General features: G+C 46.5%; 1 protein-coding gene and 1 pseudogene across 1 annotated transcript; one reads left to right on the top strand and one right to left on the bottom strand.

Annotated features, from left to right (window-relative positions):
- Positions 1–5,717: 5,717 nt before the first annotated feature.
- Positions 5,718–37,138, top strand: LOC147081877 (pepsin A-like; annotated as a pseudogene).
- An 11,933-nt stretch (positions 37,139–49,071) lies between these two features.
- LOC147081876 (gastricsin-like) lies at positions 49,072–66,082 on the bottom strand. The gene is made up of 9 exons (XM_085980636.1): positions 65,975–66,082; positions 63,958–64,123; positions 62,191–62,308; positions 61,959–62,077; positions 59,231–59,430; positions 56,927–57,049; positions 54,075–54,219; positions 51,024–51,122; positions 49,072–49,529 (listed from the first exon to the last, which is right to left on the bottom strand). The coding sequence occupies exons 1-9, from the start codon at positions 66,028–66,030 to the stop codon at positions 49,374–49,376; spliced, it is 1,182 nt and encodes a 393-aa protein (XP_085836762.1). The 5' UTR covers positions 66,031–66,082; the 3' UTR covers positions 49,072–49,373.
- Between the last annotated feature and the right edge of the window lie 257 nt (positions 66,083–66,339).

The following is a 66,339-nucleotide window of genomic DNA, read 5'->3' as shown; positions in this document are numbered from 1 at the left end:
GTAATTCCACCCAAGTTGAAAGATAGAGTACTCAATGAACTTCACAAGGGTCATCTGGGAGGGGTAAAAATGAAGAGCCTAGCCAGGGCGTTTGTGTGGTGGCCGGGAATCAATAAAGAAATCGAGGATATGACCAAGAGATGCACAGGATACCAGAAGGTCCAAAACGCTCCACCACAGGCCCCGCTACATCCATGGGAGTGGCCCTCATCTCCATGGCAACGGGTACACATTGATTTCGCTGGTCCATTTATGGACTCAATGTTTCTAATTGCTGTGGACGCCCATTCGAAATGGCCAGAGGTCATTAAAATGTCCTCCACCACCACGGAGAAAACTATTGCAGTCCTAAGAACCATCTTCGCCAGGAATGGGTTGCCAGAACAGATCTATTCCGACAATGGCCCACAGTTTGTGTCTGAGGATTTCCGGAGGTTCCTGAAGAATAATGGGGTGAATCATTACACATCTGCCCCATATCATCCAGCCACAAATGGTTTGGCTGAGAGGTTTGTTCAGACCTTTAAAAAGGCCATAAAGGCAATGTATAATGACGACATACCACTGCAACACAAGGTGGATAACTTCCTGTTTGCTTACCGGAATGCAACACATGCAGTCACCAACCAAACTCCAGCCGTACTGTTTTTCAACCGGAGACTAAGATGTCGCTTGGATTTGCTCAAACCAAACATAAGACGAGATGTTGAGGATAAGCAGTTCCAGCACGTAAATGAGAAGCCAACCAGGAGCTTCAAGATAGGGCAACCAGTCTTGGCCCGCGACTACCGAACAGAAAAATGGCAGCCAGGCACGGTATGCACACAGCAGGGACCACTAATGTACACAGTGGACGTTGGAGAGAGCATCGTGAGACGCCATGCTGACCAGATTCTAGAGTCACAGGAAGAAGCCAAACCTGTACCACAAGCATGTGCACCTGGTAATGAGCCTGAAGTACAGATTGCGTCTACCTCAGAAGCAGGGGTATTGGAAGCTGACGAACCAACCAATGACAATGAGCCAGAATTGACTCCACCGCCAGAACAGGATACGCGAGAAAGGCGCTATCCAGTCCGGATCAGGAAGCCTCCTCAAAGACTGAACTTATAAATGATGTATATATTACTGAGAAAATTGTAATTGTAATTAGTTATTATTTAATTGTTAAATGAATGTTATGTACTGTTTATCTAAAAGGGGAGGAATTGTTGTGTATGTCCCTTTAAGGGAATAACTGGTCTTAGACTGCAGTACCGGCAGTGACCACCCCTGTATAAAAGGCCCCAGCAAGCTTCTGTAGTTTCAGTTTCAAGCTGCCTCTTTTTCAAGTAAAGTACCTGTTAACCGTTCTCCCGAAGTCCGTGTATTATTGAGGCGCGGACTTTACAGTTTCCACTTAGTTAGTCAAGACATTTTGTGCCAAGACTTCCGGCACTGCCATTGCTTTGGTGCATCCCCCAATATTGGGACAGTGGGTTTCCCAATGGGAATTCTCCTTTATTAATGATTTTGGAGGAAGAAGAGGTGGAGCAATGGGGAGATGCCGGGCAGAATGTGCCCGCCTGCTGATATCCTCCGACCAACATTTGGACACCGAGGAGTGCTGACCTTAACTTGCTGAATCAGCTCCACAGACTCTGTGTCAACAGAGAGCCCGGTGCAGAACTAAAATGCAGCAGTGTTCATGGCAGTAATGGTCAGCTGGACCCTTCTTCCATGGATGCTGCAATGCTGTCCTATCGGGGTGGTGACCTAGACAGAAAATCAGGCACCAACCTCACTAACACTTCATTTTGCACCATCCCACTTCGCCAGCCATCAAATGAGGGGTTGGAGTGTTGTGCTGTTCCATCACTTGAACATAGACTTGGATTCTTGCCTTCAAATGTATTTTGCTGCCACTGGGATTTTCCAGGCACTTTTGTTACCCAAAGACTGAAATATGCATTGAAAATTTTACCAGGCCCTGTAAAGTTTACCAACATTTTTACCACAATGTGTGGGCAGGTACCTTTAAGTAGCCACATCCCTTTAAATTTACCCCTCCTACACAGCTTTTTTGCGAGCTCCCAATGCCAGGCCCAATATGGGCTGTAATCCTGCCCCACATTAAGCAAATGTGACTGACTCCACAAACTCAAATGGGGTCAGTGCATGTGTTAATAATGCATTACTCAAGCAGCATGCAATCAGAGACCTGATCGGAAAATCCACCAGATTACGTTAACCACGAATGGAAGTAAACCCAAACTGAAACTGAATCCCCTTCCCCAACATACAGAAGACACAGGACAGCTAGCTGTATGCCGTTTATGATGTATGTTGTTTGAGCAATTTAGGAACTATTGTAAAGGATCGAGAGCCTAAAGGATAGAAAACCCTGCTGTGTTAATCGCAATTACATTAACGTGGCTCAGGTCAGGAAATCCTGGTGCTTCTGGGACTGGACAGGAACAGCAAACTTCAAGAGATCCAAGTCCAACTGCTTATCTAAATGGGCATTCCTGGAAGAAGACAATGATGAAAGGTCATTGACCTGAAACGTTAACTCTGTTTCTCTTGTGAAGGAATAGCCATGATTCAGAGAATTACACGATACTATGAACAGAATTCTGATATTATTAATAAAAGACATACTGGGTTTAAAAGACACAAATCTCAGCAGAAAAGGCTGTGAACAGAAATACAGGCTTCTGAGATAAGATCAGTTGATAACAAAGTTGTAAACAGGCTTTGAAATGGGAAAGGGATATTGACCAAGAAACTAAGACCCTATTGAAAAGCAAAGACTTGCTACCGAAGAGTCTAGAGTTTGAAACAAACACAATGAGAATGCCCAGTTAAAGTGTGAAGAACTAACACGTTGGAACAGAAATACAAACATTAAAAGGGGCATGTGCCTTTGAAAACATGACATCAAGTAAAAGAAACATCTGCTGGTCAAATAGTTTTATGTTAAACTTGGAAAACAGGAACCATAAGATTAAATATGCAACCAATTGAGATAGCTAGAAATGCATGAAACATTCAGTTGAAGTGTCTTTAATTTATAGACATAGTAAATATGATACCAACAAGGACACTTTGAAGATATAACTTCAATAGATACACCAAGCAATTGCATTGTGTTTGTATTGAACTTGGAGAGTAAGGAAAGACACAATATCTGGTAAAAACCAGTTAAGCCAATAAAAAGAATTGAATGAAGAATCTTCAATAAGAATGACATCAAACAGAAACCATTGCTGTCATTGTTTTTATGATGGTTTTTGGAACACCTAAAAGTAGAGAAATAATTATGCATGCAATAGTTGAATTGATAGTAAAATAGAAAGCATTCGAAAGAGAGAATGAAAAAGACAATTAGCTGACATCAGCAGAGAACATCAAAGAAGAAACCACTGCTAAAAGAGTATAAAATAAGAGCTTTTCAAACAGAAAGACAGAAGACGCTGAACAGGCAAAGCGTTTCTCAACTTTCCAGAGGCATCTCTGTAAGTTTTTAACTTTGAGTCTCGGGCAAATCAAGGCATTGATTTTGGTGGATGTTCTGGATTTAGAAATAAGTAAGAAATAAGAAATGTAATGAAGTAAAGATTTGAGAATAAGGATCTCTGAGAAATAAGAAATGTAAGCTTGTGGCAGAGCCACTAAGGGACTCTGAACAACTGTACATAATTCCCTTTAACAATCTGTCAGCTACAGCCTGAACCTGTATCTTTGTATATACTGTTTGCATGCACAGAGCGCGGTCCCTTTAAGAGCGCGGGTAAACGCGATGACGTCATGCCGTTAATCACGTGATCCTCCAACGGCGGGAAAAACATGTTGACGTCATGACGCCGTCCACGGGACCGCCCTGGCAGTCCTCGTGGAGCCTCCGAACTGACTAGACCTGTATTCATAGTTCCCGTGCATTTGTTTGTTAAACTCAGTTAGTTTTACAGTAAACATCTTTTGATTGCTCGCCTGAGTCGACCTCAGTCTTTTGATAGGAATTAGACATTCCTACAAGCTAATTGTATTTTGAATTGTTAATGTTGCAACTGATTCAATAGATGTTAACTGAATGTCGGCTCTTAAATAAAACTATATATTTTTAGAATTGTCTTAAAGAGTTATTCTGTATAGACTCGCGAACCCACAAATTCTGTACACCCTTTTGTAAGGAGTTGCAGAATTCTGGGGGGTATTCCGGACCCTCATAATATCCGGAAGGTTACAGTCTAGTTCAACTTATTAAAAATACTATCCGGAGGTTGGTAACATATTTAGTCATTCCTTTCCTTTAGGGAGAGATAGCCTGAACCTTTAGACCCATTTAAGCATCTTATGGAATTCGGCAAACTCTAACTTAAGTTGAAGGCGTACGTCTGGGGAATACGCCTGATCTGGGATAGCCCAAAAGGGCTAGGACTGTAATTAACCCTTCACTCTCTCCAAAGGTGCTGCTGAGTATTACCAGCATTTTCTGTGTTTAGTGCTTTTCCAGGTCCTCATGTAAAGGGTTCTGGCCAAAAGGCATGCTCTCCATGAGGTGGCTTCCCTCTCCAAGGTGCTTAATAACAGATTGGTGTAGGGAACAGTCCCTTCCTTCTTTTATACCAGAAGTTCATCTCACAACTTGGTCTTGGATCTCAAATATGGGCCAAATTAAGCAGTCTAAACAGTAAAGGAGAACTGTTTGGATATACATCTTATATGTCGTAAACTTAATTGCATTAGAACTTCTCTATCACTGAGGAACAGCAAGAGCGCCCTTCACCTCTATTCACTATGGTCCCAATGTGCTGTGTCCAAGCCAATCTCGCCAGCCACCAGAATCCCCAGCTAGTAATATGAATCGATAAGTGGGACAGATTCTCCTTATATCTTTCAATTAGTATCTCCGCAGATTCCCTTTGGAATGGTGCCGACCATAATCTCGCACTTGAGCTCACCACCATACTGCGCTGGTTAGTGAATTGTTCAAGATGGCGTGTGGAGTGCGCTGTCCAGCAACAACACACCAGCTGTGAAAATAAACACCAACATTCTTTGGCACAGACATTTCTATTACAATGTCATCTAACGTGTCATTGGTTAAGACACTGAACAGAATGTGCGACCATGGACAACTTTGCCTCGCTCCACTTTTGAGATGGGTTCACTGAGTCTCCCATCTATCCTTAAGTAGATCCTAAGGCTGCTACACAGCCCAGATAAAATCTAGGATATGACCACGTAATCCCTCAGCTTCCAGGTTCCTCATGTGGCCTTAGTTTGAAACTTTTAGGTAATTCAGTGAAAACCAAATAAATGAGTTTCCCCTGAGCTGTAGATCTCATATAAAGCAACAATGTGCCACATGCGTTCCTTACCCTTGAAACATGCTCTAGGTTTCTATAATCATACTGTCCTCAAAGAGCTAAACACTTACATTTGCAAGAACCATATGTTATCTTCTTTAACAAATAAGCATGTGGTTCTCTTATCAGGTCTAAGTTCTTAAACTTGACATTTAAAATGTTTGATTGTCAAAAATATCAGCTGATAATTATTAAATAACACCTAGAGTCTGAGTGTGTCCTTCCACAAGGACGATACAATCGCAAATTTTTTTGATGATCTACATCATTTGACTTTATGGACAATAGAATTGGTTGATACAGACCTGTATAAAATAACCAGACAGTTCACAAATCTGACTAACGTCCTGAGAAGTGCCAGACAAGATGAAGTGGCTATTCATTGCACTCGCTGGCATTCAGCTCTTTGAGTGTTTAATCAGGTAGCGAATTATCATTTTATCTGTATCTATGTATCTAAATTTCCATTCTTGTGTACTGTTGAGTCTGTGTTTACAAGTGCAGTTATGATGAATAACAGGACACAGACAACAGAAGTAAGTAAACAGGTCTTTAGTGATTGAGGGTCAAGGCGGAACTGAGGTACACTTGCTCCGCAGGGTTTATATACCGGTGTGGTCACCACCGGTACTACAATGTACAGGAGCCATTAAAAAGTAGTCCATCACTTTAAGGTATCCTCTTAAGGTAGTACAGGTTACATACACTACAATTCCTCCCCTTTTAGCTTAACAGTGGACACCCCAATTAATACACTACATGAATAATATACATATATACAATTTACACACAAGAACTGTTCAAAGATTCAGGGCTAGATTTTCAGTATAGTCAGTTTTGGGGCGCTAACCTTAGCGCCCGCCCGAAGTTAGCGCCCGCCCCAAAGTAGCGCCCCGTTGCCGGAAATTCAGTGGCTTCGCCCTAAGAGGTTGCTGGAGCGCTAAAAGAGGCGTTCCACTACTATCTTTAGGCGCTAAGCCGGCGGTGCAGAGCGCTGCGCCCGAGCTCGGGTGCGGGCGCAGCGCACGGCAGACACTCTGGTGCCAGTGAGCTCTTAAAGGGGAAGGGTGCATGTGTTTTTTTGCAAAGGCAGAGTCTGGGAGGAGGAGGAGGAGGAGGAGGAGGAGGAGGAGGAGGAGGAGGAGGAGGAGGAGGAGGAGGCCGGAAACCTAAATACACCATTCACAACACACTGGGTCCTTCCATTATAGTGCAGGAGGAGGGCCCTTTAATTTGCGCTCCCCAGGGTGTGTTGCGTTCCATTTTACAAACGCTCTGGACGCCAGCCGCACTATCGGGCGGTCCGACTGAAGTTTGTATTCGGGGCGGCCAAAGGGCGTTGCACGAGGATGTGACGTCATTTTCTGCGCGCGCATCCGGGCGGCCGCTAAACTTTGCGCCGGCGCTAACGGGCAACTTAATTTGGGGCGGGGCGCAAACTGCGCTGCGCCCGGGCGCTACACGCATAGCGCCCGAAAATCACTTCTCTTAAGGCGCTAACTGCTGGCGCAAGCAACTGAAAATCTAGCCCTCAGTCTCTGAGGAGGCCTCCTGATCCGGCCCGGATAACGCTTTTCAGGGACCTCTGGTTCCCGTTGCTGGGGTGACTCATCCAATTGATCTCCTATGGATTCAACATCATCCAATACGTTCGAGTCTGAGGTAGATGCTACAGGCTCAATAAGTTCTTCAACTGGTGTCTCTGCCGTAGACATGGGGTCGACCCTTGTTCTCGATTCCACAAGTTGGTCAGCATGACGTTGTATTACGTTCTCTCCAAAGTCTACCGTGTACATCAAAGGTCCCTGTCGTGCACAAATTGTTCCAGGTTGCCATTTATCATCCCTATAGTCCCTGGCCATCACTGGTTGTCCTATTTCAAAACTACGAGTGGCCTTTTTATTTACATGCTGGAATTGCTTGTTTTCGACTTCCCGTCGCACATTGGGTTTTAACAAATCCAACCGGGACCGCAACCTTCTGTTATAGAACATTATGGCAGGGCTTTGATTTGTCACTGCATGCGTGGCGTTTCGATATGCCATTAGGAAATTGTCCACCTTGTGTTGTAGTGGAATATGATCTTCACTCATGGCCTTTATTGCCTTTTTGAACGTTTGTACAAATCTCTCGGCCAACCCATTTGTAGCCGGATGATATGGGGCAGATGTATAGTGTTTCACCCCATTCTTTTTCATGAATTTCTGGAATTCTTCTGACACGAACTGTGGTCCGTTGTCTGAACATATTTGCTCCGGCAATCCATTCCTTGCAAATATGGTTCTTAGAACTGCAATCGTCTTCTCAGAGGTAGTGGTCGACATCTTAATCACTTCTGGCCATTTAGAATGTGCGTCTACTGCTATCAAAAACATGGAATCCATGAATGGACCTGCAAAGTCGATATGCACACGTTGCCATGGGGCTGAAGGCCATTTCCACGGATGCAGCTGTGCAATTGGAGGTGCGTTCTGAACTTTTTGGCACCCTGAGCAGCTTTTAGTCAGATCCTCTATTTGTTTGTCTATACCTGGCCACCACACATAAGCCCTAGCAAGGCTTTTCATCTTGACTCCCCCCAGATGACCTTCGTGCAATTCTTTTAGAACTCTCCCCCTTAATTTAGGAGGAATAATCACCCTTGTTCCATACATCAATGTTCCTTGACATACGGACAGCTGTTCTCGTCTGGCTGAGAATGCTGGTAACAGTGGTTCGCCATGTGCTGGCCATCCCTTCACTGTCAAATCGTAGACCCGAGACAGTGTCGGGTCATTTCGGGTCTCTCTCTCAATACCCGCATTGGTGACTGGTAAGCATTCGATGATGGTCAAGTGAAATATCTCGACAGGGTCAACTGCTGGTGCCTCTTCCGCTGTAGGTAGTGGCAGGCGCGACAGCCCATCAGCATTACCATGCTGCTTTGTACCTTTGAACTCAATATCATACTGATGTGCCCCTAGGAAGAGGGACCATCTCTGAAGCCTCTGCACCGTCATTACCGGAACACCCTTCTTAGGGTTAAAAATGGAAACCAACGGCTGGTGATCTGTCAGCAGCGTAAACTTTTGGCCGTGCAGGTAATGGTTACATTTCTTAACTCCCCACACGAGGCTGAGAGCCTCCCTATCTATCTGAGCATAATTGCGCTCAGCGGAGGTCAATGATCTGGATGCAAAAGCGACTGGCCTTTCCGAGCCATCTGGAAACTTATGTGAGAGCACTGCCCTGATACCATATGGAGATGCATCACAAGCTAAGCGACTAGGTAGCGTTGGGTTAAAGTGAGCCAACACTTCCTTAGAGGTGATCAATGCCTTGCTCTTTTGAAAAGCCCGCTTACAATCATCGCTCCACTTCCATGGTATTCCCGTTTGCAAAAGAGTGTTTAGTGGGTGCAACACCGTGGATAAATTTGGAAGAAACTTGTGGTAATAGTTAACCAACCCGAGGAACGACCTCAACTGGGATACATTTTCCAGTGCTGGAGCCTTGACTACAGCTTTGATCTTGTCAGGGGGCTTATGGAGCCCCTCCTGGTCAATGACGTGGCTGCACTCCGAGATTCACTTTTGAAAGAACTCGCATTTCTGGCGATTAGCTCTTAGCCCATATTCTTTCAATCTGATGAGCACCTGCTCCAAATTCGCGAGGTGATCATTATTGTTATCTCCTGTAATCAGGATGTCATCCAGGTAGCATTGTGTGCCTGGGATTCCCTGCAATACCTGCTCCATGGCCCTTTGCCAAATCACTGGAGCCGATGCCACTCCAAAAACCAGCCTATTATACTGATATAAGCCCTTATGTGTGTTGATCGTGAGATACTGTCGTGACGCTTCATCAACTTCCATCTGTAGGTACGCCTGCGCCAGGTCTATCTTGGTGAAGTGCTTTCCGCCAGACAGCGAAGCGAAGATATCTTCGATCCGCGGAAGCGGATATTGCACCATGTGAAGAACTGGATTAACAGTGATCTTGAAATCGCCACAGATGCGAACCTTCCCAGGTTCCCCAGGCTTGTTGCTCAATGAACGCTTCATGACAGGAACAATGGGTGTAGCCCATTCGCTCCAGTCCACCTTCGACAGTACCCCTGAATGTTCTAGCCCTTCCAGCTCTGCTTCCACAGCAGGTCGTATCGCATAGGGTTTGAAAAATTTTGGGTTTGCTTGTTCTTCAACCTTGATGGTTGCAGTAATTCCTTTCAGTGTTCCCAGTCCCTGTTGGAACACCTCCCTAGCATCGTCTAAGATTTTGGACAGTTGTTTAGGTTTGACGTCGTCCTCCTTACAGGCATCCACAGTCAGTGCTTTTATGGAATGCCAGTCCAATTTTATTCGCCTGATCCATTCCCGTCCTAGTAGTGGCGGACCTCCATCAGGTAACACGTACAAGTCCATTTTCTGACTTTCTTTACCATTGTAGACCACATTTACTTTTATTTTTCCATTGGGGTATACTTTTTGCCCCGTGTATGTTTTCAATACAATCTTCGTATCCCTCAGGGGAAAATGTGAGAATAACCTTTTGTAGTCTTGCTCATTTATGACTGTTAATGCCGACCCTGTGTCCAGCTCCATCTTCACTTGGACTCCTGCTATCTGGAGCATGACCCAGATAGTTTGGTGGTCTGCTGTGTTACCCACATTATGTATTTTCAGACAACCCAGTCCCTTGCTGCTGGAGTCTGAATTCGTCTTCTGTTCATCCGAACTGTACTCTGTCACCTTGTGTACTTTTTTGTACTTCTCCTGTGGTGACTTTTTGCTGCTGGTCTTCTTTCCTGACCGGCATACTCTCGCCATGTGACCAAGTTTGCCACATTGCCTGCATTCTTTGTTTATGAACCAGCACTGGTTCTGGTCATGCGTTGTCCTTCCGCAACGATAGCACTTTACTGCGCCCAATGCCATTTCATTGGTGCTGAATTCCAGTGGCCTTTGCTGTATCTCTGCAGCGCCCCATGCTGCTGCCTCGTGGGATGCTGCAATGCTGAAAGCTTTGTCCAGCGTAAGATCCTTTTCCTCTAGCAGTCGCTTCTGGGTTCCTTCCCTTAGGAGCCCACACACAAACTTATCTCTCAGTGCGTCTGCTAGTCCTGTTCCAAACTGGCAGTACTTTGCTAACTTGCGCAGTTCTGTTAGGAATTCAGCGTTGCTTTCTTCTTTATGTTGAATTCTTCTGTAGAATTTAAACCGTTCCGCTATCAACAGCGGTGTGGGGTTTAAATGCTCTTGCAGGATAGTAACAATATCCGCGAAACTCTTTTCTACCGGTTTGACTGGGGATACCAGGTTCCTTAATAACCCGTACGTCTTCGCACCCATCGAATTTAATAGGGTTAGTGCTTTCTTATCATCCGGTACATCATTCATACTACAGTAAACTTTGATGCGTTCCACATAAGTGGCCCAATCTTCCACATCGTTGTCGAAGGCAGTGATGTTACCCGTTTTCGGCATCCTTGCTGAGTTTCTTCTTTCCCTTCGGATATTATTTAATATGATGACTTTTTTTTATTTTTTATTAAAGATGGCGGCTTTTCCCGTGCTTGGCGGCTTTTCCCGCGCTTGTCTTCTTGCCCCGCCGACTCAAGATGCCGATTTCCGCGCTGTTGCTGTCCATGCCTCCCAGCTGTCCTTCCTGCCTTTCTTTTCCCATGTATACGCTTCCTTGCGCTGCTGCTCTTGTTGCCGTGCCGCTCCCGCGGTCCTTGAGGCAATAAAGCGCCTTCCTGGCTGCTGCGCGTCTCTGCCCCGATTGCAGTTTATTTTAAAACTGCTTTTCAGCGCTTCTTCTGCGCTGTTGCGCTGTTGCCCCGCCGCTCCCGCGGTCCTTGTGGCAATAAAGCGCCTTTCTGGCTGCTGCGCATCTCTGCCCCGATTGCAGTCCGGCCCCTGACACCGGCTGCGGTCGTGTCCTTCGCCCTTTCTCTTTGTTTTTCCTCCCCTTCTCCCTCTGACAACTCGGCCGACTTCCCCCCCCCGTGCCGCTCGATTGGGCTTACCCGCCGCTGTCGAAAAGGGATAATCACTGCCTGTTGCTGATGTTGGACTTCGTGGCCAGAAGACCAAACCGGGATCTCGATGGCCTCCCATGCGATCCTCCTTGGAATGGACCCCAGAATCAGTACTGGGGGAGGTGATGCAAAACTGCCGCTAGGTACGATCAGACTCGTCGCCACTGTTGAGTCTGTGTTTACAAGTGCAGTTATGATGAATAACAGGACACAGACAACAGAAGTAAGTAAACAGGTCTTTAGTGATTGAGGGTCAAGGCGGAACTGAGGTACACTTGCTCCGCAGGGTTTATATACCGGTGTGGTCACCACCGGTGCTACAATGTACAGGAGCCATTAAAAAGTAGTCCATCACTTTAAGGTATCCTCTTAAGGTAGTACAGGTTACATACACTACAGTGTAGTGTTTCTTTGTACTGCAGTTTCTATCTAACAGGATCAGTAGGAGATAGTTTTAGGTTCTTTCCTTTTAAACATTTTCACATGAAATATTTCTTCCATCGTAGACATGTTCCATGAGATAACTCAACCTACATTTATTAACATACCTCTATCTACTAATTATTTACCTGCTTCTGACCATCTCCTTCCAAGCATATTACAGAGGAAAATATAGCATCTGCGCTAAAGTATCAAACCGTCCTCAGTCATTTTGAGTCTTATGACTTGCATTTGAGCAACTTAAGCTTTTGATGTTTTCTTGCCCAATCCAAACTTTCTATACTTTACCTTGGAGAAGATTCTGAAAACCTATTAATATAGGATTGCATAATTTTTATAGTACAATCTAAAATAGTCCATCATTTCCTAGTATCCATGAGTTGTAACCAACGTATGCAACAAGAGGTTGTACCTTTAACATGATAAAATGGGCAATATGGTGTCCTGGCAGTGAGTTCTCTTGGTAATTTTCCTTCGATCATCAGCATCAAAAACAGGTTGACAGTTTATTTTTCTGATTGCTGTTTGAGGGACTTTGCTGTGTGCAGAATGACTTGTGTTTGCTTAACAACGGTGTAATAATTAATAACAGTGATGGCGCTTCACAAACCAATTCATTCCTAGTGAACTGCTTCGGGATAGTTCTGAGAAAAGTTCAAAAGCATTACATAAACACAAGGGCCTCGATTTTAACTCCTCCCTCCAGCCTGGCGGAAACTGGGTGGTGGGGGGCTGTTAAAATGGAGCGGAGAACCGACCCACTTCGTTCCCGCCCCAATCTGACCAAATGTCATTTTAAATTGCAGGCGGCAAGGACACCCCCCTGTATCCGCTGGGGTCCTCTTAAAATATGCATATTGGGTCCCGATGACATCATCGGTGCCCCGATCTGCGATTTTAACCTGAGGCCTGAGCCGGGGAGCAGTGGTGACTTTCCCGCCAGAACAATCCTGCTGAGGGCTGGATCGAGGGCCAGAAGAGGCCCAGGCAAGGTAAGTTCTTACCTTTCAGTGTTAAGTTTCCATGTGGGCCAGGAGCAGGATTGCTCTTCTGAGCCCCACAAAGTAACCTTGAGCCTCCCTTGCCCTGGGTTTCATCGCCCCCCTTCCCCTGATTGCGACCACCACTGGACAGCCTACCCCCACTCGCCACACCGCCTCACCGCCTCACCATTTAACCAACAGTCGGAGGACCGTTCGGTCCCCGGCCACGGACTCTTGCTGCCTGAATTCCTGCTCCCGCCTGCTGGCCAGGCAGTGATTCCTGCCAGGTTTGAGTGGCAGTCCGAGTCTGCATATGGAAATGAGCCCGGGAATTAAAATCTCTCCAGGCCTATGCATGCGGGTTTGTCGTGCTCCCTGGATTCCCCCAGCCCAATTCACCGATTCCCTCCCCAAGTTAAAATCGAGGCCCCAAGTTTCTTTTCTTTTTTCTTTCTGCACCTATTTCAATTAACGTTCAAGCAGCTGCTGTTTTGAAATAGGTTTTTGTATCTCTGATTGACCTAATTTTGAACCATTGTTACAATGCTAGTCCCGCAATCTGCAGAGTTTAATTAAAAGACTAGGACATGTTGCTCACAACTTTGATTCACCCCCTACTGTGTGTCATGTTTATCTTCACAGAGTTCCCTTGATAAAAGGTAAATCTACCTGTAAGGCTCTTGAAGAACGTGGGTTACTTGGGGAATTTCTGAAGAATCACCCACACAATCCATACTCCAAATATGCAGGACTCTTCAACAGCCAGTCCCTGGCTTCAGGCGAGCCACTTAGAAACTATTTGGACGTAAGTAATCGCTGTCATTTTTGCTGAGGACATTTAAGGGCAACTTCACTGATCCCGGGGGAGAGTTGAGATTGAAGGAACCTTAGAGATCCAATGCTGCAAAGTAGCAGCCCTATCTTCTGAGCACGGTGCAACACTGGTGCAGCATTGGTGAATTTACCCTCAAGTTCCATGTCAATTGTATTTATTGCAGTAGACCTCCATAGCTTTGCACCGGTTATTGGACGCATGGGGTTAATTTTGACTTTGGGAGGTAGTGTAAAACAGGCGCTATCGGACTGGCCACCCGTTATACACCTCTCCCAATTTTGGCTTCCACTGAAGTCAATGGAAATTAAAATCAGGGCAGCTGTACAATGGGCGGCTGATCTGATTTCCCCCATTTTACACTATCGCCCCATGTTATCATTAGCCCCCCACCCCTTGTGTTATTCAAGGAATGTGTTATTAAAGAGTAGGGCCTAGAATTCCAGTATAGCCAGTTTTGGGGCGCTAACGTTAGCGCCCGCCCGAAGTTAGCGCCCGCCCCAAAGTTGCGCCCCCTTGCCGGAAATTCAGTGGCTTCGCCCTAAGAGGTTGGTGGAGCGCTAAAAGAGGCGTTCCACTACTATCTTTAGGCGCTAAGCCGGCGGTGCAGAGGGATAGCGCCGAGGCAGGGCGCAGCGCGGGTGCGGTCATTTTTTGATTGACAGCAGACCCCGTGGCGCCGACCAGCTCTTAAAGGGGGAAGGGACGATTTGGTCTGCTGCCATGCCCTGCACACTGCAGCTTTGCAAATAGGCCTCAACACTGCTGCTCAGCCCCAGGGAGTCATGGCAACGCCAGAGAAGGCCCGTCAGCGTGCCCTGCGCTTCTCAGAGGGTGATCTGGAAATAATGGTGACAGCTCTGGAGAAGAGGCGCAGGATCTTGTTCCCAGAGACTGGGAGGAATCCGAACCACCAAGATTACACCAGAGCCTGGAAGCAGATCGCCAACAGGGTGACGTTCAGCGGCGATGCTCCCAGGACCCACAAACAATGTCGTAAAAAATACAACGACCTGACCAGGATTGTCAGGGTGAGTACCCTTTCCAGTCTCCTCCTCATTCTTGCATGTACACCTGACATGATGGGCAAAGGGAGCTGAAAGTCCTAATGGCCAGCTCTCAGCCAGCAGCTTTGGGACAGTCATGAGCATCAATTGCCCATTCTGCACTCTACACTCTGGCCAAGCTATTCCACCATGGGAGGCAGTGCACAGTACATCAGGGCTACACTCTGGCCAAGCTATTCCACCATGGGAGGCAGTGCACACTACATCAGGGCTACACTCTGGCCAAGCTATTCCACCATGGGAGGCAGTGCACAGTACATCAGGGCTACACTCTGGCCAAGCTATTCCACCATGGGAGGCAGTGCACACTACATCAGGGCTACACTCCGTACTTACAGCCCGTCCTTTCTCTTGCAGGCTAAAGTTGCCTATAATCGCCAGGCCCGTGCCAGGACCAGGGGAGGCCGCGCCAAGCTGCAGAAGCTAACTCGCCTGGAGGAGCGCGTGTGTGGGCTCATGGAAGCCTGGCTGATCGTGCCCACAGCGTGCGGAGTAGCCGACCCTCCACTGCCCGGCAATGGTAAGGACCTCGCCTTTTGGCCCTCTCGCGTCGCACTTGCGCATCCGAGCTACCTCCTTTGCCACTGTCCCACCAATGCGCTGAATGCCACCAGTCCTAACTCCCTCGCTGATGCCGTCTCCTCACTCTGAAGCTACTCTTGTGCATTCCTGCTTTCAGCTGGTGACGACCAGGACCCTGAAGCTGCCAGTGACAGCCCCTCCGAGCAGGAGGAGGAGGAGGAGGAGGAGGAGGAGCAAGAGCAAGCCGGACCATCAGGGGAACACTCAGGTCCCGCAGGAGAGGACGAAATGATTGACACGTCCTCACTGGATGAGTGCCTGGACCAACTGTCGCAGCGGATTGCAGCTTCTGGGACCAGTGGCGTCCAGCCACCCAGGAGCCGTGCGCTTGGGCCGCGGCCTTCCCCCCAAAGGGGGGAAGGGTCAGAGGGGAGTGCAGTTGATCAGGACACTCGCCGCCACCAACGTGGCAAGGTTCCCCTAGTTCGGTCCCCTGCTCCCCAGCGGGAGCGTCCCGACTCCAGTCCGGACACCTTCACCTCGGAGGAGGGGCGGAAGCTGGACAAGATGGCCGAGGATTCGGACCGGCGCCACACGGAGCTCATGAGCGTGGTGGGGCGCATGCCTGAGGCCATCGAGTCGCTGGCGACCAGTGTGCGCGAGTTCGGGGCATCAACTGCCGCGAGTGGCCGCATGCTCACTGATGCCGTCAAGACCCTGGCGGGTGTGATGCGGGCGCACACCAGGACAACAGGGGCACTCACTGCTGCCACACGCGCTGTCTCAGGCAGGCATCGCCAGGGCAGCCGCCGTGCTGGAGCATCCCAGCGAGCCGCCCCTCGGCTGATTGTTGCGGATCCTGCAGTGCGGGCCCGGCCGAGTGCCAGCGCACCACAGCACCAGCCAGCGCATCCCAGACGCCAGCTTGCCCACATTGCGCCATCCGTCGCCGCCACTCCCCCACTGGGGCGTCAAGGGCAAGCGGCTGGAGCTGATGTTGGCCAGGCTCAGGTGCGCCACTCAGCAGCCGGCCCCTCGATACCCAAAGGCCGTGTAGGCCGCCCCCCAGCGGCATCTGGCGGAAGGACATCTGAGCCTCAGGTGCCTTCCCCCAGCCTCGCAGCAGCCACTGGGCAGAGCTTGCGAAGGAGCAGCAGGCCGGGCAGGGGGGGCAAAAGGCTGGACAAGGTCTCGCCCTCGCGGGCCACTCAGTAGAGGGTGTGGCCAGCTTTCGTTTTATATGGCGGTGGCCATCTTTCTTTTGCCCATGGTTGTTTGGTTCGTGGGCTTATTTTTTGTGTTAAGGCCGAGGTTGAGGCCAGGTTTGTACAAATGTGGAGTTACTCCTCCCCAGTTTGTGGGAGTGAGTCGTTTGTTGGGCTTTTTGTGGGGCCCGTTGATTATTTTTGGGGATTCATGTGGGAAGGGGTTTTCATTTTTGTGTAATAAATAATTATCTTTATTCATACAGTCTCCATGGTTGTTCTTCTTAGTGTTTGGTGGCTTCGCCGGCTGAGGGCTTGCGGAGCGGCTGCATTCATCTTCCCTCATGGCCACAAGGCATTCCCTGACAGGGGGCTTAGAAGTACCGTGTAATAAGGTGGCGTCGCGCGGCCCTTGGCCCTGGTCGCTCCCTCCTGGGAACGTACTCCTGCTCCTCCTCCTCCTCCTCCTGCTCCTCCTGCTCCTCCTCCTGAGGTGCTGGTCCAACGTCAGGTGGCAGTGCCTGAGTCCTGCGGATAGCCAGGTTGTGTAGCATGCAGCAAACTACCACAAATTGGGAGACCCGGTCTGGCGAATACTGGAGAGCTCCTCCGGAGCGATCAAGGCAGCGGAACCGCTGCTTGAGGACCCCAATAGTTTGCTCGATGATGTTGCGGGTGGTTTGATGGCTCTCGTTGTAGGCCTCTTCAGCAGCGGTCCTGGACGCGCGGAGCGGGGTCATGAGCCAGGTACACAAAGGATAGCATTTGTCCCCGAGTAGCCATCCTCTTGGGGGAGGCTGTGCCTCGAACATGTCGTGCACAGTACTCTGCCGCAGGATAAACGCATCGTGGCTGCTGCCTGGGAAGCTGGCATTGACAGCCATGATGCGCTGCTTGTGGTCACACACCAGCTGCACATTCAGAGAATGGTAGCCCTTCCTGTTGCGATACTGCTCGCCATGCTCCAGAGGGGCCCGCAAACCACATGCGTACAGTCAATGGCGCCCTGCACCAAGGGGAAGTCCCCGAGTCTTGCAAATCCCAAGGCGCGCTGATGCTGGCTCTGCAGGGCCATGGGGAAGGAGATGAATTGGCTTCTCCTTCTGAACAGTGCTTCGGTCACCTGGCGGATGCAGCGATGCGCGCCGTACTGGGAGATGTTTGCTATGTCCCCAGCAGCGGATTGGAAGGAGCCGGTGGCATAGAAGTTCAATGCCACCGTCACCTTCACTTCCACCGACAGAGACGTCCTGCACCTGAGCTTTGGACGCAGATCTCTGCGAAGCAGGTGGCAGATCTCTGCAATCACCTCCTTTCGGAATCGGAGCCTTCTAACACATCGCGCGGCACTCATGTTTAGGTAGGAGCGCTGCTGGCGGTATAGCCTGACTGGGTAAGGCCTACGTGGCCGACGCCTGTAGCCCCCTCTGCCTCTAGCCAGGGCTGCCCCTCTCACAATGCGTCTGCGAGCCCTACGGACATGGCGCTGCAGCTCCGCGTTGGCACCCCATGCAACCCCCATCAAATCCTGGCAAACAGTCAAATTTCCAAAAGGCCACTTGCAGCGCTCTGGCCTGACTCCAAAAATACCTGAGCTGTTGCTGCTTGAAACCAGTTAGCTATCCTCCTTGTTGTGTGTCCAGAAATGCGTTGCACAAGAGTGTTTGCTGAAAAATGGCTGGGCTTTATACTGGAGGGTATGTCCCCTTTAATTTGCGCCCCTCGGGGCCCGCGCTGGTTGTGTTGCGTTCCTTTTTTCAAACGCTCCGGCCGCCAGCCGCACAATGGGGCGGTCCGACTGAAGTTTGGAATCGGGGCGGCCAAAGGGCGTTGCACGAGGATGTGACGTCATTTTCTGCGCGCGCATCCGGGCGGGCGCTAAACTTTGCGCCGGCGCTAACGGCCAACTTAATTTGGGGCGAGGCGCAAACTGCACTGCGCCCGGGCGCTACACGCATAGCGCCCGAAATTCACTTCCCTTAAGGCGCTAACTGCTGGCGCAAGCAACTGAAAATCCAGCCCTAGATGTCCAGAATCACAGGGCTGGATTTTCAATGAGGAGTCGGGTAGGAGGCGGGACTACAACTTTCGGGGTTGTAGCCCTGCCTCCATCAAGTTCTAGCCAACCCACGCGATTTTGACTTGATTGACCTTGTTGAGCCCGCCCAGTGGGCTCAGCAGGCCAATTAAAGGCCACCCGGCAACAGGTGATGTCACAGATTGATATTTCATCTGTCAAGACCATTTGACAGATGAAATATCAGCGTTTCACAGCTGTTTGAAGCTGTCAAACACTGACAATCTGTACTCCAAGTTAATTCCTTCCTGTCAGGATGATTTAGAGATCTCCCCGGAACAGAAAGCTGAATGCTGGAACTTTTGACAGATCGCGGCCATTCTGCTTTCTGTGCCGGTGAGATGAGGGACTCCTGAGACCTGAGGGAAGGAAGGCTGTAAAGGTAAGTAAATGTAAGTAAAACTTCGATAAATACTTTAAACACACCAAACACACTTACCTCTGCACTCCTGCACCCATCACTCACCTGAACACCGGACATCTCGACCCCTCCAAGCCCTTCATCCCGACGGCCCGCCTCGGTAACTTGGCATCGTTTGCAGCCATTGGGAATCTCACATTTCAACAATGAAAATAGGGATTAGGCTAGAAACTGCCTGTTAACTACCTGTTAACGGGCAGTTAATTGGCACTAATCCCCTTCCCGCCTCGGGGAGGCGGGTCCCAGTGCGGGTCGGGCACCCGCCTCCTTTGAAACTGGCATGGAGGCGTGTTGGGGGTGGGATGGGTTCGTGCCCCCAAGTTAGGGATTTTAACCCCCCACACACCTCCAATCCCGCCTTCACGGCCCAATGACAATCCTGCCCTAGATCTCCAGGATCACAGAGTTTAGGTTATGTGACTTGATGGACAATATACTGCATTAATATAATTAGAAATTATATTTAGCATTGAAAAATTCCTGAAGAAAATAAGAGTTGGTAAGATGTTTTTAATTTTACCTGGAAGGCATTCTGTTTCTACGAGGTAGGTGAGCATTAATCTAGATCTGTAAAATTTTCTCAAGAAAGGAAAATCAATGCAGTTACAACAATTTGCATTTATATAACACCCCTGATGTAGAAGAACATCTATGAAAAATTAAGGTAGCGGGGAAACAGCAAAGATCAAGCAGGGGATCAAAAAACACAATGGGGCAGCTAAGCCTTTCGGTAGCATTTGAATGGGGGGAGAGAGGTAGTGAGGTGAAGTAGTTTGTGGAGAGAACGTCAGAAAACAGGAGCAAAGTGAGTGAAAGAAGAGTTTTCAGGGCTGATTGTAACTCTTGGCAAGAAGCCGGTGGGAACAGGCGGCGTTCCCGCCTGGGTGGTTTGAGTCGGAGGCCGGACAGATTTCAACTCTAAAGTAGAGCTGGTTCTTCACTCTCTCCAGGAGTGGAGTTTGTGGGCTGGGATATACGACTGGAGAAGATCACTCGGATAAAGTGCAGTGTGACTGAAGGGATTTGAAAATGAGGATGAGGGAGCCAACAAGCTGGGAGGCAGGGTAACAGTGACAACGACAGGAGTGATGAGCACTCAGGAACTTGGTAGCAAAAACTCGACCACAGAGCGGGGAACTAACTGAAGCTTGTGAAGATTGGAGGAGGGGATGCATTTGAGAAATCGATACTTGAGGTGATGAAGGCATGGATTAGGGATTTTGTACCGATGCGAGACAGGTAGGGTGAAGTGAGCAACATGAGCAGTCTTGGTGATAACCATTTGGGATAAGAAAGTCAGGTCAAAGCCGACCACAACCCAAATCCAAGACTAGATGGTGCTGCGAGCAGTCACACAAGACAGCAACAGCCTGAAGTTGAGAGTGGTGCCAGAGAGATACGTGTTGTTGGTGTACAAGTGAATACTGATGCTGTGCTTGTAACAACATCTAGGGTTAGGGTTAGGGTTAGGGTTAGTCCAAAACACCCTTTGTTCTCAATCATACAGGTCTTTCTGTTCCTGTGACGGGGTGCACTGGTTTGCAGGGGTGCAGTGTGGGGAGGATAATCGGGCAGACTCCTATATAGGCACATGCTCCTTCCAACCTAATTTGCTTCTATGAGCTGCGCCTAGACAGTCCAAAACACCTGAGCACAGGAACTTGAACATCTGCCTCGGTGTGTGTCTATATGCACTGAAATTTAGTACGGCAACACTTGGTAAATTATAACTTACCTTGTTTGATCTATAAAATATTCTGACAGATGTATTATTTTGGAGCTATCAGCATTGGAACCCCACCACAGAGCTTCACCGTCATCTTTGATACTGGCTCCTCCAACCTTTGGGTCACATCAGTTTACTGTAACAGCCAAGTATGCAGTAAGTATACGTAAACAGATACAGTATTAGACTTCCCAAGATTTCGTTGGCATTTTCCGCTGAGTGATCTGGGCATTGATTGGGAAATTGTTCCAAGGGCACAATCAATTGATCACCAATTAAAGGACACATAAACTTACAGAAGGTGGCTAAGAGTGTTAAGGGTATATTTGGTGGATCCAGACCTTCTGAAAATACAGCCCATTGATTCAATGTGTCAATGTATATGAAAATACATTTGTTAGAGTTGTGAGGCCTGGTGCTTTGTTTCTTCAAAGATTTGACTTACAGAAGCCCACATTTGTCAACAGGGACGGTGGAAGTCGATGTACAAGTGCCACCAGCACAAAACATACTCCTAAAAGTTAATCCAATTTAGCAAATGTAAAACCAACTAGGTCAAACTTTTAATCCACATAATGCTGTAAATTAAAGCCACATAACCACCTGACTAATTATTCTAATTATAACTGTTCGATGAGTTTGCGAGATAATTGGATAATGGAATTTAATCACATTACTACAGTGTTATGCCAGTTAGGAAGGATGCTTAATAAAAGAAAATAATGCTAGAAAAAGGTGCTCTGGGACAAGGTAGTGCACTGGCCTTTCACTCAGAGAATTGGGTTTAAATCAAGCCCATACTGTGTCAGCCATGGCTCAGTTGGTAGCACACTTGTCCTTCTGAGTCAGAAGGTTGTGGGCTCAAGTCCCAATCCAGAGATTAAACACCAAAACCTAGGCTGACACTCCAGTGCAGTACTGAGGGAGTGCTGCACTGTCAGAGTGTGCCACCTTGCAGATGAGACGTTAAATCGAGGCCACATCTGCTCTCTCAGGTGGACATAATAAATCCCATGGCACTATTTCAAAGAAGAGCTGGGGAGCTCACCCCGCTGTCCTAGCCAATGTTAACCATTATTCAATATCACTAAAACAGATTATCAGGTCATTATCATGTTGCTGTTTGTGGGAGCTTGCTGTGCGCAAATTGGTTGCCATGTATCCTACATTACAACAGTGACTGCACTTCAAAAGTACTTCATTGGCTGTAGAGCACTTTGGGACGTCCTGAGGCTATGAAAGGTGTTGTGTATGTACCTTTAAGAGAATAACTGGTCTCAGACTGCAGTACCGGCAGTGACCACCCCTGTATAAAAGGCGCTAGAGAGCCTCTGTTGTTTAGTTTCGTTTATGCCTTTCACCAGTAAAGATCTATTTGTTTTCACTCCTGCTAGTCCGTGTCTCAATCATTCACGGACTTAACACTGGCGACGAGTAAGAAACGTACTTACCTGCAACTCGGCAGCAGCTCCGACGACGTTGTTGAAGGTCGGAAGAAAAAAAAATAGAGTCCATTGAAACTCGAGGAACGGGCGTCGACCGTCAATCATCGGGTTCAAGGCTTTGCAGGAGCGACGTTCCAGAGCCAGGCTGGGTTCCTCGGTCCGTGGTTTCCCAGCTAATCGGGCTGGTGGCAGGTAGTGCTCTGATCCTTCCTGGGCTGCGGCGGGCTGAAGCTCGATCGGGTGGCCTTTCAACGGGGCCGGGCAGCGAGTCGGGAAGCAAAGAGAGAGAGAGAGGGTGGAGCACACAGGGCGCGGCCGGTGTTTCGAAGCTGGGCAGCGTTCGGACCTAAGAAGAGGGAGGGAAGTGTCCCAGAGGGTCCGCTCCACGACGGAAAAATAATAAAAGAAAAAGAATACGCGCAAGAAACCGCGGAAAGCAGCGCTAACAACAGCGGGGAAGAAGACAAAACGCGGGAGGCGCCATTTTGTTAAATCGGGGAAGAAGGCAAAGCGCGGGAGGCGCCATTTTAGATTTGCAAGATGCCGAAAACTGGCTGTATCACTGCTTTTGATAATACATTAGAGGACTGGACCACGTATTTGGAAAGAGTCGAGGTATATTTCGAGGCAAATGAAATAGCAGAGGGGAAAAAGACATCAATATTGCTAAACTTAATGGGCGCTAGAACGTACGGCCTATTGCGGGATCTGATTACTCCAGCCAAACCGAAGGCGAAGAGTTTTAACGAAATTATTGCTGTTCTACAGGAGCACTTAAACCCTGCACCGCTGTTGATAGCAGAAAGATTTAAATTCCACAGGAGAACTCAGCACAAAGATGAGAGCAATGCTGAGTATCTTATGGAACTACTCAAGCTATCAAAGCACTGCCAGTTCGGAGCAGGACTGGCAGATACCCTACGGGACAAATTTGTCTGTGGACTCCTGAGTGAAGGAACACAGAAGAAGTTACTCACAGAAAAAGAGCTGACGCTAGATAAGGCTTTCAGCGTGGCAGTATCGTATGAAGCAGCAGCCAGGGGAGCTGCAGAAATTCAACAAAAACCACAGGAATACGGCACCCACGAAATGACACGGGGATTTGCAAAATGTTATCGCTGCGGCAGAACTAACCATGACCAGAAGGACTGCTGGTCCAAAGACAAAATATGCAGACAATGCGGGAAGATTGGACACATTGCACGAGTTTGTAGGTCTGGGAAGAAGACCAGCGACAACAAAAAGGCTACTAAGGAACCGTACAAGAAAGTACAAAAGATGACGGACAGTAGTTCCGAAGACCAGATGAGCGATAGTGAATCCGAGAACAGGAGATTAAGCTGTCTCAAACTTCACAATGTAATCGCAAAAGAGGATCACCGAACCATTTGGGTCACCCTCACGATAGCAGGGTCCCAAGTTAAAATGGAATTGGATACAGGATCAGCGCTAACCGTCATGAATCGACGAGACTACGAGCGGCTATTTTCACACATACCCTTGAGAGAGACATCCATCATCTTGATGATGTATACGGGGCAAAAAGTATACCCCAGAGGAAAAATAAGGGTGCCTGTCGAATACAATGGCAAGAAAATACGGAAATTGTATCTCTACATACTGCCAAATGGTGGACCACCGTTATTGGGACGGGAATGGATCAGGAAGATAAACTTAGATTGACATTCCATTCATGCAATGACGGTGGACGGTAAAAAAGATGAAGACGTCACTCCTGGACGATTGTCAACAATCTTAGCTAACGCCAAAGAGGTATTTCAACAAGAACTGGGCACGCTTAAAGGCGTAACTGCCTCGTTAAAAATAGAAGAGAATGCAGTTCCCAAGTTTTTCAAAGCGAGACCGGTACCATATGCAATTCGCCCAGCCGTCGAGGCAGAGCTGGAGAATCTGGAGAAGGCGGGCATGTTGTCTAAGGTCGACTGGAGCGAGTGGGCGACACCCATCGTTCCTATCATGAAGAAAACATTAAGCAATAAGTCCGGAGAGCCAAGGAAGATTCGCATCTGTGGGGATTTCAAGGTGACGGTGAACCCTGTCCTTCACACAGTTCAATATCCTCTTCCAAGGATAGAAGGCATCTTCGCCTCGCTGTCTGGAGGGAAGCGTTTTACAAAAATTGACCTAGCACAAGCATATTTGCAGATGGAGGTTGAAGAGTCCTCTAGAAAGTGTCTCATGATAAACACTCACAAAGGTCTTTACTAGTATCATGGATTGGTATTCGGAGTAGCATCGGCTCCGGCGATATGGCAAAGAGCGATGGAACAAGTTCTGCAAGGGATTCCGGGGACTCAGTGTTACTTGGACGACATCCTTGTAACAGGTGAAGATGACAGTGAACACCTTAACAACCTAGAACAGGTGCTCACTAGACTACGGGAACATGGGCTGCGAGCCAACCGCCCCAAGTGCGAATTTTTTAAGAAACAGATATCGTATTGTGGCCACGTGATTGGTGAAGAGAGGTTACATAAGTCCCCTGACAAAACTGAAGCGGTTGTTAAGGCCCCAGTGCCTGAAAATGTGTCGCAACTGAGGTCATTCCTCGGGTTGGTGAATTACTATCATAAGTTTTTGTCGAATTTGTCGACAATTCTGCACCCGCTGAACGCCCTGCTACGAACGGGGGTAGCATGGAAATGGAGCGATGATTGTAAACGTGCTTTTCAGAAGAGTAAGGACTTAATCACTTCAAAGAAGTATTGGCTCACTACAACCCAGCACTCCCAATCAGGCTGACGTGTGATGCGTCTCCCTACGGCATTGGGGCGGTACTGTCACATAAATTCCTTGATGGTTTGGAGAGGCCGATAGCTTTTGTGTCACGCTCGTTAACTTCTGCCGAGCGTAACTACGCCCAGATTGACAGAGAGGCCCTCAGCCTAGTGTGAGGGGTGAAGAAGTTCAATCACTATCTGCACGGTCAAAAATTTACTCTACTAACCGATCATCAACCTCTTGTCTCCATTTTCAACCCTCAGAAGGGCGTACCGATAATGACAGCACAACGGCTGCAGAGATGGTCCCTTTTCCTAGGGGCACACCAATATGACATCGAGTACAAAGGAACTAAATAGCATGGAAATGCTGATGGATTGTCACGTCTACCGTTGCCGATGGTGGAAGAAGAAGACCTTGCAGTGGATCCAATGGAGTTATTCCACTCGACCATAGTCGAATGTCTCCCTGTGACGAATGCAAACATAGAAAAGGAAACACGGAATGACCCGACACTATCACGGGTCTATGATTTAACGGTGAAGGGATGGCCAGCACATGGCGAACCACTGCTGCCAGCATTCTCGCCGAGAAGAGAACAGCTGTCAGTGTGCAGAGGAACCTTGATGTGTGGATCCAGAGTAGTAATTCCACCTAAGTTGACAGATAGAGTGCTCAATGAGCTTCATGAGGGTCATCTGGGTGGGATAAAAATGGAGAGCTTAGCCAGAGCGTTTGTGTGGTGGCCGGGAATCGATAGAGAAATCGAAGAGATGACCAAGAGCTGTGCAGGATGCCAGAAGGTCCAAAACGCCCCACCACAAGCTCCTCTGCATCCATGGGAGTGGCCCTCATCTCCATGGCAAAGGGTGCACATTGATTTTGCTGGTCCCTTCATGGACTCAATGTTTTTAATTGCGGTGGATGCACATTCAAAGTGGCCAGAGGTAATAAAAATGTCCTCAACCACCACGGAAAAAACTATCACAGTTTTACGAACCATATTCGCCAGGAATGGGCTGCCTGAACAGATTTGCTCTGACAATGGACCACAGTTTGTGTCTGAAGAGTTCCGGAGTTTCTTAAAGAACAATGGTGTTAAGCATTACACATCTGCCCCATATCATCCAGCCACTAATGGATTGGCCGAGAGGTTTGTCCAAACATTCAAGAAGGCTATCAAGGCAATGTGTAATGAAGATATACCCCTACAACACAAGGTGGACAACTTCTTGTTTGCCTACCGGAATGCGACACATGCGGTTACCAACCAAACTCCAGCCATGATGTTCTTCAAGCGAAGACTACGATGCCGCTTGGATTTGGTTAAGCCAAACGTCCGAAGAGATGTGGAGAACAGGCAGTTTCAGAATATGAATGAAAGGCCGACCAGGAGTTTTAAGATAGGTCAACCAGTTTTGGCCCGGGGCTACCGCACTGAGAAATGGCAGCCAGGAACGATTTGTACACGACAAGGACCTCTCATGTATACCGTGGACGTTGGGGAGAGCATTGTAAGACGCCATGCTGACCAGATTCTTGAGTCACTGGAAAACGTCAACTCCACACCCCGATCTGATACACCTGGTAATGAAATCGACGTTCCAATTGCAGCTACCACAGAACCGGTAATATTGGAAGCAGAGAAACCAAACAACGACATTGATTCTGACTCAACATTGCCAGAAGAACCTGTTACCCCAAAGAGGCGTTATCCAGACAGAATCAGGAAGCCTCCTCAAAGACTGAACTTATAATTGCTTAACTTAACCACTGTATCTAGTAACAGTAATTGTGATTGTAATTCGTTATCATTTAGTTGTTAAATGAATGTTATGTACTGTTTATCTAAAAGGGGAGGAATTGTTGTGTATGTACCTTTAAGAGAATAACTGGTCTCAGACTGCAGTACCGGCAGTGACCACCCCTGTATAAAAGGCGCTAGAGAGCCTCTGTTGTTTAGTTTCGTTTATGCCTTTCACCAGTAAAGATCTATTTGTTTTCACTCCTGCTAGTCCGTGTCTCAATCATTCACGGACTTAACAAAAGGTGCTATAGAAACACAAGCCTTTCTTTTTTGTCCTTTCGCGTTGATGGGCCAAAGGTCTCCTACATAAAATCAACTTGGGCCGTCGTAACCTAGTTCCTCATGATCATGGGCCCACAGGACATGAACTGTGTCCTACTGTGACACGAACTGGCAATCTGACTCAGAGAAGCCATACGATGGTTGTATGGAGAAACGGAAAATATTACATTGATGTGTTACAGCAGAGGCCCATTGTTGGGACAGCACAAAGGTAGCTTTCCTCTAAATCTAACCCATGCTGTACTTGACCCTGTGAGCTCGTGATGCTACTGCTAGTTGCCTGATATGTAAAGTGGTTCAATAGCCAGCACCAACATCCCCCACCTAAATGAGCGCAAAATTCAACAGAAACAAATGGGACTACAAATAAAGAATTAGAAAGAAGATTTTTGGTCAGATCTATCCTTAACTCAGTAGTGGAATAAAACAACCAAACCATTAAATTGAGTGTTATGAAGCGTGTACTATTTTTGCAGTGAACCACAAGAGATATTCACCAAGCAAGTCCTCAACATATCAGACAAGAAACCAACCGTTCACCATTCAGTATGGTGGAGGCAGTATGGCTGGGGTCCTGGGTGTTGTGTATGTACCTTTAAGAGAGAACTGATTTTATACTGTAGTACCGGCAGTGACCACACCTGTATATAAAGCCATAGCAGGCTTCTGTATTTTCAGTTTAAGCTTACCCTCTGTTCAGTAAATACCTGTTATTATTGTTCTCCTGCAGTCCGTGAATTATTGATACTCGGACACTACACTGGCGACGAGCAGGTTCGAACTCACCTGCAGTACTGCATCACCTCACGGCGATCTTTCCCTGAAGAGAAGCTTCTTGGAGGTCGAAGTCAGAGCAACGGGCGTCGACCGCGGGCAACCGCCCAGGGATCCATCGGAGTTCGGAGAATTGCAGGGGAGGCTGTGGAGAGCTGGGCTTGGCTCCCGAGGCGAGGTGTTCCGGCAAATCGTGCTGGTAGCAGGTAGTGCGCTGACCCTTCCGGACTGCGGTGGGCTCGAGCTTGATTGAGCGGCTCTGCAAAGGGGCCGTGCAGCGTCGTCGGGAGGAAAAGAGAGAGAGAGAGGGTGGAGCGCACAGGGTGCTCAAAAACCGGGCAGCGTAGAGAAAATAAAAGGAGGGGAAGAAAAAGTGAGACGCGCCGAAGCCGCAGGTCACCGCTATTAACCTGTAGAATGCTAGGAGCAGCGTGGCAGCAAGGGGAAGAAGGAAAAGCGCGGGAGGCACCATTTTATTCCATTGGGGAAGAAGGAAAAGCGCGGGAGGTGCCATTTTAATCCATTGGGGAAGAAGAAAAAGCGCGGGAGGCGCCATTTTAAACCACACAAGATGCCGAAGAGTGGCAGTATCACTGCTTTCGACAACAGGTAGAAGACTGGACCACGTATGTGGAAAGAATTGAAGTGTACTGCAAGGCAAATGAGGTGGCCGATGGAAAGAAGGCGTCGGTATTATTAAATTTGATGGGCGCGAGAACGTACGGCCCATTGCGGAATTTAATTACCCCAGCTAAACCAATGGAGAAAAGTTTTGAAGAGATTGTTAATATCTTAGAGGAACACCTAAACCCTACACCGCTGCTGATAGCAGAAAGATTCAAGTTCCATAAGAGAAACCAGCAAAAAGGTGAGAGCAATGCTGACTATCTTACGGAACTACGCAAGTTATCGAAGCACTGCCAGTTCAGAGCAGGACTGGCAGACACCTTAAGGGATAAGTTTGTCTGCGGGCTCCAGAGTGAAGGAACCCAGAAACGACTACTTTCGGAAAAGGACCTGACGCTAGAACAGGCTTTCAGCATGGCAGTATCCTACGAAGCAGCAGCACGGGGAGCTGCGGAAATACAACAGAAACCACAAGAGTACAGTGCTAACGAAATGGCATATGGAGCAGAAAAGTGCTATTGCTGCGGCAGAACAACCCATGATCAGAAGGACTGCTGGTTTAAGGACAAAGTATGCAGCCAATGTGGGAAAATGGGACACATAGCAAGAGTCTGCAGGTCGGGAAAGAAAACCAACACTAAAAGAACTACTAAGGAAAAGTACAAGAAAGTAAAAAAAATGACAGACAGTAGTTCAGATGATCAGGAGAGTGATAATGACTCCGGGAACAGGAGACTAAGTTGTCTAAAGTTACACAACGTGATCGCAAAGGAGGATCACCAAACCATTTGGGTCATCCTCATGATAGCAGGGTCCCAAGTAAAGATGGAATTGGGACAGGATCAGCCCTAACTGTCATGAATCGACGAGACTATGAGCGGCTATTCTCACACATACCCTTGAAGGACACGTCCATTGTATTGAAGACATACACGAGGCAAAAAGTCTACCCCAGAGGAAAAATAAGTGTGCCAGTTAAATACAACGGCAAGGAAACACAGAAACTGTACGTATATATACTACAAGATGGAGGACCACCATTATTGGGACGTGAATGGATCCGAAAAATACAATTGGATTGGCATTCCATTCAGGCGCTAACTGTGACTGACAAAAAGGATGACGACGTCACACCTGGACGACTGTCAAAAATTCTAACTGACGCGAAAGAGCTGTTCCAACAAGGACTTGGGACTCTAAAAGGAGTAACGGCAACGATAAAAATCGAAGATAACGCAAACCCAAAATTTTTAAAGGCCAGAGTGGTACCGTACGCGATCCGCCCAGCCGTTGAAGCAGAGCTGGAGAGTCTGGAGCATTCGGGTATGCTGTCCAAGGTGGACTGGAGCGAGTGGGCCACACCTATCATTCCTGTAATGAAGAAATCATTGAGCAGTACGCCTGGGGAGCCGAAGAAGGTTCGCATCTGTGGGGACCTCAAGGTAACTGTGAACCCAGTCCTGCACACAGTACAATGTCCACTGCCACGGATAGAAGATATTTTCGCCTCACTATCTGGAGGGAAACGCTTTACGAAGATTGATCTGGCCCAAGCGTATCTACAAATGGAGGTGGAAGAAGCATCTAGGAAATACCTCACGATAAACACTCACAAAGGTCTTTACCAGTACAACCAACTGGTATTCGGGGTAGCATCAGCCCCGGCTATTTGGCAAAAGGCGATGGAACAAGTCCTGCAAGGGATCCCGGGGACCCAGTGTTATTTGGACGACATCCTGGTTACGGGCGAAAATGACAGTGAACACCTTGCCAACCTGGAGCAGGTGCTCACTAGATTACAAGAATATGGGCTACGAGACAACCGCCCCAAATGCGAGTCCTTCAGGAGACAAATCTCGTATTGTGGCCACATGATTGATGAGGAAGGGTTGCATAAGTCCCCAGACAAGATTGAGGCAGCAGTCAAGGCTCCAGCGCCGGAAAATGTGTCGCAACTGAGGTCGTTCCTCGGGTTGATGAACTACTACCATAAGTTCTTGCCGAATTTATCTACAATTCTGCACCCACTGAACGCCCTGCTGCAAACTGGAGTAACATGGAAATGGAGTGATGAGTGTAAGCGTGCCTTTCAGAAATGTAAATGCCTAATCACTTCAAAAGAAGTATTACATAAGAACATAAGAAATAGGAGCAGGAGTAGGCCAATCGGCCCCTTGAGCCTGCTCTGCCATTCAATATGATCATGGCTGATCTGATCCTAACCGCCAATCTACTATCACAGAACCATCTCCTGAATCTAACAGAATTAGACACACGAAATAGGAGCAGGATCAGGCTACATGGCCCCTGGGCCCGTTCCGCTACCCACAGGACCATGACCAATCCGAACCTAGACTCATGTCCAAATTCCTGCCCGCTCCCCATAACCCTTTATTCGCTTTACTTCTAGGAAACTCTCTATTTCTGTTTTAAATTTATTTAATGATGTAGCTTCTAGATCCCTTTGTCCTTCAGTACTTTCCAGTTTCTTGCTCTACGATTTTTCCTGCCGAAGTGCATAACCTCACACTTTCCAGTATTGTATTCCATCTGCCAAATCTCTGCCCACTTACTTAGCCTGTCTATGTCCCCTTGCAGGTTTTTTATGTCCTCCTCACTCACTACTTTCCGTCCCATCTTAGTATCATCTGCAAACTTTGATATGTTACACTCGGTCCCCTCCTCCAAATTGTTAATATTGATTGTAAAGAGTTGGTGACCCAGCACTGACCCCTGTGGAACACCACTAGTTACTGATTGCCAGTCTGAGAATGAACCATTTATCCCAACTCTCTGCATTCTGTTAGATAGCCAATCCTCTATCCATGCCAGAATATTACCCCCAATCCCGTGATTTTTTATCTTAAGCAAAAATCTTTTGTGTGGCACCTTGTCAAATGCCTTTTGGAAGTCTAAATACACTACGTCCACTGGTTCCCCTTTATCCATCCTATATGTTACTTCCTCAAAGAACTCCAGCAAATTTGTCAAACATGACTTCCCCTTCATAAAACCATGCTGACTTTGTCCCATTAAATTATGATTATCCAAATGTCCTGTTACTGTCTCCTTAATAATGGACTCCAATATTTTGCCTACCACAGATGTTAGGCTAACCGGTCTATAGTTTCCAGCCTTCTGTCTACTGCCCTTTTTAAATAAGGGCGTTACATTAGCAGTTTTCCTTATTACGAATGCTCCTCGCAGTAAGACACAAAGCCTTCAGGTTTGTTTTTTTAACACTCTTAGACCTTTTAGAATTATTATTTATTGTGGCCATTTTTGATTTAAACCCTTGATTTATCTGAGTGCCACTTTTGCTTTTCTCCTTCCTGTCTTTTGCTTCTATCCTCGTTTCCCTTTCCTCTGTCTCCCTGCACAGGTTCCCAAACCCCTGTCATTTTAGTTTAAACCCTCCCCAACAGCACTAGCAAACACTCCCCCTAGGACATCAGTCCGGGTCCTGCCCAGGTGCAAACCGTCCAGTTTGTACTGGTCCCACCTCCCCCAGAACCGGTTCCAATGTCCCAGGAATTTGAATCCCTCCCCCTTGCACCTGCTGCTCTTGTCCTTCTAGGTGGTGGAGGATTCAGGATTGGGAGGTTTTGCTGTCCTCCCCCTTTTGGTTTGGATTCCTCCACAGGTGATTTCGCCCTGCAAGCTCGTTTTATGTGTCCTTGTTTCCCATACTTGTAGCACTTTTCCTCCAGAAACCAGCATTCACTCACCAGGTGATCGCCCTTGCATCTATAACATGCCTTCACATGCTCACGTTGTGCTTTCTGACGCATGTTCAACTTGTGCACAACAACCTGACCTGCAACTTGCGTAGCATTAGCCCTGTCTGAACCCTGTATTTCTTTTACATCTCGGTTCGCTGTCTCTATGGCTTGAGCAAGTTCCAATGCTTTTTCATAAGTAAGCCCAGTCTCGGATAATAATCTGCGCTGCATTCGGTCATCCATTATTCCACAAACTAGCCTATCTCTCAGCATTTCCTTCAGGTTGTTCCCATAATTGCAATCATGTGCTAATTTACGCAACACCGCTACATAGTCCATTACACTCTCTTCCTATTTCCTGTTCCGTGAATTAAACTTGAACTGCTGTACAATCGCACTCGGCTTAGGGTTGAAATGTTCTTTTAGCAAGGCCACTAATTCAACAAATGATTTGTCTCCAGGCTTTACAGGACTGAGCAGATTTTTCATCAAACTGTAGGTTTGGCTTCCCACTGAACTAAGCAGAATGGCTTTCCTTTTTCCAGCATCATTTATTTCATTTGCTTCGAAAAAATAACCCAACACTTCACAGTATTCCTCCCAGGTTTGTGCTTGACTATCAAAAGCAGAAACCGTGGTAGCCATGCTCTCTTCCAGCTGGTAGCTAACTATAGCTTCTAATTCTGTTGTTTAATCGTCCTGGCAGACTTTTCTTCTTTATTCAGAGTCCTTTAGTTACCTCGTCGCCAAATGTGATAAATCCATGTAGTGAGACAAGGAATCGAAGAGGAGAGGTATTAGGATTAATAAGAGTACTTTATTAAATGACTGCGAAACAACCAGGCAGCCTTGCATCCAGGCATTGCACCTTTGCTGACCTTGGCAGGAAGCAAACCTCTGACCTTAACAGGAAGCAAATCTCTGACCTTAGCAGCAGCATTGGCTACAGCACTACCTGGTGAATAACCTTAATCATAAAATCACAGATTACTATAACAAGTTAGCTTTTTCCTTTTGTCTAGGTATCGAACATAGCTATCAGTCAGCAGGAATTTGGTTGAAGTGAGTCTGAACCTGGGAATTCATTCTACTACGCTTCGTTTGATGGAATTCTTGGATTGGCCTATCCAAGCATTGCAGCATCAAGTGCCACACCTGTGTTTGATAACATGATGTCTGATGACCTGGTGGAACAGGACATGTTTGCTTTTTACCTGAGCAGGTCGGTTTTCTTACCACCTTGTACTTCCATCTCCGTAGTTCCCTGCTTAAAATAGTGTATTTACTTAAGGTCACCACAGAACCTTCTTTCTTTAAAGCCGATGGGCCTTTTCTCGCCCTTCCTTGTGTTTGTTCTCTCACCTGGATGAACTGTTTTCATGTCAGGTGACCTCTCCACCTTCTGGCAAAGTCTGAAGCACGTCCAACTGGATCCCAATGGACAAATTCAACTCCTTTAGATTTTTTAATTGATTTATCGATCCAAGATGGGAAATTGGATAATTGCAATCTCTTTCAGGGATTATGGAAAGAACAACGTTTCATTCCAACCAGCACAGTGAGGATCAAGTTTTCTTTTCTTATTTATTTCGCAAAATATTGGCTTGGGTCTAATTTCCACTGGTTAATGAAGCCACATTGGGCCAGCCAGTAAAACATATTGTTAATCAGGAATATCTGAATCTCTGTTTATGCTCATTTCAATAACATTCTGGTTAAATTGTTTTACAGAGGGGCTGGTCAGTCCGGAAGTGAAGTGGTATTTGGTGGATATGATGAAAACCACTTTACAGGTCAAGTTAACTGGGTGCCCGTCACTCACCAAACTTGCTGGCAGATCAGATTGGACAGGTAAATGACTGACCCATTTCACAATTGGCACGCATTCTGTAACAATCAAGTTGCACTCAACATTGCAAGTGTAAATATTAAATACAATGGGGTAGCAGTTGCGTTAGTGTGATAATACTGCAACGCCTTTCAATGATCAGGAATAAACACAGGGAACGAGCTAACTCAAGGATAGCTTCCAGGTCACAATTGAACCATTGTTTAAGTCCAGCCTGAGCAAACAGAGGCGCAATCCATCTAAGGGTAAACTTATTGCAGACCATTGCTTGCCGAGAGCACACACTCAGAGTACTTGGAGAATCATGTGCCAAGAATCCATCCTGCATGATTTGCTGTCCATTAAAACTGACTGATTAAAATTAATGAACGAGAAATAGGGCCAGCTGCTCATTAGACGTGCGAGAGTACAAATTGGACCTCATTGCACCTGTTTTAACGGAGGTAAAATGGGCACAACAGGCCATTCTCAGGGGCCAACGTCCCATGCCCATAGGATGCCTGGAAAATGTCTGACCCAATATTGGCATATTTAAATTTAGATTCACCTCTTTGGTTCAGCTCTGCTTGTGTTTTTCACAAATATCTTAGTTTCAGGGTTAACAACAACAACTTGCATTTATATGTGTCCCAAGGTGCTTTACAGGAGCTTTATCAAACAGAATTTGACATCAAACCACATGTGGAGGTATTCGGGCAGCTGACCAAAAGCTTGGTCAAAAAGGTATGTTTTAAGGAGCATCTTAAAGAAGGAGAGAGAGAGTGAGAGAGGCGGAGAGGTTTATGGAGGGAAAGAATTCAATCAACTGTAACCACCTTTTCCTCTTTCAGAGTGACAATCAATGGGCAGGTTGTGGGCTGCAGTGAGGGCTGTCAGGCCATTGTTGATACTGGTACTGCTCTGCTCACTGGTCCCAGTGGACCCATCAGCAAGATCCAGCAATACATTGGTGCGACAGAAGGATATTATGGCGAGGTAAGCCTCTATGGTACAGATCAGACTTTACAATGAACCAAGGGAGGTTGCAGTTATGTATTTTTCATTTTGTAGTATTTATAAGGTGATGCTTTATTTAAGAGTTTTGTTCTTAAAAAATTAAAAAGCTAACTGAATCAATCAGTAGCGTATATTGTCATTTCTCTTCTGTTATTGCTCTGTATTACAGAACACCCTTTAGAAGCACTTGTTTCTGGCTTTCCTAGCTAGCTGCAAGATCCAAAAGAATCTCAGGAATCAAGCTTAGCTCCCATCAAAATGACTAAATTTAAGGCCTGTTAAACCAGGAGTCTATAGGGCTTCCACTGCCCTCCCACTGTAAGTCAGGTGGAAGAGCGCCTGTAGGGCTACAAATTAGGCTGGTCCCGGCTTTGGGTTACGGTTTCCCGGGCATCTTGTGAAGGGTGGAGCTTACACCAGCTCCAAACAAGACTACTGATTTAGGAGGGCTGGAGATTCTCAATGCTGGGAGTTCCTGTGTGCCCGGTAAGCCCAGCCTCTCAAAGGCCCAACGGATCATCAATGCCGGGACACCTGGTGAAACCAGGCTGCTAAATGGTGGATGTGAGTCTCACCGAGGGAATTGGGTTGCAGCCTGTACCCACAAAGAAAGGGTAAAAATATATTTTTTTAATTTGACCCCCTTACGAAGGGGGCCAGTGGAGGCATTTTAACCCTCATCCTGGGGGGTTCCCCCATCAGTTTCTCCTCCACAAGCCCAGCAATTAACGGCCATTTTTACAGCCTCTGGGGGCAGGTAGATGGCCTCCATACACTCTTAGGTTGCAGGGAACCTCCCCACAAACCTCAGAATATCAAGCGGGATCAATGACGCAGGTTCCTCACGGGACCATTTTGGCACTTGTGCTGGAATGTAGCCACAGCTGCTTTTAAACGTGACCAACTGTACATCCAATGATTACATCATTGATTTTATTATTTATACAAGTATTTCCTGCAATGCTTCTCTGAGAACATTCTACTGACGACCATTGTTAAATACTTCACCCTTTTTACAGTACTCCATCAACTGTAACAATCTGCCCAACATGCCTGATGTGGTCTTCACAATCAATGTAATTGACTATCACCTTTCTCCATCTGAATACACAATCATGGTATGTTTTTGTTTTAATTTGATAAACCTGACTTTGAATGGTTTCACTATGTTCTCTGACTTCAGTATCCAGTAAGATTGCTTCTCAGTTAACTGCAAGATAAGAAAATGAGCAGAAAATTAATGAAAATGTACAAAGTGGTAAGATTGAGTAACGATACTACATTTAGTTAAAAAATGAACTTCCATATCAATTAATAAAGCAAGAGAAGATGTCAATATTTTATTTATTCATTCTTTGGATATGGGCGTCACTATCAAGGCCAGCATTTATTGTCTATCCCTAGTTGCTCTTGAGAAAGTGGTGATGAGCCAACTTCTTGAATCTCTGCACTCCGTGTGGTGAACGTATACCCACAATTCTGTTAAAGAAGAAGTTCCAGGATTTTGACCCAGCGACGATGAAGGAACGGTGATATATGTCCATGTCAGGATGGTATGTGACTTGGAAGGGAACTTGGAGTTGATGGTGTTCCATGGAACTGCTGCTCTTGTGATGGGGATTCGAGTTTGGGAGGTGCTGTTGAAGCAATGTTGGCGAGTTGCTGCAGTGCATCCTGTAGATAGTACACACTGCAGCCCGGGTGTGCCAGTGATGGAGGGAGTGGGTGTTTAAGGTGCTGGATGGCCTGTCGATCATGTGGACTGCTTTGTTCTGGATGCTGTCGAACTTCTTGAGTGTTGTCAGTACTGCACCCATGAATGTGTAATGTAGAATAGTGTCTGTGGCACATCGGTGGACCAATTGAGAGACTGATGGACCAAAGAATTTACATTTCTGTGAATTTTTTGATTTAACATAGCATAGTGATCACTAAAGAAGAAACTGTGGATGTTCTTTTCATTTTTTATTAATATACACACAGAAGAATCAGAATTAGCAACAAAGTAGTTCTAGGGAACTGACTCTCACACTTTGCATTTCTTCCAGGTGCAAGGTGACTGCTTAAGTGGATTTGAAAGCATGTATCTTCCATCCTCTTCTGGAGGGCTCTGGATTCTGGGAGATGTCTTCATTGGGCCATACTATTCCATCTTTGACAGAGGAAACAACCGAATGGGCTTTGCCCAAGCTGCCTAATTTATTCATCCAAGTTTTCATTTATTCATTTAAGGCACATTCAGATCCCATTTTGAAGCTTTGCTCATTCATCCGCCATGATTGAAGCACTGGACCATAGGGTAACAAGAATTCAAATAAAACCCTGGCGAGCCTCTGGTTAAAGAGTACTCAAGCTCATCTGATTTTGCTTGAGATGCAGCAAAGAAAAAGCCCTAGAATAAAGTCAATGAACTGAAATCTTTTAATTAAATTGGACCAAACTTGTAATGTATGTACCTTTAAGAGAGGAACTATCTTTTACAGCCCCTGTATACTGCAGTACCAGTAGTGACCACACCTGTATATAACACCGTGTAGTAATTTGTACAGTTAGTTCCAGCATACCCTCTGTTCAGTAAACACCTGTTATTATTGTTCTCCTGCAGTCCGTGTGTTATTTATACGCGGACACTACAGTGGCGACGAGCAGGTTCGAACTCACCTGCAGTACTGCATCACCTCACGGGGATCCATCCCTGAAAAGAAGCTTCTTGGAGGTCGAAGCCAGAGCAACGGGCGTCGACCACGGTCAACCGCCCAGTGATCCATCGGAGTTCAGAGAATCGCAGGGGAGGTTGTGGAGAGCTGGGCTTGGTTCTCCAGTCAAGGTGTTCCAGCAAATCGGGCTGGTAGCAGGTAGTGCGCTGACCCTTTCCGGACTGCGGCGGGCTAGAGCTCGATCGAGCGGCCCTGCAAGGGGGCCGAGCAGCGTCGTCGGGAAGGAAAAGAGAGAGAGAGGGTGGAGCGCACAGGGCGCAGCCGGTGCTCAAGAGCCGGGCAGCGTTAAAGAAAATAAAAAAGGGGAAAGGAAAAGAGATGCGCAGTGGACAGCGTTGAAGAAGAATAAAACTAAGAAAATTAATTAACAAAAGAGAGACGCGCAGAAAGCCGCGAGGCGCCGCCATTTGCCACGAGGACCGCCGAGAGCGGCGTTGGCAGCAGCGCAAGGGAAGCGCGTGAAATCCACAGGGCACCGCCATTACTATTTAGAACGCTAGGAGCAGCGTTGGCAGCAGAGGGGGAAGAAGGAAAAGTGCGGGAGGCGCCATTTTAATCCATTGGGGAAGAAGGAGGCGCCATTTTAAACCACCCAAGATGCCGAAGAGTGGCAGCATCACTGCTTTCGACAACGAAATAGAAGACTGGACCACGTATGTGGAAAGAATTGAAGTGTACTGCAGGGCAAATGAGGTGGCCGATGAAAAGAAGGCGTCGGTATTATTGAATTTGATGGGCGCGAGAACGTACGGCCTATTGCAGAATTTAATTACCCCAGCTAAACCAATGGAGAAAAGCTTTGAAGAGATTGTCAATATCTTACAGGAACATCTAAACCCTACACCGCTGCTGATAGCAGAAAGATTCAAGTTCCATAAAAGAAACCAGCACAAAGACGAAAGTAATGCTGACTATCTTACGGAACTACGCAAGTTATCGAAACACTGCCAGTTCGGAACAGGACTGGCAGATACCTTAAGGGATAAGTTTGTCTGCAGGCTCCAGAGTGAAGGAACCCAGAAACGACTACTTTCGGAAAAGGACCTTACGCTAGAAAAGGCTTTCAGCGTTGCAGTATCCTACGAAGCAGCAGCACGGGGAGCTACGGATATACAACAGAAACCGCAAGAATATAGCACCAATGAAATGGCATATGGAACAGAAAAGTGCTATTGCTGCGGCAGAACAACCCATGACCAGAAGGATTGCTGGTTTAAGGACAAAGTATGCAGGCAATGTGGAAAAGTGGGACACATAGCACGAGTCTGCAGGTCGGGAAAGAAAACCAACTCTAAAAGAACTACTAAGGAAAAGTACAAGAAAGTATAAAAGATGACGGACAGTAGTTCAGAAAATCAGAAGAGTGATAATGACTCCGGGAGCAGGAGACTAAGTTGTCTAAAGTTACACAACGTGATCGCAAAGGAGGATCACCGAACCATTTGGGTCACCCTCATGATAGCAGGGTCCCAAGTAAAGATGGAATTGGACACAGGATCAGCCCTAACAGTCATGAATCGACGAGACTACGAGTGGCTATTCTCACACATACCCTTGAAGGACACGTCCATTGTCTTGAAGACATATACGGGGCAAAAAGTCTACCCCAGAGGAAAAATAAGGGTGCCCGTTAAATACAACGGCAAGGAAACACAGAAGCTGTATCTATATATACTACAAGATGGAGGACCACCATTATTGGGACGTGAATGGATCCGAAAAATACAATTGGATTGGCATTCCATTCAGGCGCTAACTGTGGCTGACAAAAAGGATGACGACGTCACACCTGGACGACTGTCAAAAATTCTAACTGACGCGAAAGAGGTGTTCCAGCAAGGACTTGGGACTCTAAAAGGCATAACGGCAATGATAAAAATTGAAGATAACGCAAACCCCAAATTTTTTAGGGCCAGACCGGTACCGTATGCGATCCGCCCAGCCGTCGAAGCAGAGCTGGAGAGTCTGGAGCATTCGGGTGTGCTGTCCAAGGTGGACTGGAGCGAGTGGGCCACACCCATCGTTCCTGTAATGAAGAAATCATTGAGCAGCACGCCTGGGGAGCCGAAGAAGGTTTGCATCTGTGGGGACTTTAAGGTAACTGTGAACCCAATCCTTCACACAGTACAATATCCACTTCCGTGGATAGAAGATATTTTTGCCTCACTATCTGGAGGGAAACGCTTTACGAAGATTGATCTGGCCCAAGCGTATCTACAAATGGAGGTAGAAGAAGCATCTAGAAAATACCTCACGATAAACACTCACAAAGGTCTTTACCAGTACAACCGACTGGTATTCGGGGTAGCATCAGCTCTGGCTATTTGGCAGAGGGCGATGGAACAAGTCCTGCAAGGGATCCCGGGGACCCAGTGTTATTTGGACGACATCCTGGTTACGGGTGAAAATGACAGTGAACACCTTGCCAACCTGGAGCAGGTGCTCACTAGATTACAAGAATATGGGCTACGAGCCAACAGCCCCAAATGTGAGTTTTTCAGGAAACAAATCTCATATTGTGGCCATGTGATTGATGAAGAGGGGTTACCTAAGTCCCCAGACAAGATTGAGGCAGTAGTCAAGGCTCCAGCACCGGAAAATGTGTCGCAACTGAAGTCGTTCCTCGGGTTGGTGAACTACTACCATAAGTTCTTGCCAAATTTGTCTACAATTCTGCACCCACTGAACGCCCTGCTGCAAACTGGAGTAGCATGGAAATGGAGTGATGAGTGTAAGCGTGCCTTTCAGAAATGTAAATGCCTAATCACTTCAAAAGAATTATTGGCCCACTACAATCCAACACTACCAATTCGGTTGGCATGTGATGCGTCTCCCTACGGCATTGGAGCGGTGCTGTCGCACAAATTCCTTGACAGTTCAGAAAGGCCAATAGCCTTTGCGTCACGCTCGTTAACCTCAGCTGAGCGTAACTATGCCCAGATTGACAGGGAGGCCCTCAGCCTGGTGTGGGGGGTGAAGAAGTTCAATCACTATCTGCACGGGCAGAAATTCACCTTACTGACTGATCACCAGCCTCTTGTCTCCATTTTTAACCCAAAGAAGGGCGTTCCGGTGATGACGGCGCAACGGCTGCAAAGATGGTCCCTTTTTCTAGGGGCACATCAATACGAAATAGAGTATAAGGGCACGAAACAGCATGGAAACGCTGATGGGCTGTCGCGCCTGCCGCTGCCTACGGTGGAGGAAGCACCTGCAGTGGACCTTGTTGAGATATTCCATTCGACCATAGTCGAATGTCTACCTGCTACAAACTCAAGTATAGAGAAGGAATCCCGAAATGACCCAACACTCTCTCTGGTCTATGATTTGACGGTGAAGGGATGGCCAGCACATGGCGACTCACTGTTGCCTACATTCTCGCCAAGGAGAGAACAGCTGTCAGTGTGCCGGGGGACCTTGATGTGTGGATCCCGAGTTGTAATTCTACCCAAGTTGAGAGATAGAGTGCTCAATGAGCTTCATGAGGGTCATCTGGGAGGGGTAAAAATGAAGAGCCTAGCCAGGGCGTTTGTGTGGTGGCCGGGAATCGATAAAGAAATCGACGAAATGACCAAGAGCTGCACAGGATGCCAGAAAGTCCAAAACGCTCCACCACAGGCCCCGCTACACCCATGGGAGTGGCCCTCATCTCCATGGCAACGGGTACACATTGATTTTGCTGGTCCATTTATGGACTCAATGGCCGAGAAATTCAGTTGCGTTGTGCCCAGTTACCGCCCAAAGAGGGCTTCTGCGCCACTTGATGTGTTTGCGCCGATATTCAGCGCTGCGGTAATGGTGGCGTTAGCCAGTAGCGCTGCGCCGCCACTGATGACGTCATCGGTGTGCGCAGTGCCCCGCTACCACCCCGATACCAGCCCGACCGCCATATTGAGTAGCGGCCGCCTCTTCCGTAGCGGCCGCAAACAACGTTCAGAGACCGGTGCCGTACTGCAGCCTTAGTGGGGCGAGTTAAGGTGGAGGTGCGGCCGGCCGCTTTTTCGGTGGCCGCCTGCCCGCACCTCCTTCCCCGGCCTCCTCCACCACCCCCCCCCCGCGGCATTGCCGGCTGTTTTCCGGGAGCCCGGCACTTCTCCGTGGTGCCGGGCTCATTTGCCGGCACTAGCGAGCGGCGATCTTGCTGTTGCAGGCACCTCCCCCTTAAGAGAGGGAGGAAGGCCTGCAGTACCACAGCCTGCAGCTCCGCAGCGGGTGGCACTGCGGCACCTAGCGCGCCGACATTCAGTTTCATCGCCCCAAGCGGGGGCGGCCACACACTTGAATAACGGCCGCCTTCGAGTTGGGGAGCGGAAACTGAATATCCGACGGGCGCGAGTGGCTCCGCGCCCAGCGGTAACTTTTGGGCGCAAGCGAGCTGGCGGGGCCTTACTCAATTTCTAGCCCAATGTTTTTAATCGCCGTGGATGCACATTCGAAATGGCCAGAGGTCATCAAAATGTCCTCCACAACCACGGAGAAAACTATTGCAGTCCTACGGACCATCTTCGCCAGGAATGGCTTGCCAGAACAGATTTGCTCCGACAATGGACCACAGTTTGTGTCCGAGGATTTCCGGAGGTTTTTGAGGAATAATGGGGTAAAGCATTACACATCCGCCCCATATCATCCAGCCACAAATGGATTGGCTGAGAGGTTTGTTCAAACCTTTAAAAAAGCAACAAAGGCGATGTATAACGACAACATACCACTGCAACACAAGGTGGATAATTTCTTGTTTGCTTACCAGAATGCGACACATGCAGTCACCAACCAAGCTCCAGCCATGATGTTCTTTAACCGAAGGTTAAGATGTCGCCTGGATTTGCTCAAACCAAACATAAGATGAGATGTTGAGAATAAGCAATTCCAGCACATCAATGAGAAGCCAACCAGGAGCTTCAAGATAGGGCAACCAGTCTTGGCCCGCGACTACCGAACAGAAAAATGGCAGCCAGGAACGATATGCACACGGCAGGGACCACTAATGTACACAGTGGACGTTGGAGAGAGCATCGTGAGACGCCATGCTGACCAGATTCTAGAGTCACAGGAACAAGTCAAACCCATGCCACGATCATATGCACCTGGTGATGAACCCGAAGTACAGATTGCGTCTACCTCAGAATCAGTGGTATTGGAAGCTGACGAACCAACCAATGACAATGAGGCAGAATCGACTCCGCCGCAAGAACAGGATACTCGAGAAAGGCGCTATCCAGACAGGATCAGGAAGCCTCCTCAAAGACTGAATTTATAAATGATTACTTTCAGCTGATGTATATAGTGCAAAGAAAATTGTAATTGTAATTAGTTATTATTTAATTGTTAAATGAATGTTATGTACTGTTTATCTAAAAGGGGAGGAATTGTAATGTATGTACCTTTAAGAGAGGAACTATCTTTTACAGCCCCTGTATACTGCAGTACCAGTAGTGACCACACCTGTATATAACACCATGTAGTAATTTGTACAGTTAGTTCCAGCATACCCTCTGTTCAGTAAACACCTGTTATTACCGTTCTCCTGCAGTCCGTGTGTTATTTATATGCGGACACTACACTATTGTAACCTTATTAGTAATATTGACCAAACTCTGTCTTGATGCTTCAGTTCCTTTTTTGGTCAAGAGGGGGGTGTGAAGGAATAAGCAATATATCTATTCAGAAAATACACCATCCTAGTATTGTGCTAGTTAAGTTATCCAAGGGAAACCGAGAAGTACCCCTGAGACAAACGAGTACCACAAATGAGAACAGCTTGTAAAATAAGCTCACGAGGGCATAGGTCAAACACATTGTGGTGACAGAAGAATATTCTGTAAATTGACTCCCTTATATTGGTGGCCAGGCATGCTTAAGGCCTGTAAAACGTACGTGGCAAATTGTGACACATGCAATTTAACCAATAAGTCATCACTAATTAAGCCACCACCATTGGCTCCTGTGAAAGCTGATGAACCAATGGGAAAATTCTTTATTGACTTCATTGGACCACTTCCCCCATCTTTGGAATATGGACATGTTCTCGTTTGTGTTGATGGATGCACTTCCTTCTGCTGGCTGGTCCCCACAAAAACTGTTTCAGAAAACGCACTCGCCAATGCTATTACTGATATAATTACTGTAGCTGGTGCACCCAAAATCTTACACTCCGATCAAGGCGGAGCCTTTGTCTCCAAGGTCTTCAAAGGCTACTGCGAACAAAGGGGGATTGGGTTGGAGCACAGCACGCCACGTCATCCGCAATCAGCGGGGCTGGTGGAACGTAAAAACGAAGATGTAAAAAAGCTATTGGTCAAACTGTTGAGAATCAGGGGAAATAAGTGGACCACTGTCATTCCGGAGGTGCAGCTATCACTTAATAATGTGCCCGCATCTGCATCAGGGACAGTGTCCCCTAAAACTCCATATTATCTAATGTATGGGGCTGAGACGCATACACCACTAACCCATGGTTCTTTTATTGCCTCTACACTCTGATTCCTTGACCCGACAGCAACAGTTAGATTTAAAAAAAGAAGTAACAGAGGAAATACATCAAATTGGTTAGAAGACAAGGGAGACAAATAGGCAGAAAAAATTGACAAAAAAAGCGTGGCAACCCCTAGCAGGAGATTGGGTGCAGGAAAAGAAGTTCGAGCAAAAATCTGGTTTAAGACCCAAGTGGAAAAAACCTGTTCAAATACATTCCATTATTAACGAAAGAACTGTTGAAATACATATTAATCTGCCGAATGGCAAGTACATTCCTAAAACTTTCTCCTTAGGCAATCTCAAAAGATATACTGCGGGATACCAAAATGGAGGAACGATACAAGGTGCAGTCGTACACTTGTCTTCCAAGACCCAGCTTGGAGCACGACACAGGAAATGGATGCGATCGAACTACTGACAACGGTCAGCCAGACAGTGTCACCGACTCCTCCGCACGATGCTTGGCAACGCCTCAGGAATTGGTTTCGCAAAAAGCCACAACCAAAACAAGTAAAGACCAACAAGTTACTTCAACGAAGGAGGAAAACACTGTGGATGGAGAAGGAATCAACTGAGCTTCTGAAAACAAGAATCTGTCCTCACGCTGGATCAACGGAACAGCGTGTCAAGCTTCAACCAGCAGCAAACGACGTCTCCTTGACTCGTATAAATAACTCACCTCTACAGAACGTACATCTGCAAATTGGACATTGCTACCGTGAAAATCGTTCACGGATACGGGTTCACCAATTGTAGCGTTGGAATTGATGAGCTCCCGTACTCACGTCGTTGGGTCACCAATTTAGCGGTTCGTGTTCGTCGGTTGTCTTCTGTGAAGACGAGGGTCAGGCTGCGCGTTGCTTCCGTGAAAATCGTTCACGGATACGGGGTCACCAATTGTAGTGTAGGAATTGATGAGCTCCCGTACTCACGTCATTGGGTCACCAATGTAGCGGTTCATGTAGATCGCCACTGAATAAGAGAATGTGACTTTGACGAACTATAAATAAGTTGTTTATTTACAGGAACTGGTTAAATACAACAGGTAAGGTAGCAGGTAAGATGGCTGACTGTAGGAGCACCGTGGTGTAGGTCCTTCCCCAGCGGGGACACCACGAGGACTGACTAGAAGTTTCCGAGCTCAACTGCTAGCAGGTTCCGAGCTCAACTGCCAGCAGGTTCCGAGCTCTACTGTTGGAAGGTTCCAAGCTCTGACGTCATCACACAGAGTATAGGAGAGAAGCCTGAGTATAGTAACAGACACATACAGTAAGGTAAGTTAAAGGGAATTATGTATCTCAATGTAAGGGACAACCGGTGGTACCGCCACAATGCCCCCTTGTTCTGGACTCTCCCACCAGAGGAAATAGTTTCTCTCTATTGGCCCTGTCAAATGCTTTAATCATCTTAAACACCTCGATTGGATTAACCCTTAATCTTCTGTATTCAAGGGACTAGAAGCCTAGTCTATGCAACCTGTCCTCATAATCGAAACCTTTAAGCCCAGGTATCATTCTGATGAATATTGGCCTCCAATATATTCTTCCTGAGGTGCGGTGCCCAGAACATAAGAACACAAGAAATAGGAGCAGGAGTAGGCCAATCGGCCCCTCGAGCCTGCTCCGCCATTCAATAAGATCATGGCTGATCTGATCCTAACCTCAAATCTACTTTCACTCTCCATCCCACCCGAACCCATGTGATCTCCCGGGAGAGGCGAAAAACCAGATAAAAAACCCAATGTGCCAATTTGGGAGAAAAAATCTGGGAAATTCCTCTCCGGCCCATCTAGGCGATCGAAACTCATCCAGGAGATCACTCTGTCCCTGTATTTCCTACAGTACTTACCTTCTGTAAGAGGTGATCTCCACCCCAGCCAGGAACAGGCCCAATTTACTCTTGAAGGACTCCTAGCTGGCAGCCTGTTCCCGAGGTCTCCACTAATCCCTGTGAATAGAACCATCTCCTGAAATCTAACACAGAATTAGAACACAAGAAGTAGGAGCAGGACTAGCCTACACAGCCCCTGGGCCCGCTCTGCCACCCACAGGGCCATGACCGATCCGAACCCAGCCTCATGTCCGATTTCCTGCCCGCTCCCCATAACCCCTAATTCCCTTTACTTCTAGGAAACTGTCTATTTCTGTTTTAAATTTATTTAATGATGTAGCTTCCACAGCTCTCTGGGGCAGCAAATTCCACAGACCTACCACCCTCTGAGTGAAGAAGTTTCTCCTCATCTCAGTTTTGAAAGAGCAGCCCCTTATTTTAAGATTATGCCCCCTAGTTCTAGTTTCACCCATCATTGGGAACATCCTCACCACACCCACCCGATCAAGCCCCTTCACAATCTTATATGTTTCAATAAGATCGCCTCTCATTCTTCTGAACTCCAATGAGTAGAGTCCCAATCTACTCAAACTCTCCTCATATGTCAACCCCCTCATCCTCGGGATTAACCGAGTGAACCTTCTTTGTACTGCCTCGAAAGCAAGTATGTCTTTTCTTAAGTATGGACACCAAAACTGTATGCAGTATTCCAGGCGTGGTCTCACCAATACCTTGTACAACTGCAACAATACCTCCCTGTTTTTATATTCCATCCCCCTAGCAATAAAAGCCAACATTCTATTGGCCTTCTTGATCACCTGCTGCACCTGCATACTAACTTTTTGTGTTCCTGTACCAGGACCCCCAGATCCCTTTGTACCGCAGTACTTTCCAGTTTCTTGCCATTAAGGTAATAACTTTCTCTATGATTTTTCCTGCTAAAGTGCATAACCTCACACTTTCCAGTATTATATTCCATCTGCCAAATCTCTGCCCACTTACTTAGCCTGTCTATGTCCCTTTGCAGGTTTTTTATGTCCTCCTCACTCACTACTTTCCCTCCCATGAACTGAATGCAGTCCTCCAGATGGGGTCTAACTAGAGCTCTGTACACTGTAATATAACATCCGCAGTTTGTTCAGCTCAATCCTACCTTCACGCGACGGTGTATTTTTCTTTTAACTCCCGAAGGTTATTTATGGCAGACCCCCCGAAACCCTCTCGCGGACCCCTAGGGGGCTGCGGACTCCGGTTGAGAATCCCTGGTTTATTAGTTATGAAAATATTAGAGATCGGTGTGCGGGAGGATAAAGGCTGTTTGAGTGACAATCAAGCTGAGAACTGGGACCGGCGGATGTGCCGGGAACGGTTGGCAAGGGAGTCGGGGGTTTTGGGGGAAAAGAGGGAGGGCGGGGGGAGGGGAGAGGAGGGTAGGTGATTGGAGCTCATGTGGAGGGAAAGAGGGAGCGGGATGGGCGTGGGGACCTGCATTTTCTGCGGTGCCGGTGAGTGGGAGCAGCGCAGAGAGAATTTTTATGCGGAAAAAATCCGCGTGTTCTGTTCTGGGGGATCCGTGGAATTTTTTGAACACAGGAGGGGGGCCTCAGAAGCAAAAAGGTTGAGAACCCCAGTGATAAATGAAAGTAAGGGCCTGGGCTTGGCGGCCGCAGCCGCTGTCATCTCACAGACGTTCGGGAGGGGGTGGACAGAGGTCCGTGTTGGGGCCGGAGCTGCAAGTTTGCTCAGCTCGATCCCACCTTTACATGACGGTGTATTTTTTTTTTTTTTAACTCCCGGAGATTATTTATGGCGGGCCCCCTGAAACCCTCTCGTGGACCCCTGGGGGTGCGGACCCCCGGTTGAGAACCCCTGCATTAGCTTTTTGTGATTTCTGTACTTGGGCCCCGAAATCTCTCTGCTCGCCCACAGTTCCCAGCTTCTCGCCATTTAGAAAATACTCTGATCGATCTTTCTTAGATCCAAAATGGATGGCCTCACACTTTCCCACATTGAACTCCTTCTGCCTCAGTTTTACCCACTCACTTAATCGATCAATGCCCCTTTGCAACTTTCTGCTCCCATCTATACTATTTACTGGGCCCCCTAACTTAGTGTCGTCAGCAAAGTAGCATTTTTGCCATTAATCCCTTAGAATGGCTTCTGGAAGTCTTTATAGATATCATCCATAGTCACTCCCTTATCTACCTTATTAATGACCACCTCAAAAAGTTCAACTAGATTAGTCAGACATTACGTACCCTAAAGCCTGATCTCTGATCAGCTCATCTGACGATGTTAAATTTACAACTTTATTTTACAATTTTCAAAGTAGTTCCTAATTTTTCCTTTTGATGAACTCCAATTGTTTGCTATCCCCAACATGGATGCCTGATACGGAGCCCTTTCTACTGTTTTCAACATAGCCCTATCCTCTCTTCAAAATGATTACCACACCTCTCCCGCCAATCAACCCAAAACTATGTGATTTACTTTTTCCCACAGATCTGAATGTCTCATTTACTCGGTCAGTCATAGCCCAGAGGATCAATGTGGGTTCAGAGGGAATAAATCTGTTAATTTTTTATTATTACTCTACATCTACATTTCAGAAGGGTATTGGATATATACTTGAAAAGGAAACATTTGCAGGGCTATGGGGAAAAGGCAGGGGAGTGGGACTAATTGGAGAGCTCTTTCAAAGAGCCGGCACAGGCACGATGTAGGAATGGCCTCCTTCTGTGCTGTCCCTCTAATCCTGACTTGAGGAAAGCAAAATACTGCAGAGGCTGGCAATTTGAACCGCCAATGGTGGAGCGATTAAAATCGGGGATGCGCACGAGGCCAGAATAGGAGGAACGCAGAGATCGCGGAGGGTTGTAGGGCTGGAGGAGGTTACAGAGAGGCCACAGTGGTGAGGCCATGGAGGGATTTAAAAACAAGGATGAGAATTTTAAAATCGAGGCATTGCTGGACTGGGAGCCAATGTAGGTCACAAGAAGTAAAAGGAAACCACTTGGGTGTAACATGAAAAAACACACTTTAACATCAGAGAATGATTGGAATATAAAATCTGTTGGTTTACAGTGAATATAGGCGCTTGTCTATCACTGACAAATCCTTGAACGCACATCAACAAGACAAGAATCAGACAAACCAGGGTTAGTATTTTGCAATGCTTTGATAGTATTTATTGTTTACTCACAAGAACATATGGTAACATTCAGGGGAAAATCAAATAAAGGATGAAATATTTCAGTGAACAGGTGTGGTAGAAACTAGGTAAAATCGAGGCCAACCCGGGTAATATTAGCAGAAAACCCCATTTACCACAATAGGCATTTAAAGTGAATTGGCTGTAATCAGTCTATTAAGGAAGATCATTTATGTCAAGACAGGGCATCACTTGGAGAAGGTGCAGCTTTACTTCGAGAGATAGTGAAGTAAGTTAGAAGGTTCACAGCTTAGGCAGCTTTAGCGAATCCCATTCTATTATTCCCTCTATCGTAAATAGAATAGAACTCTCTCAGGAAGACGTCACCCAAGATCCAGAATGGTCCATATCGGGTAGGCGGATACAGGTAGGTTGACTGAATCGCAGCAAAACAAAAGCCATTACTCTGCAAAATGTGAGATAATGACACTCCGTTAGATTCATGAGCATAAATCCTCAAAGTTTCAGCACAAGTTTAATTACTTCATCTATTAGACTAAAAACCTGCGGAAATACTTTCAGTTTACACTTTTCTAGCCTCATAATAGGGCCGACAACAGAAAGATTACTTTTTAAGAGTTAAGAGCTGGGGGAAAAATTCAGCTGATTCGCAAAGCAACTAGCGCCCGGGCACAGCACCACTAATGCCTTCCGTGAAATTCAGCGGGAGGTTTGCGTTCAGTGATAACCATTAGCACGCCGTGATGCTGCACCTCCTGCGATGACGTCATCACTGTGCACAGCGCCCCGCTCGCAACCCAGCCATGATCTTCGGTAGTGCCTTATTGCCGGAGGCTATATCCGACAGAGTCAGGGGGGGGGCCTACCTGCGGCCGGGGCTGCGCAAATTAAAGGGGAGGTGCCGGGCAGCCATTTTTGTTGCTGGCCACCTGCCAGCACCTGCCCCCGTTGCTGTCTCCGGCCTCCTGTGAAGCCCCCCCACCATGGGGTGTCGGCTGCGCTCCGTGAGCCCGGCACTTCTCAAGTACCAGGCATAAGATTTTTAAAGGTTTTCTGCGGGCGGAGGGTGTGCAGAAAGCGGACCTCTCCCCCCTGCCCCCGCAGAGGCCCTTCTCTCGGTCAGGCAGAGGATCTGTCAAGAGGATTTTTGACAGATCGGAAGTGCCGGTTTTAAGCGCATGCACTTCGCACGCCTGAAACCGGTACTTTCGCGGCCCCTACGGGTGTGTACGCAGCTCGTGCACTCCCGTAGGGATCGGAAAATATGGGCCATTAATAGGTTAAAGAGATTAATGTTAATGTCCACATTTATGGATTTTTTATTTACTTTATTTTATATGGCGGTCAGGTATCTCTGACAGTCAGGTTTTTGACTCCCATTGGAATAGCTCAAGTTGAGTCTCCATATCTTCAGCCATTTGAAAATGGGAATTTGAGAATTCCTCCACCAGTATGTAGAATGTGTGAGGTGACAGTGAACTCCACTGGAGGAAGGGGAGGGCAGGGAAGGGAAGGGGAAAATATCTCCCAGTGGATCTATATTCTGCCCCACACAATTGGCCTCCTGTTAAATGATAATAGCTTCATTAAAAGTGGTCATAGAGAAATTTATAACACAACCCCTCACTGAAAGGTGACATTATGAAGAGAGAGCGAATGGAAGTTAGATTATAAAACCGACATCCTGTTTTGCCCTCCCCTCAAATAATAACATTTTCCTTGTGCACTGTGTGCAACAAAAATCATAAAACATCTTCTTTATAAAGGGTTTGTGATTTTATTACAACTAGCGCACAAAGGAAATCTTTGCCTAATATTTCTAAGGTTTCACAGTTAACAAAACAGACAGATTCTCCAGTCAATGTTGCAGCTATTCTGACTAAACTGAGTCACGTTGCGCATTGGTTTTAAAAAAAAAGACAGTATCTGTCGTACACACCTGTCTGATGTAGGCCGAGGCTGGAATAGTGAGTTTAGCGTCGTTGATGATAAAGGTCAATGAAGGCATGCTTGCAATAGAGTCACAGTTGACAACGTACTATTGAATAAAGAAGAAAACATTCAGTAGATCTGCATGTGTAGCTCGAACGGAAGACGCACAGCAAGGAATTGTTGGAGACGTTACTAATTCCACAGATAACCTATTTCACACAGCTTGATTTCCACTGGAGGAGAGAACCACAAGAAGAGATTGAATCGAGGCTTTTATAATCAAGGCCTTTGGTGGAGTGAATTGGACAAGAGAATTTCCTCCAGCTCGGGAGTCAAAGACAACGGGTCATCAATTTAAAATTCTTACTAAGAGAGTTAGGAGAGGGATTAGGGGAAATTTCTTTACTCAGGGAGTTGTTATAACTTGGAGTGCTTTGCCACAGAGGCGAGGGCCTTACTCTGTATTTTGTTATATTGAATTAAACAATCACACAAATCACTGAAAGTAGCGACACACATTAGCAAGGCCATAAAAAAAGGCAAACCAAGCACTCGGGTTTATTTCTTGAGGGATTGAATGTAAAAGTAGAGAAGTTATGCTAAACTTGTATTGAACCTTGGTTAGACCACGCTTGGAGTACTGCGTACAGTTCTGGTCACCATATTACAAAAAGGATATAGAGGCACTGGAGAGGGTGTAAAAAAGATTTACAAGGATGATACCAGAAATGTGAGGGTATACATATCAGGAAAGGATGAACAGGCTGGGTCTCTTTTCTCTTGAAAAGAGAAGGCTGAGGGGTGACCTAATAGAGGGCTTTAAAATGATGAAAGGTTTAGATAGAGTGGATACAGAGAGAGTGTTTCCACTTGTGGGGAAGAGCAAAACTAGAGGCCATCAATATAAGATAGTCACCAAGAAATCAAATAGGGAATTCAGAAGGAACTTCTTTACCCAGAGAGTGGTGAGAATGTGGAACTCACTACCACAGGGAGTGGTTGAAGTGAATAGTGTAGATGCATTTAAGGGGAGGCTAGATAAGCATATGAGGGAGAAGGGAATAGAGGGTTATGCTGATAGGTTTAGATGAGGGAAGACTGGAGGCGGCTCGAGTGGAGCATAAATGCTGGCATGGACTGGTTGGGCCGAATGGCCTGTTTCTGTGCCGTATATCCTATGTAATCCTATGTAAACTCTCTTCTAAAATGTCCCAGTATCACAGGGCCCTATGAAGGCTAAAATGGCTTTGTAAAGCCAAATGTTGTTCAATGTTTTCTTTGATAAGGACCACGTGCAATCACACAGCACAATACTAGTAACATGTTCTGATGAAATTCCTTTGTTTTAAGAAAGATGTCGATCCATTTATTTTAAATGTGTTGACACGTTTGTTGCGCATATCACACGACGCGGCTTCAGGACATCATTTTGTGCCTTAGGAGCAGCCGTGTCAGAGACCTGGGAAAGAGGTCCCTTTCCTGCCCTTTGGCTGTGGGACAGTGTTTGGCATCGAGGGACTCAAACAAGTATTATAGTCCAGGATAAAGACATATTCAAAATTGATATTGGGTCCAACCAGCATTTGTAGTCAGTGGCTATCTGCAAAATGATGATCATGTGTAAATCATGGTATAAAGGGCATGATTTGAAATTCTGCCATCTTTTAAGATAATTGGCAAAAGAACCAGGGGGATGACAAGAATTGATTTTTACACAGCAAGTTGTTATGATCTGGAATGCACTGCCTGAAAGGGTGGTGGATCCAGATTCAATAGAAACTTTCCAAAGGGAATTGGATAAATACTTGAAAAGGAGAAACATTTGCAGGGCTATGGGGAAGGAGCAGTGGAGTGGGACTAATTGGATAGTTCTTTCAAAGAGCCGGCACAGACACAACGGGTCAAATGGCCTCCTTTTGTGCTGTATGATTCTATGATTGATCATGGCAGTTTACCAAACATTGAACATTTCGTCTCACTGTACAAGAGCAATTGGTATGGGAAACAGAATTCTAGGAACTATAAGCAGATCTATAGAGTTGAAGTCCAAAGAGTTTCTACTGATACTATAAACCTTTGGTGAACCTACACTTCAATGTATTGTCTCGTTTTGGTAACTGTACAAAAAGACACAAAAGGTATTGCAAAGGGTTTGAAGGTGGACAAAGAGAGTGATACCAGCCCTTCAATCAAAATCCGATGAGGAGAAGGTGGTAAGTGAACTAATTCCGCTTTCACTTAGAAAAGGATTACGAGAAACAAGATCCAATCTTTTAAAATCATGAAGCGGTGACATGAAGCAATTGGTGCTCAACCAAGAGAGAGACACTCGGCAATCTAAAGCCAGGAACCATGGACTTTAATTACACAAATCAACTAGCACAGCAAATGAGAACTCAAATGAAGCAATCAAAGAAGAAATGGACAGATCTGTGCTTCAACAGGGAGCAGAGAGAAACATTCTTGGTAACAAGGCAGAAGGGAAATCAAATTAATCTTCATAAAGGTTTTCCTCAATCCAAGCTTTTTCTGCTCATTGTATGGGGTGATAATATAATTTTGAAGCCTTTATTTTGCACAAAACCAGCAAAATGTGGCTGTCTAGTGCTGGGACAGCGACATTTTATTTTTGCACCAAACACTCCCTTGTCATAGGCAGTAGAAGTTAAATGCCTCTACACTGCCCCAACAATGTCTATCAAGCGCAGTCTGAAAAGAGCAGGCATTACTGTACTGGTAGGACAATTTCATTTTCCACACCAGCTATCCTTGTGACCCCTCCAAATAAGAGTACAAATTTTGTGCGAATTAGCTAAGACTTAAATCCATTAATGATTCGATGGAGACAATTAAATTAATTTTACTTAGGATTCTTACAGAAATCAGATAGAGGAGACGGTCATCCACCACGATCAGTTGTATCAAACCCAAGTCCCAGAGCTGAAGGGACGGTCTTGTCAACGTAGTTCCACTTTAGTGACCAATAACTGTCACTAAAGCCTTACTGCTGGTACAGTCACAGAATCTGTATCAGTTAGCACTTGTTACAAAAACTTACCGCACCATACTCATCCTGGCTTGCGCCAATGTACTGCATCAGTTCTCCGAACTCCTGATCTGGTACAGTGAGGTACGAAGTCCCAGTGTCAACCATAGCTTGACATCCTCGGGTACAGAAGGTAGGATTGTCATTGAGAAACACACTGAAAGACAGAATTACATTGATAGTTATTTATCTTTTTGTTAAATAGTAATTTAGAACCATAATAGCAGTTTCCCAACATTTTTTTTGCTTATGGTTATATCTATTTTTAATTTCCCTACTTTTTCACCTCTTAATTAAGAAGTTCTGGTTTTTACAAACATTTTAGATTTCTGAGTTTAGCATTTTGTCTTCATCTTTCACTTTCAGTATTCTCTACTCATGACCAATTTTCCCTCTAACTTCTTCCCCCTGTGCGGGCCCTTTAAATTTGCGTATCTCTTCCAGCAGCAGCATCTGGTGAGCGGCCTGCGTGGGACCTTACGATTGGCGCGCGGTGATGTGGCCAGTCACCTTAGGAGGAACATTGCTCATGACTCTCATGTTTTTTAAACCTTCCTCCCTTTTAAATTATTCTTTAATTTTTGTTCTGTTAATGTCTGTCTATGTTTTTCTCCTTTTGCTCATTCTAACAAGTGTCTCTTCTAACTTGCTGGAATCTCATTGAGGTCATTACCCACTGTTGCCTGGCAGTATTTTTCACTCTATGGGATAGATGCAGGCAGCAATCAGATCAGATCTGAGGCACTGCCACCTACACAGCAGGATATGTCCGAGACCACACTCAACATAAAGGGGGAGAAATTCAGTATCGCCCCGTTTGGGGCGCCTTTATCAGCCGTGCGCAAAGTTTAGCGCCTGGCGCTAATTATCACCTCCGACGGCAAACGTGGCTTTTATCGCCCCTGGAGGTGAATGGAGCGCTAAATCAGGCGCTTCACACCTGCCTTAAGGCACAGAGGCCGAGCAGCGAGGCGCTACCTCAGAGCGCTGGCGAAGCAAGGAAGGGCAAATCAAAATAAACCTGCAAAGTGGTGCTCAGTACCCAAAATCGCTTCACACAGCGTTGAATCTCTCCAGAAGTCTCTCTCGCTCTCAGAATGCGTGGTGCAAAAATGTCACCAACAAAAAAAGGCAGGAAGCGGTCACTTTTAAATAGCGCTCCCCCAGTCCCTTTCTGACAGCAAAACGCTCCCCTCAACCTGTTGTTGCTAGCGGCAGGCGGTAAGGCAGGGGGCGCCACTCAATATCCGGTCCCGGGCGCTACCAGGGCGTTGCGCACTCGACTGACGTCATGATCTGCCGGCGCAGGAGATCGTGGCGGTAGTGTTTAGCGCCGCCGCAAAATGTCTAGTTAATTTTGCGAGCGGCGCAAATATCGCCGCGCCCGGGCGCTAGTTGCTTTGCGCCCCATTAGCGCCCTCTTAACAACTGAATTTTTCCCCCAAGATGTTAAAGACCATCGATGCCAGTACCATATCCAATATATACCAACAATTCTGGAATTTATCTGATAATAATATACTGAGTGAAATAGAAATGGTTAATCTTGATCACCATTTCAAGTTACCTCCTATTTACAGCACAGAAACAGGTCATTCTGCCCAACAGGTCTACGATGGTGTTTATGCTCCACACAAGCCTCCTCCCACCCTTCTTCACCTAACCGCATCCACATATCCTTCTATACCTTTCTCCCTCATGTGTTTATCTAGTTTCCCCTTAAATGCATCTATGCGAGTCGCCTCAGCTACTCCTTGTGGTATTGCGTTCCACATTCTAACCAATTTCTGTGTAAAGAAGTTTTCTTGAATTCCCTATTGGATGTATTAGTGACAAGCTTATATTTATGGCCCCTAGTTCTGGTTTCTCCGCAAGTGAAAACATCTTCTCTATGTCTACCCTATCAAACACTTTCACAATCTTAAAGACTTCTATAAGGTCATCCCTCAGTCTTCTCTTTTCTAGAGAAAAGAGCCCCAGCCCGTTCAATCTTTCCTGATAGGTATAACCTCTCAGTTTGGTATCATCCTAGTAAATCTTTTTTGCACCTTCTCCAGTTAAAACATGACTGCAGCACAAGAGGACACAGGTAGAAACTGATAAAAGGTACAATGTCACAAGGCAGTTCTTCACACTAAAAGTGATTCATACCTCAAATGTTCTTCCAGACAGGATAATGGTGGCAAAAATCTCTGGAGTCATATAAACAGCAATTAGACACTGTGAGGTAGTGATGAAAAGTTTCTGTTGAAGGTGAACTGGACGGGCCAAATGGCCTCCTGCCTCTGCACATCTCTTTTTAAGCAAGATTGAAAGTATCTATGCACAGAGCTTCAGGTTTGTATTGTGTATGTCACTAGGATTTGTGTTTTGTAGACTTTTACTTTTTTTACTCATTCATGGGATGTGGGCGTTGCTGGCAAGGCCAGCATTTATTGCCCATCCCTAATTGCCCTCAAGAAGGTGGTGGTGAGCCGCCTTCTTGAATAAAACTGAGCGGCTTGCTAGGCTATTTCAGAGGGCAGTTAAGGGTCAACCACATTGCTGTGGGTCCGGCGTCACATATAGGCCAGACCGGGTAAGGACGGCAGATTTCCTTCCCTATAAGACAATAATGAACCAGATGGGTTTTTACGACAATCTGGTAGTTTCATGGTCAGCATTACTGATAATAATTGTTTTATTCCAGATTTATTTTAATTGAATTTAAATTCCCCAGCTGCCATGGTGGGATTTGAACTCATGTCTGCTCTAATTCATTGTATTTATATAACTTAGTCCTCAAGGTGATCTGTGGCCAGTACCAGCCCGCTGGGTAAGCAATCACTCATTATCCATTTTACTGTTCTTCCTTTCTTACTTACCCTTGCATGTAGATAAGCCAGTACATTTCCTGAAGAACAGGGACCCAGGTAATTTCACCAGTATACAGCTTATTGTCAATTCCTCCAAATGTCACTTCACCACCGTCTTGACTATTTGGAACCCTGGAATGAAGAAATATATTCAGCTTTACTAATGTTTCAATTAGTCCTTCAGCAATTTGACATAATTTGTCCTCATCTAGCTTCAAGTTACTGACAGAAACATGAGTCCCACTAACTCCTCCACCCACTGGGATAGTCCTGTAACTGGTTTAGGCAAAATATATTGCCTTAGATTCTGCATCACAGTTAGCATCAAGCAATCTATGACCAACAGTATTTAACTATAAAAGGTTCATCATTATTTTGAATTATAGTATAGGCTCATATTACTCGCACATGACACTGCTCCATACAAACATGAACTATGGCTTAGTAACTCCAGATTATATACTGGTCTTGTACAAAAATGTACTGTAGTGATGTCCCGCTTTCAACACCTGGCTCAGCTTCAGTTGTGGCTCAGTGGGTAGCACTCTCACCACTGAGTCAGAAGGCTGGGGGTTGAAGTCCCACTCCAGAAAATGATGCACAAAATCTAGGCTGTTACTCCAGTGTAATACTGAGGGAGCGCTGCACTGTCGGAGGTGCTGTCTTTCGGTTGAGACATTACACCAAGGCCCCGTCTGCTCTCTCAGGTGGATATAAACGATCCCATGGCACTATTTTGAAGAAGAGCTTGGGAGTTCTACTGGTGGCCTGGCCAATATTTATCCCTCAACCAACATCATTAAAAAAACAGATTATCTCGTCATTATCACATTGCTGATTGTGGGACTTTGCTGTGCACAAATTGGTTGCCATGTTTCCTGCATTACAATAGTGACTACACTTAATATGTAGTTTTACTCAGTTTCTCCGTCTCCGCCGCATCTGCTCTGACGATGCCACCTTCCACACCAGTGCTTCCGACATGTCTTCCTTTTTCCTCAACCGAGGATTCCCCTCTACTGTGGTTGACACGGCCCTCGACCGTGTCCGTTCTATCTCCTCCACTTCTGTCCTCACCCCTGCCCCTCCCTCCCGGAACCACGATAGGGTTCCCCTTGTCTTCACCTTTCACCCCACCAGCCTCCACATTCAACAGATCATCCTCCGCCATTTCCGCCACCTCCAGCGTGATCCCACCACCAAACGCATCTTCCCCTCCCCTCCCCTTTCAGCATTCCGTAGGGACCGCTCCCTCCGAGACACCCTAGTCCACTCCTCTATCACCCCCAGCACCCCTTCCCCTTCACCCGGCACCTTCCCATGCAAGTGCAGGAGATGCAACACCTGCCCTTATACCTCCCCCCTTCCCACTGCCCAGGGCCCCAAACACCCCTTCCAGGTAAAACAGCGATTTACTTGTACTTCTTGCAATCTAGTATACTGTATCCGCTGCTCACGATGTGGTCTCCTCTACATTGGGGAGACCAAACGCAGATTGGGTGACTGTTTTGTGGAACACCTCTGTTCAGTCCGTAAGGGTGACCCCGAGCTTCCGGTCACCTGTCACTTTAATTCACTGCCCCATTCCCACTCAGACCTCACCGTACTCGGGCTCTTGCATTGTTCCACGGAAACCCAGCGTCAGCTCGAGGAACAGCACCTCATCTTCCGATTAGGCACTTTACAGCCTTCCGGACTCAATATCGAGTTCAACAATTTCAGATCATAACCTCGGCCCCTATTACATTTTTATATATATATTTTATCCACTCCTTTGTTTTGTGCCCTTCCCCTTTTTTTCTCTCCCACATGGCAGCTGTCTCATTCTGACAGCGCATTTCACACCTAATCTAGAGCCGTCTTTTGTCTCTTTACTAGTCCTATCACCATCTCGTCTGGTTTTGAATACCTCTTAATGTCTCTTCACTTCTGTTTTATTCTTTCATCCCCATTTCCCAGCCTCCAAACTGGCCTTTTAATCTGTTTCATTTCCTGTGTTTTTTCAGTCCTGACGAAGGGTTTTGACCTGAAACGTTGAATCTATTTCTCTCTCCACGGATGTTGCCTGGCCTGCTGAGTTTTTCCAGCATTTTCTGTTGTTATTTCTTAATATGTAGTTAATTGGCTGTAAAGTGCTTTGGAATATCCTGAGGACATGGAAGTCTTTCTTTAATCACCTATTTGAGCACCAGACTATAGGATTCCCATGGTTTCTTATGAAACTTCTCTCTCTGCTTTGAACAAATCCCATCAGTTAAATACTGGCAGCCGTTTGGCTCATTTCAATATTTCAGTATGATCCCATACTCTTACCTGCCCAGATATATAGAAAACAGATGCTCTGACACCAGATTGTCGCTCATCATGCTATCAAACACTGTTGTGGCGCCCCCTGCTGAAAGTGATGGGTATGCAAGACCGAGGATTCCGTCAAACTTTGAATAATAAAAGGCCGACCCAGGTTCACTCTCACTGAGGCCAAACTCCTGCTTTGGAATAGATATGCCTGCAACCTTGGGTGGGGAGACAAAAAGAGAACCAGAAAATATTACACTAAGTTTAGAAACAAGACAACATTGAGCTGACAGACGATTCCAATGCCTTGGCCATTGATTGATTAATCCTAACCCAACAACTGTGCTCCGAATACAGATTCTTTCAAAATCAGCAGAAGGCTTCTATTCCTTTAGGTCATTTTGTTCAAATACCAGACTGGGCACAATCCCACCTCAGACTGGGGGAGCTGCCACCAAACTCCTCCTGTGCCATAGTAACGCTACTCTACAACCCACCAACTGGAGCAAGACAGAGGAGGCAGTTCTATGTCGCTGTTTGCCCTTTTTTTAGGGCAGTGCCTCACCTTCCTTCAAGCTCCTCTCTGGTTTTGTTTGGGAAGATGGAGCGTGTGGGGAATCTCAGGCCTCAATCTGAGTCCCACAAGTGACATTGTAATTGCTCACAAGGCTGGCGACAGAAACAAAGTGTTCTTAGTACAGGTTTCACTTGAGCTCGTGCCTTTTGGAAATCAAGTACGCTAACATTACACTTTGAGTTTACTGCAACAATATATAGAGATTAATGAATATTACAAATGAGTTATTATAAAGGTAGCGATCAGTTCAACTGATGACATCATAAACCTTTGAAGAAAAATGCAAGCAGCACGAGATGAGATTCTGGCTTTAAAGTCATTCCCTGGTACCTGCAATTGTTGATAATATGTAGGCTACTCCTCTAATTCAAAATCGCTGAATTAAAATTATCTGATAATCTGATTTTTATTAATAAATTATCACTTTGCCGTGTTATTTCCATTGCTTGATTAAAATTCATGGATCAATTATTAAACTTTTTTTTCATTCATTCACATGATGTGGGCATTGCTCGTAAGGCGAGCATTTATTGCCCATCCCTAATTGCCCTCGAGAAGGTGGTGGTCAGCTGCCTTTTTGACAACTGAGTGGCTTGCTGGGCCATTGCAGAGGGCAGTTAAGAGTCAGCCACATTGCTGTGGGTCTGAAAGTCACATACAGGCCAGACCAGGTAAGGACGGCAGATTTCCTTCCCTAAAGGGCATTAGTGAACCAGATGGGTTTTTACAACAACCCGATAGTTTCATGGTCACCATTACTGATACTAGCTTTTTATTCCAAATTTATTTAACTGAATTTAAATCCCCACGTTGCCATGGTGGGATTTAGAACTCATGTCTCTGGGTCATCAGTACAGGCATTTGGATTACTAGTCCAGTAACATAATGCTAATGTTCCCATTAATAAATGACTGAACTGCCAGGAGTAGACTGTATCCTGCTTCAGTTTTATGTGGGCTTTTTACAGTTTTGGTCAGGCAATGGCCAGCCATGCAGGTCAGTAATACCGTGCATCGCTGGCGTGTGTTGACTAACCCAAACACGAGAAAATGACTGTCATATCATCATTGTAAGAAACAGTGCGCAGTTAATATCTAGGAACCAATCTGCAATGGCTGAGGCTTTCTGTCTCACACCCACCAATACTTTGGCAGATCCAGGCTGGGTGTGAAGCAGAAAGCAACTTGGGGACGCCTTCCGCTGTGTCCCTGACTCCCTGCCAATTCCCGCTGGGGATCTGGTCGAGGGAAAGTGTGCCCGTCCACATGTGGGCCGGCACATGTTAAATACCCATGGGTTTGTGCTCTTTGAACGCTGGGCACAGGTGCCTGGGGTCCAGCATTAAGAAATCAGCAGAGACGGCCCGAGGGCCCAAATTGAAAAGCGAGGAATTACTTATTATCTGTTTCGTCAAAGGCTGGAGAAAGGTATTTGATCATTCGATGATCAAAAAAATTGGAGAAATAGTCATTTCACGGTAGGCCTGGCCCAGTACGTCTCTGCCCCCATTGTGGTATAACCCCCTGGCAAACCTCATATACCCTGGTATAACCCCACCTTCTGCATGTAAACGACCCTGGGGTTACAGGAGCAGGAGTAGGCCATTCGGTTGGAAGTACAGCTGGAATCAGCAGGGCACCTGTAGGATTGTGGAGGTCCCGCCCTGCCAATCAATGAGGCGTGGAAAGCCTTTAGCTGTGACTCAGTTGGTAGCATTCTCACCTCTGAGTCAGAATGTTGTGGGTTCAAGTCTTACTCCAGGGATTTGAGCACAAATTCTAGGCTGACACTTTTGTGCAGTACTGAGGGAGTGCTGCACTGTCGGAGGTGCCGTCTTTCAGATGAGGCATTAAAGCTGAGGCCCCATCTGCCCTCTCAGGTGGACGTAAACTATCCCATGGCACTATTTCGAAGAAGAGCAGGGCCAATATTTATCCCGCAACTAACATCATTAAAAACAGATTACCTGGTCATTATCTCATTGCTGTTTATGGGACCTTGCTGAGCTCAAATTGGTTGCCACGTCTCCTACATTAAAACTGTGACTATATTTCAAAAATACTTCATTGGCTGTAAAGCGCTTTGGGAGGTCCTGAGGCCACAGAAGACATTATATAAATGCAAGGTCAATGACTGGTACCTTTTTGGTCATTACCATATAATACTTACATTCACTGTATCGTATCCAAAATAGCCACTCAAACTACCAGAGCCGTAAGCTATGCTGAAGCTTTGTTTTTTTGTGGTGAATGTTGAGGATTTAGTTGGATTGTATCTGGTGTGATCCACTGAAAAGAGAGGAATAAATCATGATCTCTTCCTGAAAGGCTGTGGGGAGTTAGTTGACCATACAATGACAAAATAAACTGGGGAAACAATCACTTGCGTGAGTTATACTTACTACATGTTGGGCTGTTACAGTAGATGGATGGGAGCCAAAGGTTGGATGAACCAGTGTCGAACAGAACTGTGAAACTCTGGGGTGGGGTACCAACAGTAATGGGTCCATAGTAGAAGTTCTGGTGCAAGTTTGAAAACGGAAATTAGAATTGATAATTTTTACACTGGGTAACTGTGTCATTAATCAAAAAGGCTAATGGAATGCTGGCCTTTATATCTAGAGGACTAGAATACAAGGGGGTAGAAGTTATGCTGCAGCTATACAAAGCCCTGGTTAGACCACACCTGGAGTACTGTGAGCAGTTCTGGGCACCACACCTTAGGAAGGATATATTGGTCTTGGAGAGAGTGCAGCGTAGGTTTACCAGAATGATACCCAGACTCCAAGGGTTAAGTTACGAGGAGAGATTACACAAACTAGGGTGGTATTCCCTAGAATTTAGAAATTTAAGGGGTGATCTGATCGAAGTTTTCAAGATATTAAGGGGAACAGATAGGGTAGAGTGAGGGAAACTATTTCCGCTGGTTGGGGATTCTAGGACTAGGAGGCATTGTGTAAAAATTAGAACCAGACCTTTCAGGAGTGAAATTAGGAAATATTTCTTCACACAAAGGGTGGAAGAAGTTTCGAACTCTCTTCCGCAAATGACAATTGATGCTAGATCAATTGTTAATTTTAAATCGGAGATTGATAACTTTCTGTTAACCACAGGTATTAAGGGATATGGGCCAAAGGCGGGTAGATGGAGTTAGATCGCAGATCAGCCATGATCTCATTGAATGGCGGAACAGGCTCGAGGGGCTGAACGGCCTCCTCCTATTCCTATCAGTAGAGGAGCCCAAAATGTCACAATTTATTTTAGTGATGAGTCATTAAAAGTAGAAGAGCTCCACTAGTGTTTAAAGGGAGAATAACTCGGAAATGAAAGCTTGAGGAAAGGTTCAGTGATTGGCTTAAATAAAAACAGAAAATGCTGGAAATACTCAGCAGGTCAGGCAGCATCTGTGGAGAGAGAAACAGAGTTAACATTTCAGGTCGATAACCCTTCGTCAGAACTGGAAAGAGTTAGAGATGGAACAGGTTTTTAAGCAAGTGCAGAAGCAAGAAAAGGGGGGCGGGGAGCTTACGTTGAGCTTCATTGAAACAGTGTAAGAGACTCAGGACAGAGAGGTCAGAGTGGGAGTAGAGCGGATAATTAAAGTGACAGGCCACCGCAAGCTTGGGGGTCACGCTTGCAGACTGAACGGAGGTGTTCCGCAATGTGGTCACCCAATCTGCGTTTGGTCTCCCCAATGTAGAGGAGACCGCATCGTGAGCAGCAAATGCAGTATACTAAATTGAAAGAAATACAAGTCAATCGCTGTTTCACCTGGAAGGAGTGTTTGGGGCCCTGGACGTTGGGAAGGGCGGAGGTAAAAGGGCAGGTGTTGTATCTCCTGCGCTTGCACGGGAAGGTGCCATGGGAACAGGAGGGGGTGTTGGGGGTGATTGAGGAGTGGACCAGGGTGTTGCGGAGGGAACGGTTATTAGCTTGTTGCGTTGGGGCATTCCCATGCTCTTCTCCTTAGTAAGTTGGCAGCTACCGAAGGAATTACTCTGAAAACCCAATAGTGAACTGAGAAATGAAAGTGCTGGCAGAGTTTACAATCACCAGCCTGTCTGCTCATTGTACCTGCTGATATGTGAACTGGAAACTCAAACCCAAAGCAGCAGCCCGTTAACCCGGCCTCACTTGACTACATTGAGTTGGTTTCCCTTTTTACTTACATCGATGTAATTCAGGAGCGGCTCATTTGCATCCTCCGACTGGTATCCGGGGAAGAGATGGCGGTACTTCAAGGCGGGATCACACTTGTGAGTTTCTAAGAACTGTTTCAGCTCCCCGCGCTCCTTCAGGATCTCGCGCACAGATTTGCATCTGTGCAAAGGCACTCTGAGATGATAAAAACCCATTATCAGCGATCAAATAATTGTGAGCGGAGCAAGCTTTGTTTAAAAATGGAAATCATGAACCGTACTGTCATTCCAAGATTCAACAAGGGTTCAAATCAAAACAGTTCAGGTCCCCACGAGAACTGAGTGGGGAAATGAGGACCTTTCTCAAACTATTAATCTTGATTTATTTCTGGATTTCATGCATAGTGACTTGTTTAGAATCAAAGCGCATTCCTGCAGACTTTATACAAGCTTGTGCTGATCCCCCCAAAAAATCTGTGAATAATGACCTTTTGTCAAACCTTATGATGGACTCTATGGGGGAAAAATTGGGTTGCTTTGCGCCTCCCCAAGGGGGCGCTAACAGGGCACATAGCACCGAGTGCCTGCGCGCGGCACCACTAACGCCTCCCACGAAATTCAGCGGAAGGTTAACGGCGGCGGTAGCTGGTAGCACCCCGCAGTGCTGCGCATCCGGTGATGACATCATCGTCATGCGCAGCACCCCGCTCGTGCCCCGCTCGCTAACTTGGCTCGCGCCCCCTGACCTACCACCGGGCGTTATGCCCGACAGCGTCAGGGTGGTGTTTCAGTGGCCGCGGTGGCACAAATTAAAGGGCGGGCGCCCGTTTTTCTTGAGCCTCCTGCCAGCACCAGCCTCCTTTCGCCTCGTCCTGCAGGGTGCCGGCCGCGATCAGTCATCCCGGTACTCCTCTTGAGTGCCGGGCTCTTCTGCCGGCACCCCGCTCCCCGGTGATCCAGCATGGCCCCAGTGCACGCTGTGCTAGGCCCCTCCCCTTTAATCAGGGGAGGGAGGCCTGTAACACCGCGGCGCTACGTGCCGACGCATGCGGCGCTGTTGCACGTAACGCCGCGAAAATTGAATGGGAGTGCCCCAAGAGGGAGGGGGAGCGCTTCCAGTAGCGCCCCGCCTCCTGTTTGGGGCACTTCGATTCAATTTGCGGTGTTGGGGCGATAATTTTTTTTGGGCGCTAAAAGCAGCGCCCCGGCGAAGTTAGTGCCCCAAAGGGGGCGTGACCCAATTTTTCCTCCGTGGTACACATTTAATCTCTTGGAAGGAAGTTTGAAAAATTTATCCCAGAATTTCTGTCCCTCCCCACAGTGTACCACGATCCAGCCCAGAAGGGTACCTTGACACAGATGGCAATGCCTTAGTCCCAGTAGTACAGGAACCATGGTGTTCCATTAATTATTGCTCATCTCTCCCCAAAGTTATCCCTACAGCCTTCAGTCTCCCTCTTAATTAGATGCTCATCCAACTCTTTTGTTTGAATTATTTAAGTGACACAGCCTGGCTTACTTGGTAGCACTCTGATGAGTCAATCAGAAGGCTGTGGGATCATGAGCCAACACTTTAGTACAGTGCTGAGGGAGTGCTGCATTTCTCAGAGGTGCCTTTTTTGGACGAGACGTTAAATTAAGGACCTGCCTGTGTGTTTAGGCAGATCTTCAAGCTGTAATGGGCAGATGACAGGGTTGGTATTCTGGACAGGTGAGATCAAATCGGACGAGGAGCCTTCTTCATCCAAACTGATCTAAGCAACTGTGGGAAATAATTTCCTTCTTGCCTTAAACTTGTTAATTTTATACTCGCATCCTCTAGTTCTACATTGTCATTCATTTTGGCAAGTATGGCAATAATCAACCTTTTTGTCCATCCACTTCTAATACGTGTGACTGCAAATGAAGCTCAGCTATCAGGCAGAATTAACTAGCGCCTCTTTTCCCTTTAAACAAGCATCCCTATTAACAGAATATTCACCAACTAGCATATAATCTGGTGAAAATTTCAAGTGGTACAAAGTTATTCAATTGTTTAATGACTTACTTGTAGAAACACTCAGAGAGCTGGATACAGACCAGGGCAAAGATTAACCACTTCATTCTGTTCCTTGGTGTGGTGTCCCGGAATGCTGGTGCCAACAGAGGTCCACACAATTCCTTGAATTGTGCTGGAGATTGGAGCAGTCTGGGTGCCTTTATACTTGCGAGTAAACAGGCGATTTGTTTTTCAACTTCACTAATGAAGGTCATTTTATCTCAAACTATATTATTCCATTGTTCTTTTTTTAATACAAACAAAGTAACCTTAAAATACTTCAACCTTCGTCAACCTTGAACAAAATTTCATGGTCAGGAGACTCGCATCTGAAAACAAGCCAACAACGAACCATTCTGATAATAATTGGATTG

The sequence above is a fragment of the Somniosus microcephalus genome, unplaced genomic scaffold (assembly GCF_052327205.1).
Source record: "Somniosus microcephalus isolate GS21.2 unplaced genomic scaffold, FLI_Smic_1.0 scaffold321, whole genome shotgun sequence".
In the NCBI taxonomy this organism is placed as follows: domain Eukaryota; kingdom Metazoa; phylum Chordata; class Chondrichthyes; order Squaliformes; family Somniosidae; genus Somniosus; species Somniosus microcephalus.
This window is presented reverse-complemented; position numbering and strand designations above follow the sequence as displayed.

Excerpts from the sequence above, each read along its gene's own strand:
- LOC147081876 (XM_085980636.1), bottom strand. The coding sequence starts at position 66,030 with ATGAAGTGGTTAATCTTTGCCCTGGTCTGTATCCAGCTCTCTGAGTGT. Across the intron at positions 62,309-63,957 it reads CGCTCCTGAATTACATCGAT|AACTTCTACTATGGACCCAT; the intron begins GTAAGTAAAAAG and ends AACTTGCACCAG. Across the intron at positions 59,431-61,958 it reads TTGGATACGATACAGTGAAT|GTTGCAGGCATATCTATTCC; the intron begins GTAAGTATTATA and ends TCCCCACCCAAG.